Here is a 72089-nt window from a genome sequence, read left to right as displayed (position 1 = left end):
AAGTTATTTATTAATCAGAGACTTTGATGTCAATGTGTGTTGACATCAGACAGCTAGACTATTTAGACGCTCTTGACCAGTACTGTTCTGTAAATGGGTCATTAATTATTAAATGTTGAAATTGTCCTTTCCACTGCTGCCATAGATGGAGAGTGGATATTATCAAGAGCAGAATATTTGAAATTGACGTCAAAAATCAGAATTTCAGGCAATATATGGTAATGTTGTTGGGAAGATGGTTTTAGTCACCCTCCCGAAATTTTTTCAACATCGAAGTCACTTTTGACGTCATCTTTAGTGATATTAGGAGGTCAATAGCTTCTTTCAGACATTTTTCAAAATATAAGTTTTTAAAATGCAATTTTAGGCTATCTTTGGAGAAATGAGTAAGTGAGAGGGGAGGTGTTTTGATCTCGGGAAAATGTTAGCTGTAAAAATTAAAAAGGCACATCTCTTTTTGATAGCTTAAAAATTTGCATTATTTTAGGTAAAAAATAAAACTATTTTCATAGTGGCTAACCCAGGTGGGTAGTAATGCTCAGATCGATGTACGAAATTAAAAGTAAATGTATTTTTAGTTTTGAAAAGGCATCATTTTTGACGGAGTAAGTTACCAAATTGTCATAACGTGGAACCGTAACATGGACGAGAAATTCATCGTCCATTATTTGTAAATATAAGGGAGAACCAAATGACCTTTTAATTCTCTACTACGGGCAAAGCCGTGCGGGTGTCGCTAGTCAAAAATAAAATACACAAGAATCTCGTGTTGAAATTTAAGAAACAAAATGAAACTTAAATTTTTCAAGATAAGGTTTTTGATCGTCCTTTCTCTAACTACTCTTTACTTCAAATCCCGATATGGAATAACTGATTGTAAAAATTCAATATTCATAAACATTGATTTTTTTTTTCAAATAATCTTAAAAACTGAATGCTTGAACTTTTGATTCATTTATTGTAATTCTTAATTGAAAAACATACGCATAGGGGAAACGGGAGGGCACATGCATACTGTTTTTTGAAATTTTAGACAAAAATCTAATCTTAATCACACAGTTTTAATGTTGTCCTGTCCAATGTACGTGCTCAAATATTAGGAGCTGTGATAACATTTAAAAGCAAAAAAGTAGAATTTAAAAAAAATTTTAAAAATAAATAAATAAATTTGAATTTTGACATTTGAATTCAAATTATGTGTTTCGCAATCACGAGTGTGTGTATGTAGGCGTGTGTGTTTGTGTGTGGGGGGTATGTGTGTCTGTGTGCAGGCATGAATGTGTGGGTAGTTATGTGGGAAACCGGACATAACGTCCAGATCCATAACGCCCACGGACATAACATCCATGACCAAAACGTCCAACGGACAAAACATCCGAGGGACATAACGTCCGACGGACATAACGTCCGACGGACACAATGTCCGACGGACAAAAGGTCCAAGGACAGAACGTCCACATTTTTGGACAGCTGGGACATAACGTCCAGTTTTCTGAGCAGGATGGACAAAACGTCCGGATTTTAAAGTTTTTCCTTTGTCTCAACCAATTTTATTGAATTTATTTGTGTTTGTGCGATATGTGATGCAATCACCAACAAAAAACGAGTTTTTAATATAGAATGAGTCTGTATAGCCCCCCCCCTCCCACACACACACTGACATGATGGAAAAACAAAATTTAAGTATTAGGGTCCCCCTTTTTTAATGTAAAATGTGTTTTACGACAAATGTAGCGTAAAGACGACCCCCATATTTTCACGTGATTTTCCACTTTTAGGCACATGCTTGTAAGAATTCGGAATCTTCCCCGCGGGCTAGCGGGGATAGTTGCGGATGCCTCATGTGTGTGTTTGTGTGTGTAGGTGTGTGTATGTATGCGCGTGTGTGTAGGACATGGATGCAACCTGGAGACGGCTTTCGCTAGAGGAGCAGCATCGTGAGGAGCCGGTCGACGGTGATGGTGCGGAGGGTGGCGGTGAGAAAATAAAATGATAGCACGCCAAAAACAGTCAAGTGAGAACAATAAGCAATCGTGATTGCTCAATTAAATAAAATAAAATAAAAAAAACCGCTCACATGTGACACATTTATGCATGCTTAGGCCAACGAATGAGAATTCACATGAATTGGAAACTCGCTCCCAAAACTACTGAATTCAACTGTTTTTGGCCACTTTCAAAAACTTCTTTTGGATTGGTTAGAAATGTTGAGATTCTTGATCACGATTGAATCTTCTTGGAATGAACTTGTATATGGGGTCGTTTCCGAAATTTTAAAAGTATTTTTTTTTTCAGAAGAGCATGCTTAAAAACATGGGATCTGACCAATTTTTTAAATAATTTGATTAAGTTACTATTTTCAAAAAAATATTTTAATCAGTGCGCTCTCATTGTTTACGCTTCTGCCGATGACATCACAAATGATGAAATGCCATTCACTGATGCCATTGACAGAGCACACTACTTAATTCGCTTCTGTACTCACGTATACTGGCCACGAATGATCGACAGCAAGCGTAGAGCGCACTATTTAATTGTCTTCTTGAGTCATAACGTGGAAACGCGGTAGACAGATGCGTCAAAGTGTGTCTTGTGACGTCATAGAGCACGAATTATTTTCAAAATCGGACATTTACAAAAATGAATTAAAAAATCAAGCGTTGGGATAAAAGTTTTTTCCTCGCTCCATGATTTTTTTTTTTTTTTTTTTTTGCTTATTCCATCAATTTCAGTGACTGAAAGAAATACTTTTGACTGAAAGAAACAACCCCATTATTTAGGTAAATGTCCCGACGCAATATTATGAAATTAAAACCCGACAAAAGAGTAACAACGGGGAAAATGTACTGCAAAAATATTTGTAATTAAAGTTAAATAGATTAGGTTAAAAGCTATACAGTAAAACCTGTAAAGTTGACCACCCTTGTAAGTGGACCACCTGTCTATGTTGACCGCTTTTGTCAGGAACGGAATGAGTCCTATCTTATATAATGAAGGAAAACCTCTGTAACTTGACCACCTCTCTATCTTGACCACCTGTCTATCTTGACCACTAATGAACACCAAGTTTGGTTTGGAGTATTGTAAAAAACCCTTTGTAAGTTGCCCACTTGGTTTATTTTTTAAATTTAACTAAGCAAATTATTTCATTTATTTATAGCTTTCCAAGAATAATTTTAATGCTTTGATGCCAGACCAGTATTTTACCGACTAAATAAAACAGCAGCACAGCAGTTACTTATTTCTGGATAGCACATTTTCAGCGACCTTTATGAACTAAGAGTTGCTTTTTGTGTTATAAGTTTTACATAAAATGGCTTCAAAAAGAACGTTAGTTGAACTTGAGATTGATAAAAAGTATGAAATATTGAAATTAATTGAAAAGGGAGAAAGCCAGAGAAAATTAGCTGACACATATGGAATTTCTAAAACTAGTGTCTAATATAGTAAAAAAACAAGGGAGATAAAACAAAAATTGACTACAAGGACGCCCTGAAAAAGTGTTTGGCGTGAGGCCCCCGATATCTTATATCGGAAAGAAGTGCAAAGTTTTTGGTACTCCAGAAGGAAAATAAGCTTCTCAAACTAAGTTTGATTCACGGAAAAATGTAATAAAATTGAATGAAAATAGAGCCAAAATTTTCGGGCCCCTTCCGGCTCCGCCCCCCTCCCCGCGTTGCGGGGTCGTGCGGTACGTAGTAACGCCCCGTACAGCATCCAGGGATTTCAGCTGCACTCTAGGATTGTGCTCATAAGTCTGTGGAAAACTCATTGTTTAAAAATAGTCGCAAAACTTAGCTAAATCAACTTTCAAAAAATCATGATAATTACCCTCCCCCCCCTCCACCTTAAATTTATCAGTTTGGTTTTACAAATGGGGGGGGGGTGTACTTTCTAGATTTTACTAACGTAACTTATTCATTACTACATTAACTCAACTCATTCATTTGCTATAAAACGCTTCGTTTTACCCCCCCCCCCCCGCAAAACTATGCTACGAATTTGGATTTTCAAAAGTTGGCAGCTCTGCATATAGCTATATTATTAATATACATAAATAGCTATTTCCTGTATCAGGAAGCAACCAAACCTATAATTTATTCCTAAAAAACTTAGTTCAAAAAAGTTATGATGGAAAACAGTACATGTCATGTCATTAAATGATTAAATATAATACCCATTGTTACAGAATATCGTTGCCTTACAACAGCAATATTAATAGTAATCATGATGAAAATTTTGATTCAAGGCTTCTCTAGAGCAAGCATAAAATTTTTTGCTTTTTCTTAGGATTTTTAACCGACTTCAAAAAAGGAGGTTATGATTTCGTCGGGATCCGGACAAAACGTCCAAATCCAAAACGTCCACGGACATAACGTCCAGGTCCAAAACGTCCGACGGACATAACGTCCAGCGGACATAACGTCCAACAGACATAATGTCCGACGGACAAAAGGTCCAAGGACAGAACGTCCACATTTTTGGACAGCTAGGACATAACGTCCAGTTTTCTGAGCAGGCTGGACAAAACGTCCGGATTTTAAAGTTTTTCCTTTGTCTCAACTAATTTTGTTGAATATATTTGTGTTTGTGTGATATGTGATGCAATCACCAGCAAAAAACGAGTTTTTTAATATAGAATGAGTCTGAATAGATCCCCCCCCCCCCAACACACACTGACATGATGGAAAAATAAAATTTAAGTATTAGGGTCCCCCTTTTTTAAAATAAAATATGCTTTACGGCAAATGCAGCGTGGAGACGACCCCCGTATTTTCACGTGATTTTTCCGCTTTTAGGCAGATGTGGGTGAGAATTCGGAATTTTTGCCGCGGGCTAGCGGGGATAGTTGCGGATGCCTCATGAAACTTTTTCACGGGCACAGGTCACCATGTTAATTTTGTCTGGATCTGATGAGGGGTCTCGGAGAAATCTAAGAAACTTTAAATTTCATACGTTGTGGCTACGTAGACCAGCTTGCGTCACTGCGCGATACGTCACACACAGGTCATGTGGTTTTGGCGTCAATGGTGAATTTTCGACGGAGGAATCTTGTCTTGAACAGTACTTAATTATCACGCATCGGAATGTTTGATTTTCACTAACCGCCTGTTAATTTTAAATATAGTCTTACTAATGTATTTATTACTTATGTGGCAAATGAGTACATTAAATGTATTTTGCTACGAAAAGAATTGAATTAATTAAATATAAAAAAAATTTTCGTAAAAACTAACTTCATTTATCGTTAAAGTTGTTTTTTTTTTTTTTTTTTTTCAAATATTTCAGTTATGAAATATATTTAGTGTCCAATTCAAGGGGAATTGAAGACAACCCCCCCCCCCCTCTGCCGATTCAATTTATATTCCTTATTAAATACAGTGAAACCTGTGTAAGTTGAACACTTGCGGTACACTACTTTAGTGGTCAACTTAAACAGGTGGTCAACTTACAGAGGTTGATTTACATGATAAGGGCTAATTCCGTGCCTGAAAAAAGCGGTCACTTACAAGGGTGGTCAACTTCACAGGTTTTACTGTATATCGTACTGATGTCTAATTCCTGAAGTTTGACAATTAGTCTAGATTTAATATTTTATGACGCTGGTAGTTTAATTTACAGTTATTGCAGTACTAATTAACATACTTCGTTGAAACCTAATTATTACCCTGTATTAGACAGTAGTAGTCATATCGCAAATTTTGCATACATACTTCTGAAGCAAACAGGAAATTCATTTAGTATCATTGCTTTAGTAGTAGTATTTTGATCCTTATATATACAACATCTCAGTAGAGCTCTATTTCTAGTGTGGTGTTGATCTATAACGTAGCCAAGTAAAGAGAAATGCTACTTTTTTCACGAGTTACGTGACATGTATTATTGTGAAATATAAAATAGTTAGGGAAACCATTGATATTTAAATGGTTCTAATTAAACTAGCGCACAAATAAATCCTGGAGAGGAACAAAGATCAGTTTTTAGTGCCAATCGTATAAAATGTTATGCGCATTAAGTTTTTTTTTTTTTTTAACCGACTTCAAAAAAGACGTTCTCGGTTCGTCGGAATCTTTTTATGAATGTCCCCCGTAAATTCAAACACGCATAGACCAATATGGGAAATTCTTTTTTTGAGCAATCACGATTGCTTATTGTTCTCACTTGACTGTTATGATGTCCTTTGATTTTATTTTCCCACCGCCACCCTCTGCAGCATCACCGTCGACCGGCTCCTCACGATGCTGCTCCTACAGCGAAAGCCGTCTCCAAGTTGCATCCATGTCCTACACACACGCGCATACATACACAACTACACACGCACGCACACACAAACACACACACACACACAAACACATACACACACAAACACTTACACACAACTACCCACACATTCATGCCTGCACACAGACACAAACACATATGCCTACACCACACATACACATACCCCCCCCCACACACATTCATATACACAACCACAACTAGCCACACACTTATGCCAGCACGCAGACACAAACACACATGCCTACACACACATACCCCTACACCACAAACACACATACCCCCCCCCCCACACAAACACACACGCCTACATACACACACTCGTGAATGCGAAAAACATAATATGAATTCAAGATGTCAAAATTCAAATTAATTTTTTTTCTCTTGTTTGAATCCTAGGAAGGTATATACTTCCTAGGTGTTCTTTTGGTCATCAGGTCAGTATCTGAAGATGGGATCCTAGAAAAATCAAGAAAACTCTTCAAATTATTTGGGCAAAGTAAAGCGATTTTTGTTGTTTTTTAGTGACTCCTGATTTTTTTTCGGAAAGCATACTTTGATAAAGTCAAAGTGATGATGAAGACTATTTTCTTTGTAAAAAATTGCGCATTTGAAAAAGTTTTTTCAGCATCGGAAGTTTGCGAGACGTTCTTCCATTTCTTTCTCTATTTTGCTCACATTAGCTGTTTTCAGACTTCTGTGTTAGACGCTTTCTCACTCGAGATGTACGTAAGGAGTGTGCTACATACTCTACCCTACGTACTTTTACACCACTAAAGAGCAAAAAATAAATTATTTTCAAATAAAAAAAGAACCGACTTCAAAAAACAAAGAGGAACTAAAAAGGAAAAAAAAATAATTGGTCATACTTACATACGATTTCCTATCCAAACGTATAAATCTAATTTATTTTACAATTCCTGTAAAAAATCAACTAAACTAAACACCCAATTATAAAATAAACACCGATTCTAATTACTATACGATGAATTATTTTAATCCATAACTTATTATATACGATCTCTTACTTTTTAATAACCATTTGAAGTCGGGGTTTCCTATAAACTACTACCTAACGTAACTGAGTAGGTTTAGTTTTCAAGACCTTCGCGTTTTGTTAAATTAGTGTTTAACTCGGGATAAGTGGGTTGTCATATACGTTAAGTAGTAGTTTATAGGAGGCTCCGACTTCAAATGGTTATTAACAAGAAGTTCTGTCTAGAACTAGACGAGCCTACTTTCCCGTATACCCATACTACTTTCTAGTACCTGATCAATATTCTCAAAAATAGCTAAAATCGCAAATGTTTTCAAACATATTTTTAAAATACTTTAAGCTGATTTCTAGGAATAAAATATTCCTCACTCATCTAAAAAAATTAGATGCGTAAAAAAAAGAAACGGAAAAATACTGAACAAATAAAATAGCAGCAACTTTTAAACAAAGCAGCTAATACACTTTTTTCCATTAAAAAAATCTTAAACAGCATTCAAAACGAAAAAATAATAATTAAAATTAATAAGCTCATTAAAATAAATACATCATATCAAAAAAAAGTTTCTTTTTCCCTGTTGCCAAAAACAATTTTTTAAATCAATTAATGCACTTACCAAAATAAATAAAAACAATAAAATGTCAACTTAAAGAAATAATTTTCATTGTCAAAAAAAAAAAAATTGTCTGCGCATAACTTTATGTAGAAACATAAATGACTTCGAGTTCCTTCGCCGAAAACTGAATACCTAAATTAAAACTTTAGCGTAAAAATAAAAGCAAGTCAGATCAACAATAATTATTTCACAGTCAAAACCATAGCTGCGGAGTCGGAGTCAATCTCATTTTGGGGTAAAGAAGTCGGAGTCGAATATCTAAGAATCGGAGTCTGTCATTTGTCCTTCGTGTATAAATTTTTGCCAAAGCTACGAAGTCAGAGTCGAAGTCTGGGAGTCGGAGTCCGATTAATTATCGGGCACAGGAGTCGGAGTCAAGTGCTCCTAAATTCTCTGAGTCGAAGTCTGGAGTCAAAAGCTATTTCCAACAAAATTTGTTTAAAGTAAATCCGCTTTCAAGTACGGAATCTACACTGACTTTCAGTTTCTCCGTAGGCGCTAATGTTAAGGGATTTGAACTGTTCCAAATTGAACGGAAAATTGTTCAAATCAAAAAGATATTTTATATACAAGTTTTTCATCAAACGCTTTTTCCAACAAAGTTTGTTTGAAGCAAATTCGCCCGACAATTCGGAATTGCCTTGAATTTCCCCGTAGCACTAATGTTAAGTTTTTTTGAACTGTTCAAAATTGAACAAAAAATAGTTCAAATCAAAAAGTGAAATATGGGAATGAGGTGTCCTCGCCGAGATCTTTCGAATAAAAAAAAGTTTGTTCGAATCGGACAATTCATTCGAAAGTTATTGGGGGGGGGGGGGGGACAGACCGACAGACAGATCGACAGACATTTTCCCCCATCTCAATACCCTACTTTCCAATTTTAAATTTTTCGATATTTACTTAATTATTTTATTTATTTTTGACTTTTTTTTTTGTTTTTCGCGATATTTTTAAGATGCATTAAACCTTCTTTCATGCTTTTTTCTTCTTTTTCTGATTTTTATTGGGAAAGTAGGCTAAAAAGTAAGAGATCGTATATAATTAGTTATGGATTAAAATAATTCATCGTATAGTAATTAGAATCGGTGTTTATTTTATAATTGAGTGTTTAGTTGATTTTTTACAGGAATTGTGAAATAAATTTGATTTATACGTTTGGGTATAAAATCGTATGTAAGTATGACCAATTATTTTTTTAACTTTTTAGATCCTCATTGTTTTTTGAAGTCGGTTCTTTCTTTATTTGAAAATAATTTATTATCCTCATCTATGCCAATAATCGATACCGGGACTAAGTAAAAAGACAATTGATTTTGTCAATAATCAGAAAATAAAAAGTGTTAGCATCATTTTATGGTCAGAAAAAATATTTCAGCATTTAGCGACAATATCTCATTGACGAAAATTAGAAACAAACAGTTTTACAAAGTAGGGAGGGTGAGCATTATTCAAGGTATCCCAAAACGATTACTACAAATTTGGTAACATTTTAAATCGCATTAAGTACAATAATTGAAATATTCCAAAATAACTAAGGCAAGTATAGTGGGATTACGGGCTACATTTTTTAAAACCGTTTGTATTTCAATAGCCATATTGATAAAGTTTTAGACTAAGTTCAAAAAAAAAAAAAAAAAAACATTAACTAATAAATCTTTTTAAACAAGTGAAATTTCATATTTTGGAAATTCTTCAATCTTGTATATGCTTTAATGTCGTGCTTTCGTTTCTAACTGAATATACTGTTTCGTTCTTTATACTTATTGCTATTTTGCTTTTTTATGGATAAGGAAGAAGTTCGGTTTTGAATCACATCAAGCGGGGTGTTTTGAGCCCTTCCAGTTAAAACAGAAAACAAATGAAAGTGGCGATTGTTTCTCACAATTATTACTGACACAGGCAACGCCGGGTATGAAAAACCATCCTTAACAAAATTTTGTACCTTTATCTTTTCTCTTTCACTTTTTTGCTGCCGCAAACATGCTATGGCTTTTAGTTGTCGTTTTTCTTTTGTCCCCCCCCCTCCCCCCTCACACACATACATACTTTTTAGCCCCAATCGCCGCCTCTGATACGAAAATATTCGGAGGAGAGCACGCAAACTCTTCTACTTATGTGTGAATATTAAACAGCTCAATCAGCAAACTAATCCGCAACTATCTTCAAATTTTATTTACAAATGCAATTTTTGTATTTCATTATGTTCGGAACCGAAAACTGGTAAAAAGAGATGTCATCTCGATACTGCAAACTTTTTTCTATAACGAAAAGAGTGGAATTGAGGACCCAAATGTCTACTGAAAATACTTCACGAGTCCTCAAGCGAATCAAAAGTTGAAGGGTTTAATTATATAATGGATCAAGAATATTAGTAGATGTTCTTCCTTCTTTTTTTTTTTCACTTCTTTATTCTCGGTACTCGAAACATACTTTCATTTAAACCCTGTTAATCATAAACATTTTTCAGAAAAAAAAACGCGTCATGTTTCAGTTCTTAAACTTTTTAAAAATTTTATTTTCATTAGTCACCCCCTCCACCCCCTATCATTCATTAGTCATTCGTCCCTCCCAACAGGATCGTCTGGATCCGTCACTTCACGGAGCCCATCGAAGTTGAAAGGAAACGGCCAATAAATCACATTGTATCGCATTTCACACAAAGCTCATCTCTCTCTCTTTGTTTTGAGGCTCGGAGAGCAAGGAGCTGGCGAAAATAAGACACGTGTGTATGCTCGTAATTGGTCTGATTTCATGATGGAAAGCGTCAATCGCAAAGCAATTCAAAGGGATAGCAATAAATCTTGTAGAACGGGAGCGGACTCTGACGTGGGCTGTCCGCCGAAAAAGAGGGAATCCCCCCCCCCCCCGACTGTTTTTTCTTCTTGGAATCGAAGACACTCACCGTGGGACAAAGCTTTCTTGAAGCCCTTCCTCAACGTTGAATGTAAATTCTTATTTCCTTTGAATTTTGACGCATTATAGTTAAAGTAAGGAAATGTGGGGCAAGTGAAAATGGATGACTTACTTTTTTCAAACTGAAGAAATTGGATTTTAGTTTTGAAAATTCAAAAAAGAAAGAACACTATATTTTATGACAAAACTTGCACTGAAACATTTTTTAATTTTTTTGACAGTAAATCCTTTAAAACCGGTGGAAATTTTTCCTTTCTTTTTTTTTATGGTGCAGAGTGAAAAATAAAAATTTTTTCTAATGAAACACTTCCTATTCGATTGCAAAAGATATTTTTGACAGAATAAATGAGTAAATAAAAGAATGAATGAAGAAATGAAAGTGAAACGAAACAATAAACGAATAAATAACTATATAAATAAGTTAATGCATGAGAAAAATGAAATGAATAAATTAAAGAGCGAAGAAAACATAAGTGCATGAATAAACAAATAAGGGAATTTTAAAATGAAAGAGCGTGGATGGAAAAACTAGTTAACTAATGGGGCATTCCACGGTAGTTTTGACATTTATGTAGAGTCCGTAATGTGACCTTTTTTGCCATAACTTTTTAATTTACTGTTTGATTAGCATATTATTTTATTTCGATCTTTTCCTACCAACACACCAGCTCAAATTGAAATAATTTGCAAATCAAACGGTAAATTAAAAAGTTATGGCAAAAAAAGGACACGTTACGGACTCTACATAATGTCAAAAATACCGTGGAATGTCCCTAATACGTAAATGATTTTATAAAAGATTGAATAAGTAAATGATATGGTTTTCTTGAGCTCACTTTCATTAAAGAGGGACGTCTACATTTTTAAAGTGAGAAAAACTTCACTTCACTGCTGCATTAAAACTGTGATGTATAAATATTATTACAAAATACTCATTTATGCCAAAAAAAGGCTGTATGACTAAAAAGTGGAAATCATAGCAAAACATGTTATGCTCAATCTTTTTTTTTATTTTTTTTTATGAATGTTAAGTTGAAACCTTTTAGTACTTGTGAAAGTGCAATTTCTTCAGTAAGTGATAGATTCAAGAATGAAATCAAAGCATATGCAAATAGCTTATCAAATGATCATTAAATTGGTCCTGTAGAGTTGTTGGGGTCTAATACTCATAATATCCTTTAGCTAAAAATAATATTACCCAAGTATTTTTCTAATTTCTGCGTCATCTGCTCCAGTTCAACGATTCCGGCATTGCTGGAATTTTTTTCACTTCTCAAAGATTGGGAAAAAAACCCAGACATCTTTGAAGTATTAATTACACTCAATTGCATTCAATTCCTTTTTTTTTAATTTTCAATTGTTTAGTTCTGTATCTTTTATTTACACTTTCTGCGTATTTTATTACATTGCAGTTTTTCTGCTTAAAGAATCATACGAGGTTCTTTTTTTTTTTTAAATAGCTGCATATTAAATTAACTGATAATATACTAAATAATTGAGAATACTACACAAATGTGAAATATGCCACCCAGTTTTCAGAAATTATAAGCTCTAAAATGTTGAGCAGTTTAGCAGTAAGTTATCGCCCTTAAGCCAGGGCTAAGGCAACGGCAAATTAATAATGAACAGCTGAGATGAGCAAATAACAATATGCACTGTGCATACATTTGAATAAAAGTGCTTATACCCGTACAATCATTGTAGCATTGTGTAATGTACGCAGTTAGAATTTTCTAGGTTTTTTTATCTTTCATCTATTGCTCTTTTCCTGCAACAGCGCAATAATCTTTACCTTTACTAATAATAAAGCTGAAAGTTTCTCTGTCTGTCAGGATCCCTGTCCGGATCTCTGTGACGCGCATAGCCCCTAGACCGTTCGGCCGATTTTCATGAAATTTGGCACAAAGTTAGTTCGTGGCATGGGGGTGTGCACCTCGAAGCGATTTTTCTAAAATTCGAAGTGGTTCTTTTTCTATTCCAATTTTAAGAACCAAATTATCGTAAGATGGACGAGTAAATTACGAAATTATCATAACGCGGAACCGTAACATGGGCTTAAGCCAATTGGCAAGAAAATTCACCAAACAATATTTGTAAATATACAGGCGAACCAAAAGACCTTTTAATTTTCTATTACAGGCAAAGCCGTGCGGGTACCACTAGTACAAAATAAAGTCATTAAGTTAATACTACATGGTAGTTACTATTATCTCTTTAATATTAAATCAAAAATAATAATTTTCAAAAATCACGTTGTTGATGCAAATGAGTGATATATCTACATTATAATACAAATCTGTAATCGTAATCAAAATCATAATCAGCATATTATAATCGTAATCGATTACATTTTCTACGTAATCGGATATTTGCTGTAATCGTAATTACGTTTTGCCAGAGGATTATAATCGTAATCATAATTGTAATCCCCCTTTCTTTGTGCCCGTAATCATAATCGTAATCGATCACATTCCCTTGTAATTGACTCCAAGCCTGGTTCTATGTCTTTCATCTTTCGAAAGTGGGGTTTTGGAATTCGCTTCACTATATGAAAAAGATGAATCTGCGTATCTCACTTTTAAGCGTTTGGCAGAATACAGATTTAAAGATTTCCAGTTTACTGTGTCGCTTGAGAACAGTGGCATAGGCAAGGGGTCCGGACCACCTCCGAAATGACTAAGTGTAATTATATGATAGCAGAAAAAAATGGATTCTGTAAGTAAAAAAGATGGAACAAGAAAAATATGCATATATGTTTATCTTTTATATGTTTGTATAACATACACAAAAAAAACCTTGAAGGGAAATTGCTAAAGTCAGATGGGCGGGGGGAAGGGGGGACGAAATGAGGGAGCGCTGAAATTTTTTGCGATGATTCTCAATTTTTCGCTAGAGTGCGAAAATATTCCTCTCTGCAGTATTCAACACATTGGTTTCCCTTGTATCATTGAAGTAGATGCAAATTCTGAGACTATCCCTGTTTAGAATGTAACAAAAGGCACTTCTGCTTTATTTAGTTCCCTCTAAATTTCTTAGAATTTCGTCCCTGCGTGGGTTTCCTGGGGAAAGTGGGGAATCGATTTTTCATTAAATTTTGTTGCCTGTTTTAAATTCAAAATTATTACTTGTCAGAAAAACAAATTAAACAAAATTTTCATCAGTAAAATCTGTATTTTGCTTATTTTGAAGAAGATCTCCATATCCATTTGTCAATTTCCTTATCCCCCCCCCCGAAATAACTTCCTGGCTACGCCACTGCTTGAGAACCGCCACCAGTGTGAGGGGCTGCCACTTTTTAACTATTTATTGTCAGAGATACGCCCACTAATCATAGAATAAAATCGAGTTTGAACATTTATGTGGTGGTCATAACTCATTTTTCCAGGGCGGTGGAGTGGGAGTCGAACTGATTTTGGGGTAAAGGAGTCGTTCAAAATCATGGCGACTCCGGGTTTCTTTTTTTTTTCTTTAATTTTCACTTACTCTCCTTGCAATTTTTAAAAAACTGACTACCAAATGAGTTTGATTACATGTATAAAGGCTTACTAATCAGGGCTGCGGAGTCGGAAGGAAAATGGCCGACTCCGACCCCGACTCCTGGATTTTGAAACGCCAGACTCCGACTCCAGATTTTTTTATTTTAATTTTATTGTATTTTTTCAATTCCCTCTCCCCCTTCAGGAAGGGGGAAAAACCACAAACAGAAATTGAAATGTTAATTCCGTTTCATGAAAATTCAGCATTTTGCATTTTATTGTAAACCCAAGATGCATAAAACGTTAGAAAATTAATTTAAAAATCAAATTTTCCAATAGTTATGAGTTTAAAAGTGAGATGACTTAAAAATACCATTTTGTTTCAATAATTTAAAAGGATTATTTGTAATTTGCCCCTTTTTATTGTTTAACAAATACATATTGATAAAATCGTGTGTTTTCAATTTTTGAAATAAGCAACTTAGAAAAAAAAAAGTTTTTTTTCTTTCAAGTCTAAGTTCTTGAGAGGGGGTGGTTTGCCCCGGGTGACACCCATCTGGTAAGTGACACCCAAAGTTAATTACGTCCGGAGCAAATTTTCACAAAATGCGGCGATATACAAATTTGTACGGATAGCTTTTACAATACCTATATTTCTTCTTTGTTTTAAATTTTTAATTTAAATATTATAGTCTGCTTTAGAATTAACCTTAATATGAAGATTTTAAGATTAACTTCAATTATTGACTGTTGTATCAGAGAACTCATTTACACTTATTTTGTTCCATACCTTTTAGGTAGAATTAAGCGTATAGAAATGGTCTTAATAATAATAATAATAAAACACTAGATTATTTCATCGGATCTTTTAGATTCGTGCTTTCACGCCAGAACTTATTTGAATTTGCCGAACATTCTCAAAAGTTTCCACCCAAGCTACGGGCCTAGACACTTACTAAATTGTTACTTTCCTTTAACTATTTTATAACCGAGATTGAACAAAACACTATATTTCTACTTTTATTCGAAAGTGATTACTTGAAAATGTTAGGCAACAAAACCGTTTGCTGACAGTTGCTATTTGTTGAGTTAGGCAACAAAACCGTTTGCTGACAGTTGCTGTTTGTTAAGTTAAAAAAGCAAGCAAACTAGGGCTACAGAAAGTTCGGTAAGCACTCAAGCTGGCTGATTGCCATAATAGCAGTTATTTTCTCATTAGTAGCATTTTTTACATGTAATCGAACCAATTGGTAGTCAGTTTTTAAAAAAATGCAAGGAGAGTCAGTGAAAATAAAAGTAAAAAAAAAAAGCCCGGAGTCGGAATGCTTTCTAACGACTCCGACTCCTTTACTCCAAAATCAACCCGACTTCGACTCCGACTCCACAGCCCTGATACTAATAAAAAAAATAACAGTCATTGTGGCAACCAGCGCCACATTCTCCTACTTTGCTTACTTTTTAACTTTATTTAGCTGAGCAACTGTCAACAAACAGATTTGTTGCCTAACATTTTCTCAATAATCACTCTCATATGAAAATAATAATATATTTCTACCTCCATCTCAGTTATAAAATAGTAAAAGGAATGTATCGCTTGATAAAGTCGGGAAACTTCTGACGGTGCTTGGTAAAATCAAATAAGTGTCTGGACGAAAGCGCAAATTCAAAAGATCCGATAAAATATAAATGCTTTTTGAAGTGATAACTTCTTTACTCTTTGGATCAGCTTTAAGCGTTGAGTGATAGTAGAAAATAACATAAGATTGATGATCGTCGCAACCTAACGCAATATCCTAACGAAAAGCGAGTTGAACAATACCAATAACATTGTAAACAATATATCGTCAACTCAGAGCAACAGTAAGACATCTTTAAAAAAAAAATCAAAAATGAATTTTTGGACTGGTTAATATCATTAAATGTGCCTTTATTTAGTGCAATGCTCAAAAATTTTTTATGTCTTCAAATCTTTTGTATACAAAGCATAAGGCAACACTATGTTAAATCGGATATCCTTCTGTTTCACGAAAATGTACGAGCACAAAAAATTTCCATGTCCTTCTGTTGCTCTAACATATTCGCAACTCCAGAGCTCGAATACGCTACCTTGCGGTGGTTAACAATACTAAAGAAAAAGGTAAAACATTCCATTCCACGTGTTCTCTTTGGGGTAAATGACAGGCTTCAGACAGTTTGTGGTGTAATGTAATTTCAGAAGAATTAAAAAGAAAGCTTCTCACAAACACGATGAAAAATGACTGCCATTCACGAAGCGTAGATGCAAGTTATAAGTTACGGCATTTGTTTGTTTTACCTTTTTCATCCGCCATTAGACAGTGGCTGCAGCGCCCCCTATAGTTTATTGGAGTTGCGAATTACCACATACTAATTTGAATATTTTTGTTTTTTATTCCAGATTTAATAGTTTCTTTTGAAAGAGGCAGACGATCATTTAACTTTTAGCTATGAAACGATCTTACAAGCTGTCTGAACTTTTTCAGTATTGTTCCTCTGTTTTGCATGGTTGGATGTTAATGCCGATCTGCACTAGGAAATATTCTATTTGATTGAAATAGTGTCATACTTTAAAGCAAAGAATATTATGAGGTTTATTTTGAATTAAGAAATGATTGTTGCGTACTAAAAATATGAGTGAAAAAGTGCGCAGTTGGTGACACCATTATCAAAAGGTGAATATTTAGTTCAATTATAGCATTATAGAGTGCTGTATTGCCGTGGGAAGGTAAAGCGCAATATCTACAGATATTTGTTTTGGATTTTCGTCATCTATTACAGGTACTTCAGTTTTATTGTGCAAGCTTGCTTCCGCCGAAAATAAAGTACGAAAAGAACGTCGAACTCCAAAATTTCCCTATTGTTAGTATGGAATTCGAAACGCGTTTCGTAAAATGTCTCAAAACATCATTTCCGCAGATACTCCGCTTTACCTTGTCATGGCAGTGTATAAATCAACATAGTTTCTATAAGAATGTTCTTCGGAAAAGTTTTCTATAGCAATCTATAGACGGTTTTGTAGAACAAATTCTTTGAAAAGTTTTCAACAGAATTCTATTGACAATAGTATAGAAATAGATTCCTTTAATGATAGAAAAACAGTAATATTTAGTTTTAGATAAGTATTTCCATTCATTTTTTGTGCGTTTGTTTAGTGATTGTATTCAAAAATATATTTTTTAATTAAAAAAAATGCGGAACACTTTTTCTGGGTCTTTTTGTATGCATAATCTATTCTATTAAATTATGTGCGCGTCTGTCCTTGTGTCTGTTTGTCAGTGTGTTCGTCTGTTACCCTACTTCTAGAGTAATAACTGCAAAAATTAACAAGTATCTTAAATTCTAATGTAACACTCATTAACTGTCATTTCTTTTTCGCAGACGATACAAAAAATATTTCATTTTTCGTTTTCATTGTTTCTCGCGAATTCTGGAGTTATGTTTTAAAACTAATTTTAATTCTTTAGTTGTATCTGGAAATACATTTTGCAGACGATTCAAAAAAAAAAAAGGGCGCTCTTTTGATGGTTTTTAATGTCCAGTTTTCCCTTCCATTTTTCAATTTCCCACATCATTTTTTTTTTTCGTAATTCATTATTTTTTCTGCAGCAGGCAGACGATCATTTTATTTTAATCTTTATTGGAGACTGATCGTGGCTAATATCCTTATAGAGATAATCTAATTTTCATTTTTATAGAGACTGTTAGCTCTATAATGAGGATTTTACAGCACTGCTTATACTAATCGGGGTTTTCATTTTTTTTTTTTTTTTCGAATGAGGTTTTCTTTGGGCCATTGTTTGCGATATGATGTTTTTCTTTTTCGTTTTTTCTTTTTTAAAAAGAATCTGTTGACGTGATTTTGGGAGATTTTTCAGTTTAAAATATTTTCCAAACTATTTTTTTTAATTAAGTTCATTATTCAGTTTGATTTTTTTAGGGACTGATGTTCTGATTCTAATAGGGATGTTAAGACTTAAGTATTACAATTTTTAAAACAGTCATTTTTTGGAATATTTTGCTCATTTTAATAACATTTTTACACACACTTTAGAAACCGATGGTATTATTTCGATTTATGTTTTTAAAGGTACCGTCGGTGTATTTTAGGAAAGGTGTCCTCTTCTGATTAGAATTATTTAAAAATGTTTTCCTCACTTTTACGAAGCTTTTTGGGGGTAAACAGTGCAGTTGTAATACACATTCTCCGGGAAAGTTGTACTTATTTAGGACCAGTTGTCCCCTAATGGCAATTTCAACTCTATTTTTCCTTATTTATTTAGGGAGGACGTAATTATTTTAGGGAGGAAGTAAGAGGCACGAGATCTCCATTCATTCCTCCTCCAGAGAGCTATGCAGAGATCGAGATAGCCCGATCAGCGCCTGACACAATCTAATGGAGATCGCGATTTGTAAGAGACATGTTAATTTTATCGAGGAAGTGTCGACCCTTTAAAAAAAAAAGTGTTGTTAAGGATAGCAGTGCAGCGTCGGGGAGGAATTTTCAGCGACTATTTTCATTGTTTTGACAGGAAATTTTATTCAAAGCATCTTTTATTTCGGTCTGAGTGTTGCACGTCGGTCAATTGAAGTTGAACCGTGTTATAGGAGGGACACCTGTACATTTTTTTTTTATTTTACTGTTTTTGTGCTTAATTACTGTGTGAGTACCATTTTAACGCGAGAGGAGTCTCTAGGTTTGCCGTGTGTGTGGGGGGGGGGTATTCCTTTGGCAAGCAGACAGTTAAGTCTGCTTGTCAAAGTCTAAATACATTTAGTTTCGCATTATGGTACTATATTTAGTGCACATGTGTATCTTAGTTTACAGTTGGAAACAAAAAAATTAAGACTGGTTTTATCTTTTGTCTTCTTGTTAGAGCTTCAATTCTCTTGCTATGATATAGTTTGATTTTCTTTTATTTCTTTGCATATGTGCACCTCATACTTTCCGTCTATGTGTTCCTCAATTTTACTGCGGGTAAATATTTTATTGTCTGTGTGCCTTATTTTCAATGCTTTGAGTGTAAAATCAAGAACACAGTGTGCTCTAAAAATTTTACCTGTTGAGGTTTTGATATAGTATCTGTAATTCTCTAGTTGGTTTTGTTACTGTTTATGTGTGCGATCTTTTATTTTACTGTATGGGGTTATTTTGCTCTAAATATGTGTATTTATCCTGTATTTTTCACTACCTATATGTTCTATCTCATTACTGTGGATGAATGGGGTTAGCTTAGTGTATATATGTTGATTTTTCGTACGTGTGTCCTTTATACTATCATTAGAGATTTTTTTTTTGTGGCTTTTTTTATTATATGTTTCTTCTTATTACTGCGTGTGGAATTATCCTACTGCTAGTTGTTCAATTTTTCTGTATGTGGGTGGGATTATTTTACAAAGACTTATTTTTCCTGTTTATGTTTTCTTATTGTACTGTCTGTGGTGGTTACGGTGATTGTGCTTATTTCTGCTGTTTGTGCGCTCTTTAAATTTACTATATATCGATTTTCTTTTTATTTACTTTTTTTACCTATACGTTCTATGTAAGTCCTGTGTGTGGGTTTACCTTAGTGTGGATGCGTTTTTTTTTTTTTTCTTTTACAAAAAAGGAAGTACAGTCAACCCTCGTTTATCGCGGTTAATTCGTTCCAGGCTTCACCGCGATAACTGAATTTCCGAAGTAGGATTCTGTATTTATAAACCAAATATTTTCCTAACTAGAGCGCATAAATTTACTTAGGACAATTTAAATAGGTTTTTAAAATAGTTTGAGACCTCTAGACATGAAACAGCACCCTTAGCCACCATTACATTTGATTTACTTAATATATTGCACAAAATATGAGAAAATGAGATATATTAGACGTAATAGATATCACATAGTTCTATTATTATGAAATAAAACTACATACACACATGCATTTCTTACACACTACTATTAATCTATGAAAATAGCTTAACTTGCTCGATGAAGAATTAATTGCCAGTTAGCAAACGTATGTGCCCCCGTTCTTCTACATTTATCAACATTAAAGGTATTACGCATACAACTTAAAACGCTAATACACTGTTAAACACCATTTACAGATTTATTTATCCTCTAGTGATTTATACTTTCCAATTATAGTGTTTAACGGTTAAAATGAAACAGTGATTCGCTACGCTTTCTTCGGCGATTTTATACCTCCACTCCCTCAACTAGTACAACTACAGCCCCTCAGAAAAGCTTACCTTACTTCAAAGATATACTATGCTATTCTTTTGTAGGAAAAAGTTTATACGAGTGCATAAAAAAAGGCTAATTATTATATCTGGAAAAAAAAAAAAAAAAAAACGAGCTGATCACATGACTTCCTTTTATTCCAATTTAATGTCATTTCCCCATTATTGGCAATTTTACTGTGATTCAATTGTTTACTCTATAAATATCACCAACAGTGGCCAAACTGAAACCAAATTTAAAAAAAAACTTCCAAATTTGTCACCAAGCTGGCGACAAAACTTGGCAACCAAAAGACTGGCGATATATTGCCAAGTGTCCGACAAATTACACCACAACTTGAGTTTACATCGAAATTAACAATGATTTCCCCCCAAAAAGGGGGCAAAAGACCCCCTAAGGAACATCCGAATGCAACCAAAATTAAAGGTGCACAACTAGACCCCACTAGGAATCCACGTACCAAATTTCAACTTTCTAGGGCATACCGTTTTTGAGTTATGCGAGATACATGCACACACACATACTACGGACGTCACGAGAAAATTCGTTGCAATTAACTCGGGGGTCGTCAAAATGGATATTTCTTGTGTCTGTACGTTCCTAGGCGTATATCCACGTGTGGTCGAGTCGAAAAAAAAACAACATTCATTGGGGGCTGAGAAAAATGGAAATGAAGGCCGATTTTTGAGTGAAATTTTTTTCGCGTATACAATACTTCCTTTTTGTAAAAGGAAGTAAAAAAGAGCGAAAAAACCGCGATGTAGTGAAGCCGCGAAAGTCGAAGCGCGAAGTAGCGAGGGACGACTGTATTGTATTCGAGAAAGAAATTTCACCTCAAAATCGGCCTTCATTTCCATTTTGCTGACCCCCGAAAGAATGTTGAGTTTTTTTTTCAACTCGACCACACGTGGATAAGTGCCCAAGAACGTATAGACCCCCGAAATATCCATTTTGAAAATCCCAGAGTTAATTACAACGAGTTTTCTCGTGACGTCCGTATGTATGTCCTAGTATGTCGCATAACTCAAGAACGGTATGTCCTAGAAAGTTGAAACTTGGTAAGTAGACCCCTAGTGGGGTCTAGTTGGGCACCTCCCCTTTTGGTTGCATTCGGGTGTTTCTAAAGGGATCTATTACCCCTTTTGGGGTGGGAAATCATTGTTAATTTCGATGAAAACTCAAGTGGTGTTATAATTTGGCGGACACTTGGCGATATATCACCAATTTTTTTTGGTCGCCAAGATGTCACCAGCTTGGTGATTTTTTAAAATTTTAAATCTGGTTTTAATTTGGCCATTGTTGGTGATATTCAAAGAGTAATCACTTTAAAATTGCCAATAATGGGAAAATGACATTAAATTGGAGTAAAAGGAAGTTATATGATGCACACATCGGCTTTTTTTTTTTTTTTGTGTGCGTAGATTATGTACTTTCTAATTGTATTATAATTTTTTTCATTTGTTTTTTCGTTACTGCATCTGTGTGTGACCTCTATTTTAACTGCATGGGATTTACTAGAAGTCTGTTTTATTCTAGTGTCTATTTCTCTTCGTTTTATTACTGTTTTTGTGTGTGAGCTTTTAATTTTGAGATTACACAGGGCAACAGTCATTTTGGTGAACGGATATTTGGAGCTGATTTGGCACACTGAGTTCAAATATCACACCAGTTTTTGCACAGGAGCTCAAATTTCCAAGGTATTGAGCTTGAAATATATGTGACATCTAGGTTATCCATAAATCAAATAAAAAACGAAGCATGGGATTTTTATTCCTCTTGTATGATACAATACAAATAAATCGGAGTTACCAAACAGACTAAAAAGGCTGTTGGTCAAGGATTTTTAGGGGCCCCCGAAAAGACTTAAAATTGTAATGGTCAATTATTTAAGAAAATAAAGGAGAATACCTTGATTTTCTTTCATTTTTTTACTTTTTTTTAGATGTACAGGATGGTTTTTAGAAGTAGGATGCTCTGCTTATCAACAACAAATATTTTGACGGAGTGGTTCACCCCTGAAACCACCACCCCTGATTCTCCATTAATGTTTATGTTTTTTTAGGTTTGACTGCCCCCCATAAATGTTTGTTTAGGGTTACTTTCTATGTTAATCGAGCCCTGAAAATATTATATACAAATATCCAACTCGTCACACATCACACGAAGCGAATCTATGCAAAGCAAGAACTTACACGTTGAGCGGAATTCGTTAAAGCATTGTTACTAATCTTGCCAGATATTTACTGCATGTAGTGAATTTTCCTGAGCGTAACTAAACTGCAGACTGACAATAGGGCAAATATGCTGGAAGCAAACATTGTTTTAGAAGCCCTTCAGAAGGGCGCAAAATGGTGTTAAAACTGCCTATTTTGGATAAAACAGCCGTACTTATCTGAAAAAGTAGAGCTGCTAGAGAAAAACTAATTTCATATTTCGATTCAGAGCCTAAAACATATCTAAAATCAGTTTTCAAACTCTGGGCAAAAACATTTTTTTGTCCCCCTGTGTTATTTTACTGTGGGCGTGGTCATTCCTTATGTCAGTATGTTCTTAATCTACACTATATGTAAACAGAATAATTTTACCTACTCTTTCCTTTTTTTTTCTTGCTTTTTTTTTTTACTACGTGTATGTTATTATTGTGTGTGAGATTATCTTACTGTATATGTATGTTTTTTGTGTACGTGTTTTTTATACTGTTTGATTGAAGAGGTTTTTTTTCCCTCTTTATTTTCTTTGCCTTTCTTACAACCTGTAAGTTTTTTCGTCATTACTGTGTAAGGGATTAAGTAACAGTGAGTGTGTTTATTCTTCTGTTTTGTGTGTAGGATAATTTTACTGCGAATCATTTTTTCCCTACCTGTGTGCTTACTTATTTGACTGTTTGCGCAACCTCCGTTTAAAGTCAGAGTAAAATAAAACTGTGTTCTCTAAAATTTTGCCATGTGTGGTATTATTTTAGCGTCTTTAGTTCTTTTTACTGTTCATGTGTGTGATCCTTAACTTTACCGAGCGGGAATATTTTACTGGGAGGTAGCTCATTTCTTCTTTCTGTGGGTTAATTTTACTGTATGTGACTGGAATTATTTTACTCTCTTTTCTATTTTACCTTTTTTTATGCCATTTTTGCGCGTATTATACATATATATGTGTGTGTGTGTGTGTGAAATTTTCTTACTGTAAATGTCTATGTTTTCGGTCTGTTTTTTATACTGTTCGATTGAAGATATTTTTTACCTTTATTTCCTTTGACTTTACTTACGGCCTGTATGTTTTTTACTTCCTTTTACAAAAAAGGAAGTACTGTATTCGCGAAAAAAATTTCACTCAAAAATCGGCCTTCATTTCCACTTTGCTCCCGAATGAATGTTGAGCTTTTTTTTTTTTTTTCGTAGACTCCTAGTAAGGTCTAGTTGTGTCAATTTTGGTTACATTCGGATATTTCAAAAGGGGTCTTTTAAGTTTTTTTGGGGGAAAAATCATTGTTAATTTCAATGCGAACTCAAGTGGTGTTATAATTTGACAAACACTTGGCAATATATTGCGAAGCTTCTGGTCGCCAATTTGGCGTTTTTTTTCCTTTTTCTTTTAATCTGGTTTCAACTTGGCCATATTTAGAGAGTTAACCATATTGAATCACATTAAAACTGCCAATATTAAGAAAATGTATTTGTATAAAACGTTTTCTTTGCTTCAGTTCGCAACAAACTTGGGGTGAAAATATTTAAAGTGTTTTTTTGCGCACTCCGAGGAATTATTACCATTAAGGGGGTCCGGGACACATTTTGAAAATTTTTTGATTATGTACTTTAGAGTTTTGAAATTTTTTGAACTGATTCATCATTAATGTAATAAGCAAAATCATAACATAAATAAGAAAAAAAAATATTTTTTTATTTAAATTTAATTAGTTTTTTTCAAAAAAATGGGGTTGCTTTAAATTGCTATAACTCAAAATATTGTAGGTCAATTTTCAATTTTTTTTCCAAAAAGTACGCACAAATATCTAAGCTTTAATTTTTATTCGGCGATTTTAAAAATATTGATTCAATAAAAAATAAAAAATATTTGAAGAAAAATTTCGAAAAATTCGAAGATACTTTTAAAAAAAAATCATAATTTTTGCAGTAAACGTTTTTTTTCAAATTCGCCGAATAAAAATTAAAGTAAATTGCTTGAAAAAGATATGCTCCAAGTTTCATTACTTTATCTCCATCGGTTCCTGACTTATAAGAGTTTTAATGCAAGAAATCGGGAAAAATGGCATCATGGAGAAAAACGCGTTTAAAGTTTTAAAGTTATGTACACATTCGTTAGGTGCATGCAACAAAAATAACTATAACTTTCGTTCTATTTAAGGTAGAAACAAGATTCAAACGTCCTCTTAAGCAGAAAAAAACGGAGCAATTTTTCAAATTATAAAAAAAAATTGCAAAATTTGAGGATTTTTGTGTCCCTTAAATTGGAGAAAAGAAGTCATGTGATGCACACATCAGTTTGTGTCTCGTTACTGTGTCAGGGATTAGCTAACTGTGAGTGTGTTTACCTTTTCTGTTTGCGTGTAGGATTATTTTGTTGCGAGCAATTTTCTTCCCTGCCTGTGTGCTTCCTTAGTTTATTGTTTGCGCGTCCTCCGTTTTACCTGTTTGAGGGTAAAATAAAACAGTTTGCGCTCTAAAATCTTGCCATTTGTGGTATTATTTTAGCGCATTAAGTTACAAGCGTTAAGTTGTTTAGCGCATTACTTTTGTTAATGCGTGCGAGTCTTCATTTTACCGAGCGGGATTATATTACTGTGATTTCTCCTATCAATGTGTTCTTTCATTTATTCTCTCTCTTCTCTATATTCTTTTTTTTTTACTATATGCAAGTTAGATTTTATTACTGTATGCGGGACGATCTTGCTCTAAACGTTTATTTTTCGTGTCGGTGTATTCCTTCAATATTTTTTATTATATATATTTGGCTTTTTCTACTGCCTGCTTGTTTGTTTTTTCTCATTACGCTGTATGGGATTATCTCATGTCAGTGTGTTTACCTTTTCTGTATGTATGTAGGATCATTTTACTGCGAGTTATTTTCCCTGCCTGTGTTTCCTTATTTTAATTTCTGCACGCTCTCTAAGCGTCATTAGTTCTTACTTTTCTTACTGTTCATGTGTATGATCCTTCATTTTAGCGAGCGGGATTATTTTACTGTGAGTATTCCTACTTTGCCTATCAGTCTGTTCTTCAGTTTTACTGTTTGTTAGTGGAAGAGTTTTACGCTCTATTTTTTTTTTCTGTGTGCGGGATTATTTTACAGTAAATGTTTTTAAGTTCTTTTATACTGTTTGATTAAAAATATTTTTAAGCTTTTTTTCTGGGGGGGGGGGGATTGCCTGTATGTTTTTTCTCATTACTGTGTTTGGGATTACCTTACTGGGAGTGTTTACTTCTTTTTGCGTATAGCATTATTTTAGTGCTAGTCATTTTTTTTTTCCCTGCCTGTGTTCCCTGTCTTTGCGTCCAACGCTTTCACACTTTTAGAGTAAAATTAAACACAGATTGTGTGCTTTTAAAATTTTACCATGTGTAGGACATTTTTAGTTTCCAAGTCTCTTGCTCGGTTTTGTCGCTGTTTGTGTGATCTTCAATTTCACCGAGTGGGTATTTTACTGTGATTGCGCTTCTACCTCTGGTCCGTATGTTCTTTAATTTTGCTACGTATAAGCACAACATTTTAGTGTGTCCCTTTCTTCATCCTTTTTTTTTTTCTTACTTTATGTTCTTATAACTGTGGCGCGGGAGGGGGGGGGGGTCCAAATAAGTGTGTGTGGGACTATGAAAATTTTATCGTTTTGTCTGTGTTGCTCTGTATCTTTTTGATTGCATTATTTTTTTCCCTGGCCTTCTTTACTGTCCTTCCGTTTTTTTTTTATTTTCATTGCTATGCGAGTACATTATCTTACTATTATTGAGTTTACTTTTTCTGTGTGCGTGTAGGATTATTTTACTGCGAGCAACAGTTCTTCTTGCCAGTGTGTTTCTTGCTGCATGTCCTCCGTTTTCACTGTTTGAGAGTAAAGTACAGTGTGCTCTAAAACTTTACCATGTGTGGGATTTTTTTAGCGCCTTTCCCTAGTTGGTTTTGTTACTGTGTGATCTTTAATTTTACTGAGTGGGTTTTTTTGCTTGTGTAGGTGCATATTTCTCCTTCAGTGATTTACCGTATAACAAGTTTAAATTTACTCTCTCTTTTTTAATTCTGTTATTTGCTACCTCTTTGTTCTATCTACAAGTGGGGGGGGGGTATCTTAATGTAATCGTTTATTTATTTTTTATTTAATTTAATTTTATTTATTTATTTATATATATATATATATATATTTTTTTTGTTTGTGTAGTTTTTTTGGGCTTTCTGATTTTATTATATATTTTTCATTTGTTCGTTTTGTTACTGTATCTGTGCGAGTGGGATTATTTTACTCTAAGTGTGTTTGTTTTTTGAGTCTGTTATTTATAATTTTTCATTGCAGTTTTATTTATTTTTTAAAGGTTTTTTTTACCGCTGGTAGAAAAAATATGCCGTCACAAATATGCTTAAGATATCGCTCTCAGGTTAACTCAATTTTCTGGTTCTGTATTTAGACTTTCTAAAGAAATCTTCTCTCACGCAACTTCATCTCATCTAACGTTTTGCTGCTTCAGGATACCCCCCCCCCGCACTCAGTCAATTCATTTTTATTTGCTGAATTTCGAAAAAAGGTCCGACCTTCAGCGACAAACCGAAAAATCAGCTGGAGATGAGTCACGGACCTGATATCCATAGTAACAGACATCTGGACGGAATGAGCAATAGACAAAATTCCCCTTTTCTCTTCAAAATGTGCAAAAGTTCTTCGTTTTTAGATCTAAAACCTTATTAAATTCGAATGTACATGAAACATCATCTGACGTCGTGGTGGATGTTTATAACCTCTAGCCACTGCCTTATAACCAAAAACCGGCTCTTAAAATTCATTCTGATAACAGTAAATGGTAGCCGTGTTCATGGGCCCCAGCTACATGTTTTACCCACCTAAACGGGTCATTATTTAAAGCCTAACTTATGACTGTCTGTTACTGCTGACCTTGCCGTACGTTTTTTTTTTTTTTGTTTCTCATTACTATGCGTATGGTTACCTAACTGTGAGTGCGTTTACTTTTTCTGCGTTTGTTTGGGATAATTTTACTGCGAGTAATATTTTTTCCTGCCTGTGTGTTTCCTTATTTTTAGGTTTGCCAGACGTCCCGGTTTGACCAGGATAGTCCCGGATTTTAAACAAAATCCTGCTGTCCCGGCCGGTGTTCTTTACGTCCCGGAAAAAGATAAATTTGATTACATATGACCAAAAAGGTCTAAACCTAGTTACCCGTGAATGATTATTTAGAATAATTACTTAATCATTTGTATAATACTGACTTGTAAAATTAATACCGAATTAGCATGTGAGGATATTTACAAGACTAAAACTAAAAAAGACTTAAGTCCTATAACATGAAACGTGTTTCTTAATATATATATATAGATATTTTTATTCCTGATTAGAAGTGTTTTTTCTAGCTGAAATAAATTGTAAATATTTACATCTCGGAAATAAACGTTCAAATTTTATCTGCTTGTATCATTTTTTATTACCCCCGTTTTAGGTTCATAATTAGTAACCATTTATTCATAGCATGGAGAATAAACGCTGCAAAAATCAGCCAGAGGTGTGCTCCCCTTTGAATACTAGCGACGCGGAGGGAAGGGGGTCAATTCCGGTGTTCCAGTTGAACATTTCAGAAATCTGGCAAGCCTACTTATTTTACTCTTCTCACGCTCTCCGTTTTAACTGTTTCAACGTGAAAAGAAACAGAGTGTGCTCTAAAACTTTACCATGCATGGTATCATCTTGGCTTTTTTTTTTTTTTTTTACTGTTTATGAGTGTGATCCTTAATTTTACCGAGCGGGACTCTTTTACTGTGAGTTAGCTTGTTTCTTCAATCAGTGTGTTCTTTAATTTTATTGTATGCAAGTGAAATATTTTTACACTTTCTTGCTTTTTTTTTAAAACTATTTCTGTGTGTGAGATAATCTTACTGTAAGTGCCTATTTTTTTGGGTGTGTGTTCTTTATACTGTATGGGGTGATATTTTCCCCCTTTATTTTCCTTGGCTTCTTCATTACTGTGTAAGGAATTACCCAATTGTGAGGTGTGTGTGTACTTCTGTGTAGGATAATTTTACTGCGAGTCATTTTTTTTCCCTGCCTGTGTCCTGTGTGTTTCCCTATTTTGTTATCTGTGCGCCCTCCGTTTTAACTGTTTGAGAGTAAAATAAAACACAGTGTGTGCTCATAAAATTTACCATGTGTGGTATTATTTTAGCGTCTTTCTCCTTTTGTTACTGTTAATGTGTGTAGTCCTTAATTTTACCAAGCGTTATTCTATTTTGAATGTGCTTGTTTTAACCATCAGTAAGTGCTTTTACTCTCTCTCCACTTTATTTAACGACCTCCAAATTCGATTTTATTACTGTATGCTGATCGATCTTTCTTTAATCGTTCATTTTTCGTGTCTGTGTTCCTAATACTTTGAGTTTGGTATATATTTCTTTTTTTTTCTGGCATACATGTTTTTCGTATTATTCTGTGTGGTTATCAAATGTGAGTTTGCTTGCTTTTTCTGTATATGTAGAAGTATTTCAAAGCTGCATGTACTGTTTATTTCTCCTCTCAGCAGGGGCGTGCACAAATGGCTTTTCTGGGCCACCCTCGATATTGTTTACCTCTAGTTTTAAAAATATTGGGCCCCCTTCAGGCTCAGGCCCGGCCCAACAGGTGTCCCTTCTCTCCCCCCCCCCCTCCACTTTCAGTATGTTCTTCAATTTTACTCTATTTTTATCGTCTTTTTTTCTGTTTGTTCTTACTGTGCGTCAGATTATCTTACAGAAAACTTTTTTTGTGCTCTTTGTTCCTTTCAATCGATGAATTTTTCAACCTTTTTTTCAGTCCCCCCCCCCCCCCATTTCTGAGTGTATAGGTCAGGCTCGGACTGGCCCGCCTGCCAACCTGCCCGAGGGCAGGTGCGCCCTTCCTACTCTTTAAGATGAAATGCAATACAAACGCCTTCGCTGAAAAAAAAATTAAAAAAAAAAAATAATAATAATTTGAATTCTGAAATTTTGAATTCAAATTATGCTTTTCGCAATCCCGAGTTGCAACAGGACTTTACTCATTGGTCACTACCCAACTCATTTGTTTCTAGACACGGCTCCTGTCCCTCCAAGCCTGCCTTTCTTCTTGAACGGAGACGTGTGTATTAGTTGTGTATGTGTAGGCTTTTGTGTGTGTGTAGACCCGTGTGTATGCACGTTGGCGTGTGTGTATGTGTGTGAGTGTATGTGTATGAGCGTGTATGTGTGTAGGACATGAACGCCACTGATCAGGATATGTTACCGGGGGACGGAGTTGCGCCTGCAGGTGACGGTTGGAAAAGGCACGGAACATCAAAGACGGTAAAGTGAGAACAGTAAGCAATCGTAATTGCTCAAAAAAAAAAAACTTGTCTTGAAAATTCAGAACGAAGTTTTCTAATTGATTCGAAAGCTCCCATACCTTCCCCTCATTTTGAAGTTTCGAAAATTTTCCTCCGAGCCCGGTTTCCCTAATGTTATCGTCTAAAATTTTCCGTTTTTTGTGTTTCAATTTCGAAAAATTGCCGGAAAAAGTTCCCTCTATCCCACTCCCCTCCCTTTCCGTAATTTTTTCAAAGATGACCAACAAGAGCGTTTTTAAGACTCTTATTTCAAAAAAAAAAAAAGTAAAGGGAGAAACCTTCGAATCCAATCAAAAAGACTGCCTATTCTGGAACTTCGATTTCGAAAACGTTCTGGAAGAAAGTTTCGAATCGCATTTTTTCCCCTAATGCCATTAAAGATGGACGGCAATAGCGTTTTAAGATTAAAATTGAAAACAATTTCTGGAGATAAGGCCACTAGGCCTTCTCTCTTTATCTTCTAACATCATCGAACTTAGTCTAAAACTGCATTTTTGAATTACATGAACAAGTTTATTATTGTTGGTAGAGTCGGTAGGGGTTGCCGTTTGAATGCAGTTGTCTAGGCGTTTGTCAGTGAGTTTTTCTACACTTAGTTTTAATGAATTTCATAGTGGAAAAGTTGAATTTCGTATAGATATGTAGCAGTGCATTTTATAACATAATGACCACTTGACATCAATGTCGCCTAGTGAAAAAAAATCTCTCCCAGAAGATGCGAAATCAAACCACTGGGCGACTTCAGAAATTCAGAATGTACTTATTCATTATTTTTTCTAAATTGCCGTTTTTGGCACTTGATTAAAAAAACTAGTGAAACGTGCTTTCCCCTAAAAGTTAACAAAGATGGCCTACAGTCAAGTTTTTACAATTTCAATGGCTCAATGTCCACAAAATCTCTCTTCTCCCAAATAAACAAAAATCATCTAAAATTGTGTTAAAAAAAATCCGGGAAAAGGTCATCAAGCTCTCTCTCTCTCCACCCCCCAACACATCACAAGAAATCGTTTACAACTGTATTTTTATGACTTTAATTCCGAAAATTTTGCAGGGGAAAGTTCCTCAACCTCCTCTCTCCAATGCCATCGAAGATTGTCAAAACTTTTGAATTTTTGGAGCTTCAATTTCGAAAAAATCGCCGGAATCGAAAACGTTTTCGAAAATGTCGTTAATGAGGGCTTTCAATTACGTTTTTAGAACTTCAGTTCCGAAAACATTCCAGGGGACAGCCCTCAATCTCGAGTCCTTCTCCTAACGTCAATGAAGACCCACTAACTTACGTTTTTGAAGTTTCAATATTGAAAATTTGAGGGTTTACTCCGGATTCAATCCCTTCCCTTTACGCTACCAAAGATGGCTAACCATCGTATTTCAAAGCTCCAATTTCCAACAATTTCTGATGGAAAGTTCCAAACCCCGTTTCTTCCCCCTACGTCATAAAAATTGGCTTACAACTGCGTTTTTGAGACTTCAATTTCAAAAAATTTCCGGAGAGGAGCCCCCATGTCTTTCTTTCCGTCTTTCTTTCCTCATCTTTCCACATCATTCGAAGATTGTCTAAAACAGCGTTTTTGGAACTCCTAACATCGAAAAGTTTCTGTTGAAAAGTTCTGAACCCCATGTCTTCTGCTACGTCATCGAAGATGGTCTACAATTGCGTTTTTAGGGGTTCAATTACAAAAAAATTTCCGGGGGTAAGCCCCCGAACCCCCTGGTTTTTAGCAACACTAAAATTGCGTTTTTGAAGCTATCATAAAACAACTGGGGAGAACTCATATCTCTCATCTTTTCCTTCAATGACACAAAGATAGCAAATAATTGTGTTTTCGAAAATATACCCTTAAATGAAAAAAAAATTCCGGAACGGGACCCCCAAACCTCCCTTTTACTTGTTAACCTCCAAATAGTCTAAAAATGCGTTCCGAACAAAAATTTTCGGGAGAAAGCCTGCAAACACTCCTTCCTTTGCGCGAATATTAAACAAAACGCATTCAACAAACAAATCCAAAACTATCTTCAAATTTTATTTACAAATGCAATTTTAGTATTTCATTATGTTCGGTACGTAAACTGGTAAAAAGAGATGCCATTTTGTTGCTGCAACCTTTCTTTTATAAGGAAAAAAAACAATTGAGGACCTGAATAACAACTGAAAAAACTTTACGAGTTTTCAAATGAATCAAAAGTTAAAGGGTTTAATTTAGATAATAGATCCAGAATATTAGTAGAAACTCTTTTTTTCAGTTTTTTTTTATTCTTGTGTGTGTGTGATACTCGAAACACTTATAACTTTCATTCAAACTCTTTGAGCGAAGCATATTACACATTATTCGGGGAAAAAAAACATGCTACAAATTTTTAACTTTTAAAAAATATTATTTTCATTAGTCCATCCTCCCCCCCCCCTTAATGAATTAAGCAATCGCCCCTCTCAACAGGATCGTCTGGATTCGCCACTGATCGCTCCTCTAAAATGATCGTTTATATCCTTTCCGCGATCCCCCTCCCCCCATTGGCATGCGCCTTCAGAAAAATTGGGGTATGCGCCTTTTTGAGGACCCAGTCCGACCCTGGTATAGGTGCATCTTACTACGAGTTGTTTACTTTTAACTGCATGTTTGTAGGGTTTTTTTACTACGAATAAATATTTTTCCCGTGTATGCGTTTCCTTATTTTACTGCTCGCCGTTTTTATTGAAAGTAAATTAAAGGCACCGAGCATCAAGTAAAATTTACCATGGTTGGAATTATTTTAAAGCTTGACCACGTTGAGATGGAATTCGAGCTTAAAGCAAAAACGCAATTTGTGTCATTTGTAATTAGTAGAATGAGCCGGAAAGCGCCGAGTACTAAGAGGCGCGTTGTCGCTGATCACAAAATAACATCAAACAACCTATTACAAATGACATGAATAATGTTTCGGCTTTAAGGTCACCCGCCACCTCCCCGTTGTCAAGCTTTCCTGTTTTTACTCCTAATGATATTGTTGCTATTTGTACGTGTTATATTTAATTGTACCGAAATTATATTAATTTACCGAATATTATTTTACTGCGAGACTTTTCGCCGTTTCTGTTGTCAGTGTGATTGAAAATTTTACTGTATGACAGCTGTTTCATTTTACTCTTTTTTGATTTATATAGTATTTTGTATACCTGCGTGTTCTATCCTTTTACTGTGTGTGGGATTATCGTACTGTATTTTTTCTTTTTTGTTAGTGTGTTCTTTATAATTTTGAGTAGGGGAAGGTGGGGCAAAGTTAAATAGTAAAATATTTACTCTGCTTTTAGCGCCACCTATCTGGTAATATTTTAACTATGTAGTAACTCGTGCAGTCTATTGCAGTCAGGAAAACTTTACTTCTGCCGATCAAAAGCATATGATAATACAAGCAGTTTTCAAAAATTGATACGTATATTGCATATTTTGTTGCAAATAAAAATATATTATTTAATTATTAAATGATAAAAATGTTTCTGTTAACATTTTAATTATTACTAATGGTACCTGCACGGCTTTGCCCGTGGTTGAAAATTAAAAGGTCATTCGGTTCGCCTGTATGTTTACAAATAATGGATGACGAATTTCTCGCCAATTGGCCAAATTCACTCGCTCTCCCATTCCACGTCATGATAATTTCGTAATTTGCTCGTCCATCTTATAATTTTTCGCCGGAAAATGTTCTTAAAATTGAAATAGAAAAAGAATGAAATTGAATTTTCGAAAAATCGCTTCGAGGTGCACACCTCCATGCTACTAAACTGTGCCAAATTTTAAGAAAATCGGCCGAACGGTCTAGGCGCGTCACAGACATCCAGACAGAGAGACTTTTCGCTTTATTACAGTAAAACCTGTAAAGTTGACCACCCGTGTAAGTTGACCACCTGCCTATGTTGACCGCTTTTGTCAGGAACGGAACTAGTCCTATCTTATATAATGAAGAAAAACCTCTAACTTGACCACCTCTCTATCTTGACCACCTGTATCTTGATCACTAATGAATACCGAATTTGTTTTGGAGCATTGTAAAAAAAAACTTTGTAAGTTGACCACATGGTTTATTTTTTTAATTTAACTAAGCAAATTATTTCATTTATTTATTTTTTTTTTATAGCTTTCCAAGAATAATTTTAATGCTTTGATGCCAGACCAGTATTTTACCGACTAAATAAAACAGCAGCACAGCAGTAACTTATTTCTGGATAGCACATTTTCAGCGACCCTTATGAACTAGGAGAGTCCAGCTTGCTGCTTTTTGTGTTATAAGTTTTACATAAAATGGCTTCAAAAAGAACGTTAGTTGAACTTGAGATTGATAAAAAGTATGAAATATTGAAATTAATTGAAAAGGGAGAAAGCCAGAAAAAATTAGCTGACAGATATGGAATTTCTAAAACTAGTGTCTAATATAGTAAAAAAACAAGGGAGATAATTAAAAATGTTATTCAAATATTTTTGGTTTTTTGTTTCAAAGTAATGTTAAACAATAAAAGTGAGTTCAACAGAAAGAGCAAGTGTCAATTAGTCAAAAAGTGAAAATATGGTGCAAGAAATGACAAAAAATAATAATAAAAGAAAAATCATTACCAACCACCCTTTGTAAGTTGACCACCTGTGTAAGTTGACCACCAAAGTAGTGCTCCGCAAGTGGTCAACTAACACAGGTTTCACTGTAAAAGGGATTCAGAACAACCAATACCCGGTACACTATGTGTTTTGTTACTATTAAACACATTTGAATTTTTTATATTTTTTGCAATTAGTCAAGTACATGCGGGGCAAAGTGAAATAGCGCATTTAATTTAATCATTCAATGATTTACTACATTACATATTTATTCATTTGTTAATTAACTTATTTACCCCATTTCTTCATTAATAAATCACTTATTAATTCATTCATTCGCTTATTCATTCCCTATTTTATTCACTCATTTTTTCTTAAAAATTAATTTATTAGTTCATTACATTTTCATTTATTTCTTTTATACTCATTTATTTGATCAAAAATATTTTTTGCAATCGAATAAAAATGAATTCATTAGAAAAATATTTCATTTTTCACTTTGTCCAGTGAAAAAAAATGAAAATTTTCCACTATTTTTTGAAAGCACAAATTTACTGCCAAAGACAAAAAAATGACGTTTCAATGCAAGTTTAAATATAAAATAGATTGTTCCTTCTTTGTGTACTGTAATTTTGAAAACAAAATTCCAATTTGCTCATTTTGAAAAAGCTAAGCCACCTTAACCATTTTACTTTGCCCGACATTCCTCATTTTCTTTTGTTCGGTTTTTTTACTGTTTCATGTGTGTGATCTTTATTTTTATTGCCTAGAATAATTTTGATGCAAGTTTTTTACAATTTTGTTTAGTGAAAAAAATATTTATCTTTTTTTTTGGGGGGGGGGGGGGGGGGGGTCTTTTACCACTAGTATGTTTTTTCCTCATCCCTGTGCGTGTGAACTTTAATCTTATCATATGGAATTAATTACCCGTAGTTGTGTCTATTTCTACCGTATGCTCTTTTATCTCGATTTTTTTCTTAAATTCCCCCCCCCCCCACACGCACTTTTTCTTTTCTTTTTATTGTCTCTTATACTACCTGTACGTTCTTATTGCGTGTATAGGATTATTTTACTGTAAATGTACATTTGCAGTACAATGTCTCTTTTTTATTTTTCATTATTTTATTTATTTATTTATTTATATATTTTTTTTTCGACTTTTTCAATACCTGTGCGTTTTTTGTTTGTTTTTTTTCATTAATATGTGTGGGATTTTCTTACAATGAACGCATTTTTTTTTTTTTCCCTGCTTGTATGTAGGATTACTTAAAAGGACTTAATTTTCTTGTCTCCGACATTCATTATTTTTCTATCTGCATGTCCATACGTTTTTACCGTTTGAGAGTAAAATATAACAGAGTTTTCTTTAAAATTTTACCATATGTTTAATCATTTTAGTGTCTTTCTCTCCTTCCTTTTTAAAAAAAATTGTTTGAGCGATCTTTAATTTTACCGAAAAGGCAGTTTTCTTGCGAGTGTGCTAAATTCTCCTATTGGGTTTTCTTTCATTTTACAGTACGTACATAATTGGTATACTTTTACAATCTGTCTTTCATCTCTTCTTTTAACTCTGTTTTTTAATGCGTACACGTTCTATCTCATTACTGTGTGTGGGTACTGTGAATGTTTATTTTTGTGAGTTCTTTGCATTGTTTTGATTGGAGAATATTTAATTGGTACTTCTTTAACTCTCAAGATTTACTGTTCCACTTATTTGCTCTCTTAATTTCCTTTATTCGCTTTTCTTTTTAAACCTCAGTCTTTATTTTCCGTTTATTATTTTATTGTTTACTCGTGTGTTGGCGTCTTCCAACAAATCAAGTTCTGTACCTCAGAAATGCGTACTTGACTCACGCCGCATTGATGCCAAACGACACTTACTACAAAATCAAAAGTAAGAGGAAAAAAAGTTTTGCGGGAATGCGCGAAACAAGGTGATTCTATTAAGCATACAGCCAATTCTTGATAACTCGAATCTAAAAAGACAGACGGAAAACTTCGACTTATCGGAAGTTCTACTTACAGCTAGTTTTGGTTTTGGACTTTTTAATATTAGAAACTAAGATTTTAACATTAAAACTAAGATTTAAATTCAACTAAAGAATGAAGGGGAACGCATCTTAACTTAAGTCAGCCTTTGAATAAAGGTACCATAAATTAACGTGGCAACTTGACAGCTTAAAAGCAAATTCGTAGTCTAACAACATGTCTAAGTGTAAACAATACAGTACAACCAAAGAAAACAAGCTATATGCATTTCCGCACGTGTAACTCCTTTATCGTACATTGGCTCAACAGGTATACCCTTAGAGGTCTAAGGCGCAGGAATTGCAAGTGAAGGTGGATGAATTTTTCTCTCATAGAAACTTGAAATTTATTTTAAAAGAACGAAAAAATATAATTCAAGTCAGCTTTGAATAAACTTCAAGTTAAAGGAAGTTACCTTCCAGATAAAATGATCACAATTAGCATAGAAATAAAGACAAAGAGATCGGGACTTGATAAAAACTTCGAGTTATAGTAATATTTGAGCTATTGGACTTCGAGGTATCGAAATTTCACTTAATATAAAATATATATATATATATATGTACATTAATTTTGCAGGCATTGCTGTTTGGCAACAAAGCGACGTTTATAGACACCTATTTTTGGTGCAGAATAATCAGGACTTAAGAGCCGCACTTACCTTTTGCCGAATTGCAATGTCCTCCTCGAAGGCACTTGGCGTAACAAATCCATCGTCTTCTGTCATCCTGGGAAAAATTGGAAGTAGATTGAGATTCCTTTATAATTAAAATTGCTCTTTTAAAATTTAGCGGGAAACCTTACGCTAGTGTAATAATGAAAAAATCGTAGCAAGTACCAATTGAAGTAGTACCATAAAGTTTGTTTTTAAGCATAAACTGTTTGCCCTCTTGTCCCCGTTATCGAAATACGAGGTTTTATAGCGTGCCGAAATTTTAAGAAAAGTCGCAAAATTTAGCGAGTTTGTATGAGTGATGGCAAACACCTTTTGCACGCTTTGCAGATTAATGTTCTGTCACATTCAATCGTAATTTGGAGCTTTTCTTAAATTTGTTTTTTTTTTAATCTGTTATTTCATGTTTTTCGTCGAAATTAGTATGTTTCGCATTTCCATGAGTTGAATGGAAAAGGTGCCATTGGTGGTACTTAACTCCCATAAAAATTTTGAGGTTTGTGGTACAATTCTTTCCTTTGCAACAAATGAGGAGAAGTTTTGGCAATTTTCCTGTTTTTTAACGTTTTCAATGAATTTTGTTGAATAGTAAAAATTTGGTTTTCTCCATGTTTATCTGAAGTAATTATGTAGTTTGATCACATGTGATGAATTTTTAGATGCGTGGTGTGTTATAAATCAACTATACTTTTTGCGTAAAATTTTTTTAATTTAAAATATGCTATTAGAAAACTTAGTGCAGCTTTCTGTTTGATTTGCGTTCAAAACCAACGGGAGTAACGCATAATTGGTTCTTAATCACTGGTAAATCTTTTCAAGTAAGAACGAAGTTACTATCTTTTAACCAAAAACAGTCGCGTGAAACAACACTTCGGTAAGATCATGAAAAGAAAAACAAAAAACAACGGTGTCATTGCAAGTGTTAAAAAAAAGAGAAGGAAATAAAGAACTGCTACATTTTTAGTATACATTTCTCATACGAACGAACTCCCGGTCTGACGCCTGAAAAATAAGATAGAAAACGTACTGAACTAAAGAACTTTCTGGCCCAATCAAACCCATGCTGATGGTACGCAAAAACCTACTTACGCTATCATTCTAGGTTACCTTTGTCATGTATTTGTACATTGACAAAAGAAAAGGAAGATACTGAAAATTTGTGCACAGACCAAAAACACGCGCAATTGATAGTTGTGCAACTGTTTCAACCGGGCCGTGCTCTCCGGAGTCTCAAGACAGCCAACCAGGGCCTTTTACATAGTCTAGATGGCTCACAGCCAGGGCCGCGCCGTCCCTATGTGCAAGGTCGTGCGGAGCACGACGGCGCCAGAGTCGAAAAGGCGCCGAGCTCTACCAATTAAAAATGCTCCAAATGGGGGGGGGGGGGAATCTTCAACAAAAAAATATATATAATTGAACTTTTCACTGTATGTAATAATAGCGGTGAAATTATCTCGCTCATTAAAACAAGCAATCCTCTACCTCTCCGCTGCCTATCTAAAAGGAAAAAATATTGTCTTGATATGTCTAAACATGCTATTCAAAAGCGCAGTCGTTTACAGTAAAAACACATGATGCTAATTAACGCATTCTTTTAAAGTTTCCTTCATATTTGGAGCCGCGAATGCCATTTCGGTCTAACTATAATTTCACAAGGTTGAGCATACGAAGCGCAAGAAATGTGCTGTTCCTCATTTTGGTTCTTACGGTGAATATGTTGCATTATAATTGTGCAATATGCCTTTCTGTGATTTTTAATTAATGTTAGTGATAATTCCACTGTACTGTATTTTTTTATGTTATCATGCTTAAAAAATACGGTAAGCACATTTGCATATCATTTACTTGTGCATAATACACATATATTGCAGACAATAATTTAGGTTAATTTTCTAGTTCCTAAAAGTAACGACTTGACCATAATCAACCAACCAGAGGGGCAGGGGGTCAACAGGACACTCCTCTGGTTGCCCCACTCCATGTGCCCCCTGCCCTCCAGAATGCTGAGTTGAATGTTTTCAAAAATATTCTTTAATATTGAAGATACAAAAAAAACAGAGTCTTTGGAATACAAATTGATCTTAATAGGAAAAAAATAATGATGTTGGAGTAAAACTTTAGTTTTTTTTAAAAAGAAAGCTTCGCATTAAAAGTTTTCAATAGGAACAGCTAAATCGTCAGCTACTCCTACTCGTCCCCCTCCGTCCTATTTCTTTTCTTTTTTCTTTATTATTTTTCTTTTTTCAAGCTCGTGTAAAAATAAGAAAGACTTAAAATGCTACTCCTGCGAATCATCCCCTTTCCCCCCGCCAAAAGCATTACGGAGCATCTCAAATTTCGTGTCCATATGTTCAATTTCGCAAAATTTCCAGGGAAAGTCCCCGAATACCAAACAACATCTCTTGAAACTGCGTTCGAAAATCACCAAAAATCGCGTTTTTGGAGCCTGGATATCGAAAGATTGCCGGCCCTAATGTTACCAAATATGGTCTACCATCTCGTTTTTAAGATTTCAATTTCAAAAAATATTCGGGCAAGGGTCTCCGAACTGCCTTTCTTTAATATCATCAAAAGATAGGTATTTTAAAAAGAACTTACGAAAAATATAAGTGGAATAGCCCCCTGAACCTCATCCCCTAATATCATAGAATATTGGTAAAGTTTTTAGGATTTTAATTTTGCAAAACTTTAAAGGGGGAGCTCCAGAATCCCTTTCATGTAAAAATCTTCAATGTTGTCTACAACTGCATTTTTGGAATTTCAATTTCGAAAAATTGGAGGGGAGAGGAGGAATGGATTTCCATCAATTTTTCTTCTTTTCAAAAAAAAAAAAAAAAAACAAAAAACATCGGGTGGAATGTTAGAATTCCACCCCTTGTTCTAACGTCACGCTAAACCCCTTGTAACCCTTTTCTCCCATAACGCCACCGAAGACCGTTTAAAATTGCATTTTTAAAACTACAAGTTTCAAAATTTTTCCGAGGAGAACCCCTCAACTTCTCTTTTTAAAAGAGAATTTTCTTCCCTCTAAAACTATTTTCTAGTTGCACCCCTGCCCCTGTTGTCATGTTTTGAGAGGTGCAAAAGTTTTATTAATTATGCATCACTTAGAGATTAGATCGATATTCAAATTGGCGTTAACACTTTGATATTTGAAATATTTTCCTTTTCCAAAATGCATTATTAGCATATCAGAGGAGCTGCTGAACTGGAAATAATTGAAGTAAAAACGTACACCACATTCCAAAATTTCTATTCAAACCTGATATTTTGTATAAATTCAATTTCAAACGTGTTTTTTTTTTTTTTTCACTTTATATTTGTCTACAAAACCTCCCTCCATGTGGTAACTATATGTTCCCTGAACGCCAGAGCATCGAGTAGAGATGAGACGGGCTCAGCCCGGGCCCGGGCCCGAAGCGGGCTCGGTCTCTAGAACCGAAAATAGGTTTCGGGCTCGGACTCAAGCACAGGTATTCAATCGCCAATCTCCATACAAATTCATAGCAAATAATTATTTTCCTACTGTGAGAAAATGAAAGGAACATTTAAATCAGTTCAATCAATGTCAAATTTACCCCCCTCCCCCCTCAAAAAAAAATAAAAATAAATTAAAGCTTATTTATAGTTTTTTTTTTTTTTTTTTTTTTTTTTTTTTGCGATTGCTATTGCAATATATCATACATTAATGCATCTGAAGTGGAGCATTTTAAGAAAATTTGGAAACTTCTGTTAATGAAGAACATTTGACGTAACATTTTTCATTGACAGAGAGATCATGTCAGACTGTAGAAGGCTCAGTTTTTGATACAAGAAAGTTTCCTTCGGGCTCGGATTTCTGTCCGAGACAATGTCACTCGGGCTCGGGCTCTCAAGAATGAGCCCGAACTCATCTCTAGCATAGAGGCGCTCACAAGATATTTGCAGGACGGCGCCGGTCAGGCTTGGCGCGCCGCTTTGCTTGCATTTTAGTACCCCAAAAATGCCTTACGAAGTCTTTCGTAAAAAGATAACAAAATTCAGCACATGTCTTTCATTCTCTATTAACTGCACACCTTTTCAAAAGTAAGCAATAGCTTTTGAAGTTAAAAAAATCACCGTTTCGCCTTGCGAACAAAATTGTTAGGTAAATTAAATTTTGAAACACTTTTTCCATCTTTAAATCATAACTAAGAGCTTTTAAATGAAAATTATTATTCATAGTAAGAAAGTACCAAATGACTCTCGAAAATACAGCTGTTATGCAAACCATGAAGCTACCAGAAGTGCAAGATAATTCACATTCTTTTGATTGTGAAACATATTTATTTGTGAATGACTATTTCTATGTGTGCTTTACTGCTGCTTGCCGTATCTAGTGCTCAGAGGAGTCTGACTGAGATGAGGAGGTCCCGGGTTCGAATCCCGGCTCGGGCATCAAAGTAAGTGCTCTCTCCTGTCCTTGTCCTTTCTTTGTGTGAATGTGTTGTGCTGTAAATCGTTGCCTACCCTATAAAGAGTCCTTAGGGAATGTGTGTACTGTGGAAGGCGGACTTCACACCAAATGATGGTACAGTTGAAAAAGTGAAGCAGCGCACCGCAAATATCCAGAGCCTGATTACCGCAGGGGCATGTGGGACACAGGCCCCTCCTCTTACATTTCAGGGGGCCCGAAATCCCCTTAATTTATCATGCTAATTAAAAATAATTAATGACTTCACTCAGAATCTAGAGTACAATGATATCATTGATAGTTTTGCAAATGCCAGAACAAGGAAAAAATCTATTGGTTGATAAAAATTCCATTTCAAAATGTGATCTCTTTGCAAATCAGAAAACCACTCCAAATTTAGTCTGTATTTACTTTTAAAAGTTAAATCACAGATAATTTTGGTATTTACGGTTTACTGCAACGGGTAAAGTTTAATCACAACACAGTTTTATCGTACACTACAATCTCTTCTACTTTGTAAATGTATGTATTATATTGTAGCACCACCAAATTCAGTATGGTTGTGTAAAAACGCAAGTATCGAAATATTTTATTGCTTACACGTATAAAAAGAGCGGGAATGGAGGGGAAAGGGCACAAAATTAATTTCGTGCCCAGTGTCTTCTAAAATCTTAGTCTGGCCATAGGGGGGCCCTGAAATAGAAATGTGCCCCATGTCTGTCGGGGTGATCGGGCTTTGCAAATATCCAGCCTAGTTGGCACACGACAACAACATTTGGCCGCATGATCCGCCTAAAGAAACGACAAGGGTACGCAAAGGGCTCTAAAAAAGTAAATAACACGGGCGTCCTAAAATAATTCACAGCAATGCTACCACAGCAATGGAAGCTGACAAAAACCGAAGTATCAAAACATTGTGATGAATATTAACTGAATCAATAGATAACAATTGAAAGAAGAAACAAGAATCACAAGAAATTAGAGTGTGATTGGTTCCAAAATTAAAATTTAGGTTAACGGAATACGACGACATGTTCGGTTTGATTCTCAACCAATATCCAGCCAATCACGAAATATCTTTCGTCGCAAGAAACTGAAATAAACATAATATCCGAAATAATTTTAGAACCTGAAGTCCTACGCCAGTTGTGTGTAGTAAATAGAAATATACTACTAGAACAGCACGGAATGAGCAGATGGCCAAGAAGGAAAAGATGTAAAACGATAACATAAAAGAGCTAAAATTCAGAAATTCAACTCGGAAAAGGCTTTTATTACTTAAAACAGTGTAGATAAACACTCTCCTTTGGGAGTACGGGCAGATTTTTTTTTTTTTTGGACATCCGCACCATCTTTAGTTCTTTTGTTAAGTTCTGCGCTGTTTAACCGTCATTTAGAACGCAGCTGCACAATGTTTTCGAACAGCACATTTCAAATTAAAAACAAATTCGCAATGAGCGGTTAATTTATGACACACCACGCTTCTGAAAATGCATCACATGTGGTAAACTGTATAATTTTTTCCGATAAATATGGCGAAAATCAAATTTTAACTATTCGACAAAATTATTGAAAACGTTAAAAAACAGAACGTTTCCAAAACTTCTACGCATTTGTGGCAAAGGAAAGAACTATACCACAAACCTCAAAATTTTTATAGGAGTTTAGTGCCACCCATGGCACCTTAAACTGCATTTGGTCAAAACTTCAACCCAATTGCGGCAGATCTAGAAATTGTACAAAACATTCAAATTTTTTATGAGCACTTTCTCTACCAATGGCACCTTTTTCGCACTACCCATCATCTCTTTACAGTAGCGGTTCCCAACCGGTGGTTCGCAAAAAAAATATTGTAATGGTGAAGTTTTAACGCGTTTGTTTCTGATGAAGTCTCATGTAAAGGTGTTTCATGCAAATTTTGCTCTTTTTTTATTATTCATTTGTCTCTTGCACTTTCTTATTGTTACATAATAAAATTATTTTTTTTTCGCAAACAAAAAAAAAAAAAAAAAAAAATCAACCTCTCTTGGAGCGATTGACGCCAAAATAGAATCAACTCTTATACCTTCAAAAGGCTACTTGTCTCGATAAATATTTGACCACGTTCATTATTTCTTGAGATACAGCAGTCACAAGTGACGACAAAAAACGTTCTATAGCTCAGCTCCCGTTTGAGCTTTTGACACCAAAACTGAATCAACACCTGTGCCTGTTAGGGGCAACATATGGTATACGGATCAAATTTGGATTTCGCCAATTAGTTCTTGAGGAATAGCAGGCACCCACAACTCAAGAAACGTCCCATTCTTCAACCCCCTTGGAGGAGTTCGCGCCAAAAGCTAATGGCCACCAAGTTCACATAGGGGCTGGGTCATTCCATACAGATTCAACGGATGAGTGCGCTCGACCACTTTTAATTTTTTTGAAACTCATATCCCAAAAAGATGCATATGAATGATGTTTAAAACCACTTTTATTTTTTCTCTAACCGTAACCCTTGATTTTTTTAGAGGTCATTAAAAGTCATTTTCGTAGTCGAAAATGGGACTTTTAGACCTTTGCATTTTGGCCCAAATCTAATTGATTAACAATCATGGAAGAACATTTTACATTTTGACGTTAAATTAAGTAAGATAGTAGTCTCACACACTGAGTTATGTAGCTGTAACTTAGTAATTAAAATAATGGCAGCAGGTCAAAGTTCAAGGTCAAATATAAAATTTTTACTCATTTCAAAGGGTCATAACTCGCTTAGGGGATAAAAACACAAAGTGAAATATGGCAAAAACTAATCACTGGAGTCACACTAATGAGAAAATATAGCTGTAATTGTGTGTTTGTTTACCCTTTACAAATTATAGTCCCTCAAAGATCAGAAAATTGAGAAAAATGACATTTTTAGACCCCTGTGAACCAAAATTGGATGGAATTAAAAATAAAAATTTTTTGCCAATTAAATATTCAATTCAAGTACTATACATGTTCTATGTATTGTTTTGTGTATTTGGTTTGTAAAAAAGATACAGGTCTTTGAAATTGAGCCCTTTTACTCGTTAATTCACAGACTGCAGGAAAAAAAGTGTGAAAACTTCATTGCATCTTCGTAAATTACATATATTGTCCTCTATATAATATATTATACTGAAAAAACATATTGTAAGTATAAAAATAATTATTTTAATTTGATAACTTAGAAATATTTGGACATGAATGAGTAGTTCAGATTTGATTGACAGCTTAAGTAGTTAACTTATAGACTAGACTGATAATCTACACACACAAAGTTTCAATACATACAAACATACGCTCTGTACATTAACATATCGAAATTGCCTTAAACATATGCAAAAACATTATATATACAAAATTTAAACTTCAAAAAGTGCATTTTTTGTTTGAGTGTAGTTTTGAAAAAATGAACTCATCTAGTAGACCTATAGTTGTAATGGTGACTCAAGTATTTGACGTTTTGGAATGCATTAATAATGCACATTCATAATTTAATACTTTGAAACTGAACCAGGACCAAGACAATGACAGGGGTTCTAAATTTAGTGATCAACACAAGCTTTGAAATAACCTTTTTGACAATAATGGGCATCTTCTTTTGAGTCTTTTTAGTAACACACTATTCTTCATACCTATTGCTAAGGGACAATAATATTACTGTGATAATATTTAAATAGGGTGGCATAAAGCAGTGATTAGATGTTGTATAGGGAAGTTTATTTGCATAGTCAAACCTTTCTTGCAGCATTTTTTCAGCTAGTTTAATATACGGAGTGATCTCAAGAATACATACAATGTTTAGTAGCAAAAATGCAGAAGGTATACATTTCTGTAGGAATTAAAATGTGATTTTTAGTAGTTCTCCTTGCAAGCTAGTCATTGTAGCATCAATTCTTTTTACGGTTCCTCCGATTCCCTTACATTGTCCATTACCATGTGATATTGCATAGAAATGCCATTCAGCTCTCAAGTTGACATCCGTTTCGTGATTACATAAATTAACTAAGTTCTTTCTATTTTGGTTGTGTATTTGAGTAAAGTATACGCCACATACTGTGTCACCATCAGAACTATAGTACTACTGTACGTGAGTTCATTTTCTTAAAACTGCACTGACGCAAGAAACGAAAAACGCATTCTTTCCCTTTCAACTAAGTAGATAATGTATTTGAATGTGTTTAGGCAAGTTACATAAGTTAATGTACAGTTACATAAGTTAATGAGTATGTTTGTATGCATTGAAAACTTGTGTGAGTGTGTGTGTAGATTATCAGTACAGTCTATAAATTAACTACTTAAGCTGTAAATTAAGTATGAACTACTCATTCATGTTCAAATATTTCCAAGTTATCAAATTAAAATAATTTCTTTTATACTTACAATATGTTTTTTTAGTATAATATATTATGTAGAGCACAATTTACGTAAGGTGCAATGAAGTTTTCACCTTTTATTTCTGTTTTAGTGTGTGAATTAACTAGTAAAAGTGCTCAATTTCAAAGACCTGTATCTTTTTTACAAACCAAATACACAAAACAATACATAGAACATGTATAGTACTTGAATAGAATATTTAATTGTCCAGGAAATTTCATTTTTAATGCCATCCCCTTTTGGTTTACAGGGGTCTAAAAACGTCATTTTTCCGATTTTTGAGAAGCTGTAATCTGTAAAGGGTGAAAAAACACACAGAAACAGTCACATATTCTTATTAGCTTAGTTCCAGTGATTAGTTTTTGCCGTATTTCATTTTGTGTTTCCGTCCCCTACACGAGTTATATCCCTTTGAAATGAGTAAAATTTTTACATTTGACCTTGAAATTTAACCTGTTGCCATTATTTTAACTATTAAGTTACAGTTACTTAATTCAGCATGTAAGACTATCATCTTATGCACTTTAACATCGAAGCGTAAAATTAACTGCCATAAATGTAATTCAAATAGATTTCGGCCAAAATGCAAAGGTCTAAAAGTCCCATTTTTGACTACGAAAATGACTTTTGATGACCTCTAAAAAGTCAAGGGTTACGGTTAGACAAAAAATAAAAGTGGTTTTAAACATCATTCATATGCATCTTTTTGGGATATGAGTTTCAAAATAATTAAAAATGGTCGAGCGCACTCATCCGTTGAATCTGTGTGGAATGACCCGGCTATGAGTACCAAATTTCGTTCGATTTTATGCGGTAGCTTTTGTTGTAGAGCGGCCACAAAAAAAACGGTCACACACACTTTCCAAAAATGGTCGAAATGGATTCAGCACACCTCAAACGTTCGAATCCGTCAAAATTCTAAATTTTATAATTCGCACGAAACCAATACTTTCTTTTATACAATAGAAATAGAAGAAAGTAATAACTTCGAGATAATCAGTACAAACGGTAGGAAAACGTCCTCCGTGTTACGGCAAGAGATAGTGCTACTAGCCCTGGTAGGTGCTGCTACAGAGAAGGGTTTAGAAAAATATTCAATGAAAGCTTGTCTAGGACCACAAATATATACACAGAACTTAAAAATATGCACTTACATACTTTTGCTTTTCACTGTTTCGTATGTGCAGGCCCGTGTCCAGATTTTTATAAAGGGAGGGGTTTTAATCTTACCAGTAGGGGGGGGGGGGAGAATTCAATCCCCTTACAGCTTTTAGTTTTACGACAAATTGCCGATCCCAGTTTATTCACATGTGAGGACTGCTGTATTCTTAAAGGATACCTCTAGCTGTACAAGTTACCAAAGTATTCCTTCGTTTCACAGATTCGCTTTAATCAAACTTTGCTTGCTTCTTTTTAATTAAATCTGTTTACTATGTAGTATATTGCAATGAGTATTAAAAACTCTTCACAAATTCTTTTTTAATGTAGAATGTATATCAGGTTGTTATGTTCTGAAATAATGCTTAATAAACTAAACAAGAAAGAACTCTTTGCAGATGCAAATTACATAGCCAAGCACAATCACTAACGCATCTTCATAGATGTAACATATGCCGAATTCACCATAAGCTCCTTACAATAAGCAATATTCTTTCTTTGCATTGGTAGATCATTCAGCGGTTCGTCCGCCATACTTTTTCCGAAATATTACATCAGTTTGTAAGGTTTTAGCAGTTGTAAATCGCAAAAAACTTCAGAGAGAAAATTAAAATAAAATAAAAACACTGAACGCAAACTTTCTCATTAAAGTAAATTTAAGTCAAATATACATTTTCTTCATTTTGCTTATTTTTTCCCCAAGGGAAGGGTTTAACCCCTAAAACCCTCCCCTTCGACACGACACTGCGTATATGTATGCTAGAGTATACACGTGTAAAAGCGAGTATAAACTTATTTATACGCGTATAACACGCGTAGACACGTTTTTACACTTATGTGGAGGAGCCCAAAGTAGTTACTCGAGCCAAAACTTCGCGTCCCTTCAACACTGTATGGTTGGTAACACTAGTTAGGTACACACCAGTACGAGTCTGGTTTAACACTGCTAAGAGTCTGAGGGATTGTTAAGAATCTTCACATATTAACTTATTACGAGCAGTAACCACAGTTCCCTAGTGTACCCGTTTTTAAGGTAAGAAGCTAACCAAGTTTTATGCTATTATTATTAAAAGTTTAACATTATGATTACTCTGAAATCGTTCAACATATGTTCTTGTAAACTTTAAGTATTAATATTGTGACATTTATGAATTTAATTTAAGGTCTGTATTTGCATTTCGCGACTTAAATTTCGGGTTACAAGTGGTTGCATTAAATTCATGTTCTTGGGTCAAGCGGGTAGGTTTTTATTAGAGCAAATTTGCTAAGGATTTATCAGTTCGGCTTATTTATGCGTGGTAAGTAAATACAAAAGAAAACGCTTCTGGTGTCGTGAGATTCCGATTACATGTCACCGACACAAATGCAAAGGCAGATTCGCTACGGGATGATGGCAAGTGAGCCTGAAACGATTGCGGGAAAAATGAGCTTTCTTCAATTGAGTGTGGGTCACTGATTTGAATAGCATTGTCGATAACTACGATACCGTTCCATTTGACTACAAAAATTTTGACGACCTTCTTTGAGCCTACCCCACGACTTAGACGAGGTTTTTTTTGTTGAAGGGTTAGGTTTTTTGATTATTTTTATATTAAAAACAAGTGAATTTGAGTGAAATGAACAAGTGACTGAATTTGTTACATTAAATATAAACAATCATAACTACAGAAATTGTCAAAATAATGCCTAATGCAAGCAAAAACTTTTTTGTTTTGCTACCAAAGTTAGCATACCCGCTTTGGGCGAACTTCCTCCAACACTAATAAATACGCTAGTATACATACGGGTCATTCTCCAGAAAACGTAACTTTTGAAAGCAAATATTTTTCAATTTCGAAACCTTTCGTTTTCTTTTTTTTTTCCGTTCTTAGAAGAAAGCGTTACCTACTAGAAGTAACCATAAACAATGGCTCAGCTAAGTTCTAATTATTTTACTCATAAATAAAAAAGCCTTCTTCATAGAAATAAAAAAAAGAAAAGAAATTTTAATATTTAAAAATCGAGGCCAATTTAATATCCAAGTAGTAATTTTGTTAAGTGTGCAAACAATCAGTTATTTTAATGATTAGAGGGAGTATAATATTAAGCTCTCTTAATTAAAGTACGTCCTAATTAGTAGTTTCAATTGTACAGTGGTGGACAAAAGTATAGACTCAATTTTTTTTCTTTTGTTTCGATTACAACATGACTCAGTTTAAATTATTTTCATTGAAGTAAAGATGAATAGTTGAAGAAATAGTTCTAAAATTAGTACATCTTATCAATTAAATTAAAAAATTCATAAAATTAGACAATTTGCAAATTTAATATTTTATCATTACGTGAAACCTGGACATAAGTATAATAAACTCAGAGGTAAAAAATCCAGGAATATAAGAAAGTTTCGTTCCAAAATGTTAATTTATCGCCATAGAATGAATAAATATTGCCATGAGTGATTGCTAAAAGTTTTGTTTTTGGAAATTAATGAGAAACATAAATGCACCGCTGGACAAAATTATAAACTCTTTTTTTTTTTCATTTTTTCAATCATAATTTAACTCAGTTAAAAAACTTTTTGTTCCAGTAAAGATAAATAACTGACTAAATAGTCCTAAATTCAGTATAACTCAAACTTTATAAAATAAATAATTTAATTAAAAAAATCTCAACCTTAATATCTTTATAATGCATGAAACCTGGATAAAACTATCAACTCAAGAGTAAGAAACTCTGAAGTTTGGTAGAATTTTATTCAAATATTTAATCATTTAATAACCAAAAATGAACCAATGCTGAATTACAAAATTAAAAACTTACAATACTACATAAACACAATTATAAGCTGACAAAATTTTAATTTCTTTTCGAGTTTAATTAAGTTACATTTGCACTTACTTCAGTAAAACAAAAGCATAGATTTAGGAAAATGTAATTTTGCTATTAACATGGATAAATTGAAAAAAAAATCAATATTTGAAACGTTTTAAAAATTAACACTGCATTAAATCTAGCCATTAGTGTAAACTACAAACTTTTAAAAACGAGTTGGGCCCTCAGTTTTCTGAATTACCTCGAATATGCAGCTGGGCATGTAGATTTCACAAGAGTTTCTAACAGCTGCAGTGACATATGATTGCATGCTAAAAGTATTCCCCTTTTTAATTCCCTTGTGGTTTGGTACTGGTGCCGATCATGATAAACTTTGCGAACCGTGGTCCCCCAAAGATTTTCAATCGGATTAAGATCCGGACTACGAGCTGGCCATTTGATAACTTTGATACCCCAGCGCTTGAACCATTCTTTTGCACTTTTCGCTGTGTGTACACTCGCGTTATCTTGCTGAAATGACCAGTTATCTCCAGGAATCAGATGAGCAAAAGGTAAGAGATGATCTTCCAGTATTAATTGGTAATCTTCAGCGTTCTATCTTCCATTAAGAAATGCCAATCCTGCTTTACCATGCTAAAAGAATTATTTATCTTGACTGGAACAAAAATTTTTTTAACTGAGTTAAATTATGATTGAAAAAAAAGAAAAAAAAAATGAGTTTATAATTTTGTCCAGCACTGCATTTATAAGTTTCTCATAAATTTCCAAAAACCAAACTTTTAGCAATCACTGATGGCAACATTTATTCATTCTATGGCGTTAAATTAACATTTTCGAACGGAACTTTCTCGTAATCCTGGATTTTTTACCTTTGAGTTTATATTTTTGTCCAGGTTTCAGGTAATGATAAAATATTAAATTTGCAAATTTTCTAATTTTATGAATTTTTTAATTTAACTGATAAGATGTACTAATTTTAGAACTATTTCTTCAACTATTCATCTTTACTTCAATGAAAATAATTTAAACTGAGTCATGTTGTAATTGAAACAAAATAAAAAAAAAATTGAGTCTATAATTTTGTCCACCACTGTATGTTAAAAATTGTATTTAATAAATTTGAGGATATACTGGCAATTTATTATTTGAGTAGAATGCCTATTTTTGATGTATTTCTCCTCCATCATTTATTTTCACCTCAGAAATAATGATATTGATAAGGTCTGTCACGGAGATGACTAAGTTTCCATTAATATTGGCCTAACAGATGCATTTTTCGGAGAATTTTTTTTCTTCGTTGCTACAATCTGCACATGTTAAGCATACGAAAACATGTTCACTCTTTTTTTACATTAATTTACATCTGTGAAATTCATGTTCACGGAGGTGAGAAGTCAAAATAACCATACTAAGTTTTTATAGCAAAATCTTTTTGTTTTTCGACAAAAATCTCACAACTTCTTTGTGGCTGAAAACAAACAAGGGGGGCTCCCTTGTATCATGGAAAATAAAATATGATGTCATTACTGCCACTTGTTAATGAGGAAAGGCATTTTGTTTTTAGGTAACGGAGGTATTTATTCTGTGACATTACTTCTTGTCCTACTAAAAACTAAAACACAATATTAAAAAATTAAATACTGTCAAACAATTAATATTTGAGACACTTGTGAAAGGAATAATCAATTAATTAGTACATACTTTTAATTAAACAAGTTATTAAGCAACATAAAATTATTTTTAAAAAATTGTTGGCAGGTTTAAATAGATACATTTTTGATGAAATTAAAAATCATTGTTACATGAATTCTCCCTTAAAGTTCTTACTGTAAAAGGCGTGTGACAGAAAAGTTACGCTTTTTGAAGACTGACCCATATACTCGTGATATACCCACAGTGGTTGTCAGAATTTTACAGACAGCAGAAAATTGCACAAACAGAATATTTCTGAATTACTTCAGTGAAATTCAAACAAAATACAGTTTTATGCTAGAATCCATTATGGAATACAGAACATTTCAAAATATCTTTATGTTCTCATATATACAATAGCCAATGGTCGAGTAACGCTGAGGTCACCAATAATGAAACTCGCGCGACGGCATGATAATTTGATAATATTTTTTTGTAATATTTGCCATGCAGGGAAATGCTTTATTTTTATAAGGCTGAACTGTATTCGGCAACTTTACTGGTAAGACTGTGTCATCTTAGGGAAATGAAGAAACGAAAAAGTGGTCCACAGCTTAACGCCATCTACTGGAGTTGAAGGTCAATCCACTGGAGTTAAAGTTAAAATTTCGACTATCAAAATATCACCAGACAGACAATTGCTTCGTTCAAATGTAGAAGCAATTTTCACCCGAGCGATTTTCTAGTAAAAATTCAGGGGTTCTAGTCGCGGATGGCCAAATTATTTGGAACACTACTCGAATTCTCGTATTTTCAAGTTTAGTCATTTTTTTAAGAACTAAACCCCGAACCACATTTGTTTTACCCTGCATAGCAGCTGGTATCATTATTGTTTTTTAGAAGCGGCAACACTACCAGACGCGTCAATGTAGAAAATATTTGAGGTGATTTCAGTTTTGGTCTCCAGTGAGAGAAAACTGCTGTTGCAGCAAGGTTACATAAAGTATTCTAGAATCATTTCTTGGAAAGTTTTGGTGTGTGCTGTAGTTAATGACGTAAGTAACACTTATCAAAGCAATGGGGAAACATTTTGCAATTATATTTCAATATTTGGTTTATATTATTGTTTGATACTGTCAAAACTGTTTCTTTAAGAATGGGCAAAGCTTCAGACACGTCTCCTACAAAATGTACGGATATAAAAGCATTACTGCTCCCCTCCTTACATTTCTAGAAAGTCATTGCACATTTAACAGGTGTTTCTAAATCAGTGTTGCACGTATCAAAAGCTTAAAATTGACAAAAACAAGTCACTGAAACCAGATCGTGTAGACAAATTGCGGTTCGTGGTTTATTTATTCAAAGAGGGGGCCTAAACTCGAAAATTGGAGAATGGTCCCTAATAATTTGGCCGCCCACAGTATGCAGGGTGTGCCGTTTTGACCTTTATTTTCCCAACCGTTAGTCCCTAGATGAATACTTCCAATTGCAGAAATGTTCAAAATTAGATGCAGGGTTCAAGTGATGAAACTTTGAAGTGAAAACAAAAATGAGTCAAAAAATACAAAATTTAAATTTTTATACGGGCCTCAAATCATCTGACTAGAATTTAGAGAAATAATCTCCATTGAAAACTATTACCGACACAAAAAACGCGACATTTGTGCGATCAAAACTCAAGGAGATATTCCAGTTCAAAGTTTTAAGGGACCACACAAAAGATAAGATTGGAACTTATCGCCCTTTCAGAAGAATGACAGGTGGTCAAAGTAAAAATATCAAGGTATTTATATTGTTCATTGCTATTCAAAAATGAATGCAAATGTTATGCAGTGATACGCAAAAACACGCTACAAAACCTCGAACAATTTGAAAAACCACACTCTATGCACAAATATCATAAACACTTGTTAACCGCTATATTTTCCCCCAAAAGGTGTTATTGACGGCGAGTAAAAAGTGGTCTGAGTCACAAAACGCTGCGTTTCATATCACGGTGAATACTGGTCCAACTTTTTTTGTTGGAGTTATTTTTCAATGGAGATTATTTCCCTAAATATAAGTTAGGGGACCTGGGGCCTGTATAAAAAGTTAAATTTTGTATTTTTTGACTCATTTTCATTTCAAACTTTTAATATCTAAACCCTGCATCTGATTTTGAACATTTTCGCAATTGGCCTGCTGATCGGCGCAGTCGTGCAAATGTCTTTTGAGCGCCTTTATGAAGTAACGTTCGAGCAAAATATACTTAACACCTGGGGTGAGCTTTTGTAGACAAATGTAATATGGGGAAAAAATACGTTTGGCATTATTTTTTTTAAAAGAAAAACAATGTGCACACTTTTAATTTAGGAGCACAGTGTACGTTTTTAACCCCCGACAAACAAATTAAGGGGTTTATAAGTTTTTGTCTGTATCTGTGTGTCCGTCTGTGGCACTCGCGCCTAAACGGATGGAACGATTTTGAAAAAAAAAGTTCGAAAGGAGAGTTGATCGAGAGTGTTCTTAGCTAGGTTGCATCTTTGGATGACATTCATTAACGAAAACATTAATTAAAAACCTCTAAAAGGTTTTTCGAGATTTTTCCATTGAAAACATAGTTAAACATTTTAAAATTTAATACCAAAATAAAGATTTTTTTTCCCTCGCGTCTGACAGAATGCGTTTGGAGCTTCCATGTTTCATAGAATTCGAGTTATAACGTTTTTTAAAGCAGCTTTTAATAACGGCTAAGCCTTCATTCACGCGACTGATAACCGAATTCATTGTTGGCCGAAATTAAAAGCTATGATTTAAAATTTTTATCTGCTGCCAGTTTCTATTTAATAGCAAATAAATACTTGACATTGATTTTTAATAATGTATGGCTTTTAAAAGGATTTTCCCTTTTTGATTCTACAGTTGCAATTAAGTCGGTCGGTTTTTTTTTTTTTTTTAATTTTATCGTTGCTTGTTTATTACTTCATATCTCCAAATAGTTTTGAGTTAGAGCGGATTTGAAATACGACTTTTTTTTCTTGAAAACCTCGCATTGAGCTGCTGTTAGAAAAGAGATTGCAAGTTTCAGTTAATCAAAGCATTTTCCCCCAACAATAAAAAAAAAACTTCGAATTTGAAATAATTATTGCTTATTTCAGTCTAATAAGTATTTTTAAAAAATAGGAAACTGCTGTTGTGCAGGTTAAGTTTCAAATATTTGATATCCTGTCCAGAAAGCAAGATGTCCATTTCTGGACTTCGTATTGATCAATATTTAGTTTGTTTCTGAAGTAACTGTTTCAAAATGAAGAGAATTGTGAAAACCCTACTTTACCCAGAGAGTGGGTTTTTTCAGGTATGCACGACCGAAAAAAAACGGGGCTTTCGGGCTGCTCCTGGTTTAACGAACCCTATGCTAATGGGTTTTTAGAAGAAAATATTTTGAATGTCATAGTTAAAGCCGGTCTAATTATCTCTCTAATCTTTAATTAATAAATGATTATTCAGTTTTATGCCTGTCAAAACAAGACAGAGAACTGAATACATTTCTAAATTGAAGTAGATGATATTCCTCCTTAAAATCGGAAACTGAAATCACACACATTTCTGATAAAATCAAGAATTCTAAAATGCGGAACCGTTACAAAAGGCATCGAATTTAATTAGTAAAACGACAACAACGTGTATAAAGTTCAAATAAAGTAATAAAATAGAGTTTAAAAATATTTTATTACTTTATTTGTACTTTATACACGTTGTTGTTTTACTCATTCCATAATACAAAGTTTTCGACTGCTTTTTTACAATCGAATTTAATATGTATACAAGTACAATCTCTCCAAAGATTTTTTTTTTTAAATTTACGCGGCCCTAGCTACAGCTACGGCACGCGAGCAGATTTTTCCTGGCCCACGGGAAACTTTCATACTGAAAAAACCTCAAATGGTGAAATAACAGTCAAACTCGGCATTTTTACCATATTATAACTTTAACTAGAAAATCGCCCGTCAAGGTATGACGGGTGAAAATTGCTTCTCCATTTGAACGAAGCAATTGCCTGCTTGTAGATATTTTGATACTTGACGCGTTTTAACCCTAACTCCAATGGATGAACCCCAAACTCCAGTAGGCAGCGTTCATTGTAGACCACTTTTTTGTTTCTTCATTCTCCTAAAATGACAGTTTTACCAGAAAAACAGTCAAGTTACCGGATTCAGTTCAGCCCTGTCAAAATAAAGCCTTTCTCTGCATGTCAAATATTACCAACAAATATTTTCAAATTATCATTTCGTGGAGCGAGTTTCATCATTGATGACGTCAGGAGGGTTACTCGATTATTCGCTTATATATATATATGAGGATATACTTTGGTTTTGCGCCGTCACGTGAACCGAACCTGCCCATTCATCTAAAAATTACTTTTCTAACATTGAAATGTAAATTAAAAAAAGGATAGTGCGGATAAAAATTTAAAAACATTAGATATTTTACCTTTTAAAGCTCAGCACGCCACAAGACCAGATTGCTTTCTTCAAGATCCTTAGCCTCGATGAGAAACCGTCACAGAAGAAGTGATTGGGTCGACTCCACAACATCGGGAAAGTGGAAAAGAAAACACAAATGTATTAATAAGATGTTAGCGAAGTATTTCCAGTCGCGGCTCGCTTATATTAAGCAGCTGTGGAAAAAAAAAAAGAAAACTGGAGTATTTTGTATTTTAGTCGCGTTTCAACTTCAATAATCGCCGTTTTTAACGATTGAATGCAAAATAGTCGTTTTCCCCTTATGTTGGCTAAACTAGTCTCCACAGTCATCTTCGCTGCAAAATAATAGCTTTTACAACCCGTTTAGTCGCCAGTAACAGCCCTGCATTCGATTTAGTAAAATACTGCGTAACTAAACTGAATGATTGTAAACACATAAGATTGTATTATGAACAATCCTTAACCATGGAAACGCCTTTTCGGGAATAACTGAAAAGCAACTTAAGAGATTGCACTTATATTTCTGATTTTTCAAGAAACTTATCTCATACTTGCACTTTTTAACGGGTTGCCACATCATATTGCCTACGAAATTCAGGGAAATTTTGCCCTAACGGTAAAAAATAAAATGATAGTTACATACGCACAAATTTTAATTTTTAGTTTGTTTTTCTTTTATCACGTGCTGTTTAAATTTGCAAACATTGGTGAGATACTAATTGTCTGAAACCAAAAGCGGGAGATACTATTTTTGAAAGTAATCGATGTATTTTCTTTACTAATAATAAAGCTGAAAGTCTTGTCTGTTCGGATCTCTGTGACGCGCATAGCGCCTACACCGTTCGGCCAATTTTCATGAAATTTGATACAAATATAGTTTGTAGCATGGGGTGTGTGTGCACCTCGAAGGGATTTTTCAAAATTTCGATGTGGTTCTTTTTCTATTCCAATTTTAAGAACGAAACTATCATAAGGTGGACGAGTCAATTACCAAGTTATCATAACGTGGAACCGTAACATGGGCACAAGCCAATTGGCGAGAACATTCACCATACATTATTTGTAAATATACCGGCGAACCAAAAGACCTTTTAATTTTCTATTACGGGCAAAGCCGTGCGGGTACCACTAGTCTTGAATAGACACAATCTATTTTTCGAAATTTTTTTGAATAATTTTCAGTTTTTTACAAGGCATAGAAGCAAAAAAATCACTTAGTGCCCCCCCAACTGTACTTATGACGAAAAAGCAATGTGATTTGCTCCTTTCAAAAGATGAAGGGGGAAAATCATTTAAAGTGTACATTGACTGGCTGACGTATTTAATGTTTCCCAGAATTTTCTCCTGTACTGTTTTGATCCCCATTATATTTTTCTCCGCAATACCTGTTTACTTAATGTGAGAACGTAGCTTCAAGCCCAAGGCCCATACATTAAAATAAATTAAAAACGAGCCGCCAAGGACAATCATACAAACAGTAAGAATGAAGTACAACTGAATAGGATTGCAAATCATCTAATTCTGCATTTTCATTTGTTATTCGAACAGTTCAGAACATTTTTTAAAAGGCAATTTTCTGTTTCTGAAGGGAAAAAAAAACGTATGCAAGACATATTTGAAAATAATATGAAATATTGTGTTGTCCTTTTTGAAAAAGTCACAATGTGTTCAATATCCTTATGAGTTTTTTTTTCTTAAAAGCTAACCATGCTTCAAAAAAATATATGCATCTGATGTAACGAGTTTCCACGATAGTAAATAATTCTTTACTTCTCAGTGCCCATCCATGCATTTATTTCAACTTATTTCTACTGTTATGTATTTAATAGTGAAAAAATAGTACTACCCAACATAACCGCTTTGAACTGCTTATTCATTGGTTAAGCCATTTCACCAACAGATCAAAACGTACCACAGCTGAAAAAAAAAGAGCCCAAAGATCAAATATGTGATTTGAAGGAAGAATAACAGATGTCGAGTGCCGGTTCGACTTTTTCGAACATGAGGATTAGAATACTCCCCGCACCCGCAGCGCTGCACCCCAAAGTGAGCGTCCCAGTCCAGAAGCAGAGTTTGGAGAAGGAACAATCGAACGGTATTCCTTGACCCTGATATCCGTCCAGCACATGAAGGTTGAAATTCATCGCACCCTTCAACCGGCAATAACAAACGAACTCTCAGTTGAAAAATCTTCTGGTGCAGCTACTTGAAGCAGTGAGAAGCAGAGGGACGTCAGTGCCGCAATTAAAAATTGGAGATAAGCAGGGGGGTAGGTGAGCCTCTGCTCTGTCTTGTGTAGTTATCCTAAATACGGAGAGACTGGACAACTTCGGAACGGCGGCCATCTTATGTCCAAAGATGCTCACTCCCCGTAGACCGAAATGCATCTTCTGCCCCTAATATCACTGTTCATTGTATCGAAAAAAAAATTAAACTTAGTTATGATATTATGACATGCAATGTGCAGATCACAAATATCTGTTTGTTTTCTATCTTTATGAACAAGTTTTTGAGAAAAAAAAATTTTCTTTGTAAGCGCTATGACGATACGAAAGGATTGGCGCCGGATCGACAGACTTGGCACTCACTCCTTTTAATGAAAATACGAAGAGAAAAAGCATGAGTCTGTTCCTTAAAGATTTCATGTCCTATGTTAGGTGGGAAAGCTAAAAATTCGCACGGCGCAGCAATTCGAGCTGACGACACTTGGACAAAACATGGCAGAGATTGGCGCGACGTTGACCAATCTCTCCGTATATATAGGATCTCTAGTCTTGTGGTAAGGTATAGTACAGCAGCACCTACTAGTAGGCTTGGTAGGTGCTGCAGTACAGCGTGATTCAGAAAAGCCTTCCAGTGAAATCGTCATGCGAAGGGCACAGGACTGCGAGATGATTCGTTATTACCGGTTGAAGAGTTAGAGCAGGACTCTTTGGAAATGTCGAACGGACCCCCAAGCATCCATTTCCATTCACTCAAAAGTCTCACACAACATTCCTAGTCTTCGAGTAGCAAAAGAATGCATCAAAAAATGCGCCATTTGCCTTTTATTTCGATTTAACGAAGTCTCTTGCGCAGATTGTACAATAAATTAAAATACAGTAAAACCTGAGAAGTTGACCACCCTTGTAAGTTGACCGCTTTTTTCAGGCACGGAATTAACCACTATCGTATAAATCAACCTTAGTAAGTTGACCACCTGTTTAAGTTGACCACTAAAATAGTGCACTGCGAGTGGTCAACTTACACAAGTCTTACTGTATCTAACAAACATGTACACTTCTTGCAGGGGTGTCCACATGAAAGGGGGGGGGGTCATGGCGTAGAGTGCGCCACTGAAATTTTTAGGGGGAGTTGCTTTTAGGGGTAATTTTTACTATTTTGGTGGTCTGTTGCTTTGAGGGGGGTCTTCGCGATATTTAGGGGGATGCGCCCTTGCTCTGAGGTGGGTGGGCGCCCCAGCTTCTTGGAAACAACTGCAGCTGGTCTAATAGACATAAGGTATTTAAACACCACACGTGTTTGAAATAGAATGAGAATAGAAGTGAATCCATTCTTTAAGAACTGATGTAAAAAAGTATTTTCATTCTTTTTTGTGTCTTACAAGCAATTCTATGTATAAAGCTACAAAAATCGCTCCGAAGCCGGAAAACAGACTTGCAAGATATTTTCTTACAGATATGTCATTTTTCATAAACTCTTTTTTATTGCAATAATCGAGTCATGGGCGCTCATACAGGGGGGGGGGGTAAGTGGGGGCTGAATCCCCCCTTAGAAGCTTGAACTTCCTAAGCTTTTAGTACTTTTTTCTTTGCAAAAATGTAAAAACATTTAGTCTCCAGCCATTAATGAATATGTTATTGAAAATGTCAAATTCTAATAGCTCTAATCTGTAATAAAATAGGTTTCTCTGAGAAAATATCCTTTAAACCATGAGGAAAATATCTGAGCCCTCCCACACTCCCAAAATTTTGCTTATGAGCGCCCATGTAAACGGTACTTCTGCTTGTTTTAGGATTTGTTTCGGTAATTGCCCGTACAACCCGGATTTTCGATCACCCTTCGGCTCCAGGCAGTCCGAATAAACGAAAAAAAAAAAAAAATCGTCAAGCTGAATTCGCCCGCGGCAATCGTTTCACTCTTTACGATCACTTCAATAACATAGTGCACAAAGGAGAGGGAGGGGGGTATAAAAAAACGCTCATATTTTTCGCTTTTCAGAAAAAATTCCCCACTCCGAAAAGACGAAGTCCCACTTTTGATGGCTGGCAATTGTTTTTCAAGCATAAAAACACTATTTTTAAAACCTTTTATTGGTTAATAACATTCTTCATTTAGCTTTGACTCATGTATACGTTTCCCACGCTTATGATCAACAGGAGTGTCCATCGTAGGGGGGGGGGGTCATGGCGCAGACTGCGCCCTTGAAATTGTCAGGGGGAGTTGTTTTCAGGCGTATTTTTCACTATTTTGGGGAGCCGTTGCTGTTTTAGAGTCTTCGCGATAGGGAGAGGGTGCGCCCTTGATCTAAGGGGGGGGGGCACCCCTGTGATCAAACAGTATTATTTAAGTAATGCTTTTTTAAACGTGTAGAGTTCTAACATTTTTACATATACTAGTGTTTTAGAGCAAGATCATTCATTGATAGTTCAAGTTCCTAGTGACTTCTCCTTTCTATTTGTGATAGTTTGAACTCTTTGGGCTCCCCAATTTCAGTTTATTAAAAATACTAGTTAATAATTCATTTTAAGTCGCGTGGGGATAAGGTGCTTGCCTTCTTCGCCCTGGGCTCGGGTTCTGACCCGCGGTGGGTAGTGTGTGGAATTTTCGAGATGCAGAAAATCGGCAGCGCCCATGTCGTATGATTATGCGGCACGCAAAACACCTCTTATGTATTCGTTTGGCTTTGAATGCTCTCGGCAAAATTAAACTTCTAGTGACATTTCGCACCGAAGAACTAAAAGATTTTGACAAGTGGTCTCATGGCCTTGGCATTGCAAATTGCATTTCCTGTTTCTTTTCGGGCGAAAGAAATAGGAAAATAATCGTTTAATAATCGGTTATACCCCGTTTAATTAACCAAGATTTAACTTTTTCTTGGTGCAACAAAATCGATCAGAGATAATTTGGAATTTCGGATTAACTCCCAGTATTTCTCTAAGAAAAAAAAAACACAAAAAAAAATATTAATAAATACATGGAGAGCAATTTCCCTCGCATTTGAAACGTATTAATGCTAAGTGAATGGTTTAATTTCCCGCTGTATTATGCCAACCTTTTCTGAAAGTCAACTGTGAATTAAACACGCATAGCTCTCTTTTTTTTTTTAACTACAGCCGATAGTCTCATTTTTTTTTGCGTCAGAGTCAATTATTAACAATAGGCCTTTTTTGAACAAAGTGCACAAATGCAAGAGTCGAAATGTTAGCGAAACTATATTTTGTTTCTTTTTAACTGAAAAATACTCTGATGTAACTTAGGCGGCATTTTCCTACAACAGTTTTTCTGGACCTTTTGAGTACGATTCACAATAACTACAGATTTCTACATTCTAGTTCACCAATTCGTTACATAATAGGGGAATGTGGGGCAAAGGGAAGTAGCGGGCAAAGCAAAATGGAGAAATATTTTCTTTGCTTTTAACAACACGTATCTAGTAAAATTTTATCAGTGTAGTTCCACTTTTAGTCTCTTCTAGTCACGAAAAAAAAATATCTGTGAAAAATCGAGGAATATGGTAATACCAGCAATTTTCAAAAATAGATACTCATATTGTAATAATTTGTTGTTAGTCAAAAATTGTTTTTGTTATTAAATGATAAAGTTCTTGTTATTAACATTTTAATTAATATCTGAGGCCCACTAATACTCAGTGTGATATTTGTTTGTTTAATATTAAAACTTATTTGAATTTTAAATGCTTTGTATAGTTAAACAAGTGCATGGGGGGCAACGTGAAATAGTGCATTACATTTACTAAGTCAATCTTCTATCAAATCACTTACATATTAAGTTCATTCACATTACTTCATTTAATAATTCACTGAGTTAATTGCTCATTCACTAATGTTCTTTCATTAACTTATTCACTCATATCTCCCCTCATAACTTGATACATTTATTTATTTTTCGGTTATTGTTTCATTTTATTTTTATTTATTCATTCATTGTTTTATTTACTCATTTATTTGATCAAAATCATCTTTAATAATCGAATAGAAAATACTCCGTTAAGAAAAAATTTCATTTTCCACTTTGGCCCGTAAAAAAAGTGAAACATTTCCAACTTTTTTTGGAAATACAAATTTACTGTCAAAAATTAAAAAATACTGTTTCAATGCAAGTATCATAAAACTAGCTGCGTCGCCCGGCTTTGCACGGTCTTCCTCGAAAATAAAAGTTATGTCAAGAGTGACGCGTGTTCAACAGTCAGGCTTAAACAAAAACAAAACAAAAAAACAGTAAAATTTGCGGCAGATTGCGGGAAAATAACCAAAAAGTAAACATTTTAAATCCCCCCCCAATTACAGGAACAGCCTTTAAAACAAAAGTTTACTTGAATTTTACTTGTTAATATTCGAGAAAAAGAAATGAAAATACATCTTTTGCGTCTTAACGATTTTCTTCACGCTATAAATTTCAATAACTAATCATTATGGAAAGTCGAGATGAAGCACTGAATAATAATTTGAATGGGGGAAAGCCTTCGAAAAATATGGATTTTATGTCGAAATCTAAGTGTCATAATAGTTTTGAATGGATATCTCAACTAATTAATATCGGAGGATTATGTTAAATACATGAAGACGGAAAAACTACGAATCCATCGATACCTGGTTCGATGGTCAGGAGAAGAAGCTTGGACATACATAGTTGCATAGATAGGTACATACGCTCAGGTTTTAATTATATGAGATGATATATATATATTTTTTTTTCTTATGTACCGTAATTTTCGGGACAAATTTTCAACATATTCATTTTGAAAAAAGTTATCTTAACTATTTCACATTGCCCCCCATTCCCCTACCTATTTTTGTGGTATCGAAAAAATATTTTTTTAAAAAAAGCATGTATGTCTCAACTATACCGGTTGAGATGGTAACTGCAGAAAGCAATGGAAGGAATTAAGTTCTTGAAAAGTTGAATTTAATGCAGAATGCAAAAAAGATGTTATTGTAAGAAAAACCAGAGTCCACGTAGGAGGGCAACACATTTCGGTATCGACAAATTTATTCGCGCAAGTATGCTGAAGAGCAAGAAGAAGGTATATTGTGTATAGTTCTGCCTTAGCTCTGACCTAGGGGCGGTAGCTTACTGCTCACAATACTCAAACTTTGCCTTCAATACACGAGTCGAACCGCACCATACTGCGTAAATTCAGTTTATCTACCAGTTTGTTGGCACTCTCAGCTTCAATGAGATGACATCCGACTCCAGCTCGGTTATTCATTATTCCTGACTGAGGAGTTCTAATAAGGACGAAATTGCAGTCTCAGAATGTGATAAGCGGGCTGGTGGCATGTAGTTTAGGGTGGTTCAAAAAAACTTTTTCAGCTAGAATCCAGGACCCCCCCCCCCCTTTTTTTTTAAGACTTACCAATAGTATTGTTCTGTGAAAGTTTTAGCTCTTACTCAAATTTTAAGAGGGTGCTCAATGATCCCTTTGAAATTGGCGTTTTGTTCTTCACCACGGCGCGTGCATTCTGAAACGTTCGAACACTTTGACAACTAAGGTGATTCATATGAACTTCTGAAAATTTAAATCGTAACAGCCAAAACAGAAGTTATAAACCGTTTGAGGTTTTTGAGTTTAAAACCTTTAGCAGCACTAACAGATTTTAATCATTTTAATGAACACAGCAGTCGAAAAGATCTTGGATTACTTTGAAATTATTCAAGGGGGAACATATTGAAAAGGAAAATCAATGCGATCGTTTGATTTTGAAGTCATGAAATGAAGAAAACTTCCAATAAAATACAAATTCTGTTTAAAACTTGGTTAGTCTTTTCTCCATTGAAATATTCATCTATTTTGTGTTCATTTCCTTATGGTAGGTTTTAATTTTTTTCTTTTTTGAGGAATCCTTGAGGATGATAACCTGTGCTTTATAAAGGTAATGAGCTCAGAGTCGGGAATGGTTGAACTCGAATTTATTTCTTGTTTCGCTGGTACGCCAAGATGCAACTAGCATCATAACTCGTAAAACTGACATTATGAACACCGCAGCTTATCTGGTATTCTGATTAATTTTCAAGGTGTATTCTGAAGCAGTATTTTATATCTACTGTAATATTGATGTATTAGTTTTATTCAGTAGTAGTGATTGGCATAATCGAGTTCTCATAATCGAATCACTCGATTATTTAAGATTATTCGATTACAACGAGTTTTCGATTAAATACTTTCCGAGTTCTCGAGCGATGCACTGCTCGAGTTCTCGATTTGTAAACTTCTCGAGGTGTCAATCACTCGGGCAGTATATTTCTCGATCGATTTGATAATCGAGGAAGGTTTCTTAAATCTTAAAATGGAATTAGCAGGTTAACAACTTACAGCCACAAAAAGGCACAGCTGCCAACTTCGACAGTTTATACAAACAGAAATGAAAAGCAAAGTTCATCAATGTGACCCTTTTAACGCGTTCACCACCGATTATTTAGTTCAATGTGAAGTCTGTTTAACCTAGGAAGCAGCGGTAAAGACATTGGAAGTTGTTTTCTGCAATCTTTCTTAATCACAAATGAAATAATATTGTCAGCTCATTCAAAACAGATGGGGACATTTTTTTGAAGGGCCCTTCAAACTCCTTCATTTTGTTTTTAACTCCTTCAAAACTCCTTTTTTAGTTCAAGACTACATAGTCTTCCTCTAACAGAAACTTAAAATTCTTCGATTGACAACTAACTTCGTCACAAAGACAATTTTAATGTAGTAATTTCGTGCATTTATTTTTTTCGATTTACAAATTGATCATAGATAATTCATAAAAGTTGAAGGTGAGAATTTTATTAGAAGACTAAGACATTTCACAAGTGAAGTAGAACTTGAAAAAATAGCCAAGCACCATTTAAGCAAGTTTTCTGATTATTGCTTTTCCCTCCACCACTCTCAGCAGCAAAAGTCAGGTTGTCTTATTATTACTTAAATATTTAAAACTACATAAGTAAATGTACTACATTACGTGATTGTGTTAAAAAAAAACAATTGTTTAGTTAATTGCATTTATGATATTGTAAAAAGGATCACCCACAAGTGATGTCATGCTTTGAGGAGACGGGCTTATGAAATTGTGACAAGGGGAAGAGAGAGAGGGTGACAAAAAGTGACATCACACAGTTATTGTAACAATATGTTTGTAAAAAATATGACGTGACAAGAGGAGGAGTTTGGGGTGAAGTGTGACACTTTGTGATAAAGGGTGCAGATGGTCAGATATATTGAAAAAAAGTTTGACATCAGTTAATGACATTCCATTAGTACTCCTTCAAAATCTCATTTTTCTCCTTCAAAACTCCTCCATAACTCCATTTTATTTCTGAAATCAAGTACGAACCCTGGGGCATACGGAACGAGTCAATAAAAGATAATTCAGAAAATTGTTTTGTTAGATATTAGGTTTCAAAAAAGGTGCTATTTTAGACATTTAATGAATGAATACTATTATAACTGCGAGATAATGTTATTTTACACAGGATAAAAAGAAATATACTGCATTAGGTGGAAAGGTAACTAGACTTTCAAGAACACATAATAGCTTTAGCGCTGTTGGAGTAGAACTGCAAAAGATTAAGATTTCAAATACTTTAAGCACTGTGCTCTTTCTTGGTTACCTCTTAACGAAACAGGAATAGATTTTGTAAGCAGCCAAGAGAATGAAGGAGCGTGTGTCTCTTAAAAATTAAAATTTTTATTCCTTTAGATAAAGCAGTGTTGTCTCTTCTTTAATCTAAGGATTAAAAGTTAAATAAGAGACATCACTTCCTCTTCATTTCTTTAATCTCTCAATATCGAAAAATTTCCAAGAAAAGAGCCAGAATCCTTACCCTAAGCCCCTAATTGCATTCTTAATTTTTTTTTTTTAATCCAGGAAAAGGACTCGGAACGCCCCCCTTTCCCCCTAACGTCAAAGATACCTCACATAACTTCGTTTTTGGAAATTTTTGTGACAACACACCTGAACCCTTTTTCCTAAAAGACTATAAATTGACTAAAATTCGAGAAAGATGTCGGGTGGGAACCCCGAACCTTTCACCACTTATGTCTCCCCTTTCAAACGAAGCCTCAAGTTCAGTTTTCAAGACATCAACTTCGAGATATTTCGGAGAAGTTCGACTGTCTCTACTTTTGGTATCGTCAAATCTTTCTCCTAAATTTACCAGCAATAGTCTACAATTGTGTTTTTTGGACTTAAATTTCAAAAAATTTCCAGACAAAGTCTTCGAACCTTCGCCATTACCCTTAACCACTAAAGATAACTAAAAATTTTACGAATGGAGATTTCGATGGGAGTGCACCATAACCATTTATCTGTACTATAAGCCTAAAATTGTTTTCAGTTTCAGAAAAAAAAAAAATGTCCAAATCGAAATAGTGTATTTTAAAATGAATGCGCTTTCAGACAAAAAGACACTTTAAGTAAATTAAAGGGCACTTTTTGTTAGAAGATTTGACACAAAGTTTTCTTTTTACACTTTTTGGTATACTAAGTACATACTAAGTCGAAGCATTTTTGACAATTATTATTATTTCTTTTTCAATAATTAAAAGCTTTTAAATGTTTAGTTTTAAAAATAATGCTAAAAACATTCAGATATATATTCTCATCAGATTCTAGTAGATAAGTAATTGCAACGAAAGGGGGGGGGGGGCGTTACAAGGACTGGCGTATGCGAATTTTTACCTTTCGAATTTGAAAAGGCTTGATTTTGTGAAATTTTGTTTAAACTTCTAAGGGGCAAGGAGGATTGCTTAAGTTGAAGGTCAGCCGCCTTCCTAAAAAATCTTGGGGGTAAACATTTGGAAAATCTGTCCCCTTTCCTTTCACGGTTTTTAAACAGGTCATCATAAGATTGTGCTTTTAAAATTTCCCAAAAAATTCCGAAGGAGAGTTTCCGGATCCCCACCGTCACGAAATGTAGTTTAAAATTGTAGTCGACTTCAGTTTGAAATGATTCCACTGAGCCTCCTCTCTCACGTGACCAAAAGTAGTTTTGCTATTTTCTTATTCAATGTCTAAACGTTTTCCTGGAGAACCCTCAATACTTCCCTGTTCTATTAATTTTACCAAGGATAGCTCTGAAATTGAATTTCTAAAATTTCATAATTGGTAGGATTTTTGGGAAGAGCCCCGATATTCTGTTGAAAACAAAGATAAAGCTACTGTCCACCTTTGAGACGTTGAGCTCTGGCCTTGTGACCAAGTCCATTTCTTTCAATGGAGAGCAACCAGTAAGGGGAGGAATTGTTAGGCGCGGAGTTGGGCTACCATTGCAACCCTTTTGTTGGCGAGAAAATCCTGTACCGCTTGCTACTTCTTACCTGAATTATATTGTTCGCCAAATAGGCACGAACATTGCAAACCAAATCCGCAAGTTCTTAAGCCGTTTTTCCTCATCCCCCATTTCAACAAATGGAATCGTTTCATCGGTCGGGCAGCGGAGCTCCACTTGCCAGAGGTGGACAGTAAAATGGACTTTAATTAAAAAAAAAAAATCGTTGATTCCCTTCTCTAACGTTACCAAAAACTGTCTAAAATTGCGGTGTTTGACATCAATTTTGAAAATATCGCTTGAAAAGAGGAACTAGGATCCCTTCTCTCGATTCTTTTCTCCTTAAGACAATTTGAGCCACCACTTCCGAAAATTTTTCAGAGGGAATTTCCCTGATGCCCCTCTTTTCTAGGGTCCTTCCTATGTTGTCAGTGTAGAAGCCTAAAGATGCGCACCTTTTCAGATTTAACCATTAGAATCCTTCTTTCAAGGCACATAAAAAATGCCAGTGGTAACCGTATTTTACGGGTTTTTTTTTTTAAACTGTTAACAGTTGATTTGGAAATTTAATGGAAAATGGGAACGAGTGACAGTTTAATGTCTTTGCTCGACCTTGGAAGAATCAAGATCAGGTGCTGTTTAATTCAACTTTTTTTTTTAATTTACAGAGGTGGGCCAAAATATGCCTTTGCTGACTGAGCGGAAGTCAGCCGGTGCCCCTGAAAGACCATCTTCTGTAGTCAAAAAGTTTTTGATCTTAATAATATTCACAACTCAGGGCACCCCCTTCCTTCCGCTTAGCATTTAACTTTCTACGCCTTTGGCACCCATTTCCGACACTGGCCAATAAATAGCAGTTTTGGGAATCTATCAGCAAAGAGGGAAGGACAGCCAAATGGTGGCGTTAATCTGGAAACGAACCCTAAATCTGACAATGGTGCTACTTTTAAAAACTAAAAATTTACGATAACACCAGCAGGAAGTGTTACTTTCACTTGTTTTGCATAATCACTGAATTAGAATCGGTAAACTAATAATATTCAGATAATCTCGCATGTTCGATGTGTTTGTTTTTATAAAACGAGGCCTTTTTCTATATTTTGTGTGAAAAAATACATTGAATTACTTTTGTTTTCATTGAAGCTTTTTTAGACAACTTTAGACATCTTCCAAGTTTTCAACTTGGAAGCCAATTATTCCGTACAGTTATTTAAGAAAACATTTTCCAACTTTCACGTTACACAGACTCTTCACTGCAGTTTTAGCTTCTTTTAAGCATCTGAAATGTCAGTTTTAGATATCAAATTATCCATTCTGTTTTTTTAACTTTAAATTTATGTACCAGTTCACACTACTTTTATAAATGTGATAACTGAAAAATGCTGAAAAACTCTGCTACTTCAGTTTTTTTTTTTAATTTATCTCTATGGAAATGCTCATTCGAAAAATAAATTATCCTAATCTCAACCGTATTTGTGGCTGGAAAAATACATATTCAATATCATCTTGAATGAAAATAAATTTTTCTAAAACAAGAAGTTAAGAATTATTTTTGAAAAAAAAAAAATCTTAAGTATTTTAAAGCATTTTTATAATTTTCCAGTTTCTGGAAAATGAACTTCATGAACTTTCTATTACACTTAAAATGATTTTTAATTATCTATTAGGTTTGAGTGAGACAATCAGCAAGCATTTTAAATAAACACATTGGCACCAGGAAGATCACAACATTTCATACATCACAACGGCTGAAAGGGCCATTTTGGTTCGCATATTATTCAAAATAAAAAGGCCAAATACACTCTGAAAAATAATTTAAATGAACGTTCATGATTTTTATCAATGATTAACTTTGATTGTCTTTACTGGGCGAAATACTGGTGTCAAAACTAAACGTCCAATGGCCAGCTAGGCCCTGTATGGACTATTTACGTACCAAGTATTACATGTAGTACTGCAACCGAAAATATATATTAATTGTGCCCTAAGATATGGCCTTAACAACAAAAGGTCATGAAATTATACATCTTTGTCTCTTTATTTTAAAGCTTATAGTCGTGCAGAAACTGAAGAGAGCCAAAATGGACCCATAGATCTTCCTAACGACAATGCCATCAAAATGTTTTTTTTTTTTACTTTTAGATAAACACAGAAAAATATTTGATTATAATCATAATAATTATTACATTTTGAAAAAAAAAAAAAAAACTTGATAACTAACACATGGGAGCGAAATAATTTTAAAAATTCAAGTCCAAAGATATTCATCGCCTTTACTCTACAGAACAGACAGTCTGATTGATCATCTTAAACTGTTCCGAGAATTCGCAGGAAAAAAAAGACTTCTTGGTAATTTGTGCTGATGTTGAGTCATGAAGTCAGAACGGGACGGATATTTTTTTACGTATCGTCGTTAACAACTGTCAAACAAGCTATCTGTGAAATATATTATCCGGATGGCTTCTCTGTCACACTTTTAGAACATATTGTTCAGTTGTGTCAAAAGTAGTCCATATCATGACAGCATTTTCACTAGATGACAGTCTAGATGACATAGCAATGGTGTAGTTTCACATTTTTTTTTTTTTTTTACACAAATATATTCAATGGACTTGAGAATGACTTATTTTCTTTCTTTCGTATTTTTCTTTTTGAAAGTCGCAAAATATACCGTTTTCGTTGACGCTCCTGATTGATTACATATCTGCAGAGGAACAATTCTGGAATGAAATCCGAAAAGTTTTTCGTTACCAACTATTCTCTCCAAAGTCACTCGAAGAAGCACGTTCCCCGACTCTTATGAGCGCAAGCTGAAGTTGACGGCAGCTTCTTTTGAACGTGAACATCCAACTTCAACTGATACTTCGCAAGATCATTTGCTTCTTTCTTCTCAAAAGTCAAAGAGGGTCTAAGGAGGAGGAGTGGACTTCCCGCTGACATCGCCGCCATTGCACTCGCTGAAAAGCGCCATCTTCGCCAAATGTGATGGAGTTAATGCTGTTAAATTTGTATTATTGTTTATATATATTTCATTATTGTTTGGCAACACTAAGCACTTTTGAAGCTTTACAATGGCGATCATCTAGTAAGTTGGAATCAAGTTTCGCTTATAATATATCTTAGTCTCTTCGTATTTATAGTTCACAGTTTACTCTGCTAAGTAGATACATATCCTTAATATGTTATGTCATCAGGTTATGTAAAGTTTACCAAATGCCACTTGGGACACCCAAGCTTTAATCGTGTATGGATTCAAGGCAAACGGCTCCTGAGAGAGCGAGGCCCCCAACCGGGCATTAGTCCGACTTCGGGATCGAACGATGACACAGCCTCTTCAATTGTATAGTATTAGAGGGGAGGCAGGAAATCTCCAGCAACTCTGCACGCATGGTAACTGCAAGCAACCGGCCACAGGACCTCTACAGATTTAACGACCACGTTCATCATGGCTATTTGAACGCGTGGGGCTCCGATTCCGGCGCCTTTTTTACTAGGCAGGTACTCGTCTTCAGAAAGTTTCTTTGCCATTTGTTTTTTCTGCAAAACAATTGTCGGATCCATACAAATCCCGTGCAATCTCTCTTAAACGAAAAAGCTTTTTCTACTCCTTTGCATCCGACAAGTTTGTTTTTTCTCAGATTATTTCAAAGCTTGTTTGCACTTCATTTTTTATTTATGTATTTATATATTTTAGAGACTCTTTTTATACTTTTCAATATTCATTCATGGACGTTTCATCGACATTTCCACCACCAATAACTACTGCCTTTCGGCCATTTTAAAAATGCATCGTCTTTCACTCGTCCAAAGCAATGCTCAATTAAACTCTCCTTCAACACGAAGTGTCTTGCAGGAGTTTCAGTCATTTGATATTTTTCCACATCACACAAACCTCAAAAGTTTAGACTTAATATATTCGACAGTTTTTTTTCTTCCGGTCTATTCAGCACATTGGGGGAGGAGGGAGCTGGCGAACGTCTTGGCACCTTTAAACTGACGAAACATCGCTCTCTATGATTTTACAGCTTACACAGTATAAAAACAGTCAAAATAAAATGGTTAAATTCTTCAAATATCTTTCAAATAAAAACATGTGTTTAAACTAGTCACATAAATAGTACATGGTTTATATTTCCTAATTTTTATCACAGTATTTATAAAATAACGGAAGCAAAGCTTTTTATTTTAAAGGAAGTCCGGGACACATTTTGAAAAAAAATATATAAACATTTGAGAGTTTTGAAATTCTTTTGCACAGATTCACCATCTATTTAATAAGTAAAATCATAACAAAATTTTTTTTTAATTTTATTTAAATTTAATTTGTTTTTGAAAAAACGTATAATTGCTTTAAATCGCTAAAACTCAAAATAT

Source organism: Uloborus diversus, unplaced genomic scaffold (assembly GCF_026930045.1).
Source record: "Uloborus diversus isolate 005 unplaced genomic scaffold, Udiv.v.3.1 scaffold_16, whole genome shotgun sequence".
NCBI classification, from domain to species: domain Eukaryota; kingdom Metazoa; phylum Arthropoda; class Arachnida; order Araneae; family Uloboridae; genus Uloborus; species Uloborus diversus.
Note: the sequence above shows the minus strand (reverse complement) of the source record.